This window comes from Crotalus tigris, unplaced genomic scaffold (genome assembly GCF_016545835.1).
Source record: "Crotalus tigris isolate CLP2741 ecotype Arizona unplaced genomic scaffold, ASM1654583v1 scf7180000018691.1937549, whole genome shotgun sequence".
Lineage (NCBI taxonomy): Eukaryota > Metazoa > Chordata > Lepidosauria > Squamata > Viperidae > Crotalus > Crotalus tigris.
The window spans coordinates 553460-625548 of record NW_024097150.1 but is presented as its reverse complement, the minus strand read 5'-3'; the positions used below and the strand labels follow the sequence as shown (position 1 = coordinate 625548).

Genomic DNA, 72089 nt, shown 5'->3' with positions numbered 1-72089 from the left:
GTCACTATTCAAAATACATAGTTATAGCTTATATAGTTAGAGCTAGGTAAATCAACATAAATATCAATAATTGTTGACTGCAGCAAGATTTTAGTACAATTTGTCACTAAGAATCAAATTACAACAGGGAGCTTATAAAAATATTACTATGCTAATTACTCTCATTGCCTGCATAAATTGGAAACTGGAACATCTCCTTTACATCTTAGAACACCCAGGAAAATAAATTAATTGCAGAGGGAGGGGAAATCACTTGGTAAACTACCATTTGCATCTGTCTTTAAATGACTATTCAATTCTTTTCATTAAAAGTAGACAGAAGAACAGATGCTGAAAAATCACAAGTGATGATCAGTTTCAGTTCAGTTTTATCTGACTGAATCAGCAGTAGTTCTATGTACACTTCTATTTCTGAGCTCCCCAGAGGTATTTGGTGGGAAATAGTGAGACAGACCAGCCTCTTCTGACAGCATTACCAATATTTTGATACAGTCAGTGGCAAAAAAGAAAGAAAGGGGGGAGGGTTTTCCTCCAGATAGTCCTTGACTTAAAACCACAACTGAGCCCAAAATTTCTGTTGCTAATCAAGACAGTTGTTAAGTGAGTTTTGCCCCATTTTAGGACCTTTCTCGCCATAGTAATTAAATGAATCACTGCAGCTGTTAATAACATAGCTGTTAATAACATTGTATATTTACATTAAGTAAATCTGGCTTCCCCATTGACTTCCTTTGTTGGAAGGTTACAAAAGATGATCACATGATCCCAGGACACTGAAATATGATAATCATCACATAAAATATGAGTCAGTTGCCAAGCATCCGAATTTTGATCATGTAACCATGGAGATGCTGCAACGCTTGTAAATATGAAAAATGGTCACTTTTTTCAGTGATGTTGTAACTCCAAATGGCCATTAAACGAATGGTTGTAAGTTGAGGACTACCTGTACTGATGAAAGCAGTGTTGTAGCATTGCAAATCAGACCTACCTTTTTTCAACATGAGTTGTGATTCCATATGCATTCTCCAAAGGGGTAGCACTGATGCCACAACATTGTTTTCATTATTCTGATGAATGCATCAGATCCTGCATATGCGGCTCTTTGTATCTCAACACATCTGGAAAACACCTAGTTTCTGAAATCTGTTTTAGCTAGAATTTGGTCTGATCATTCAGCGGGCTAGCATTTGAACTCATTATTTCCAATTGAAGTGTAACACAACTAAAATGTACAGGAAAAGAAATCCAGTAAGGTAGATCAAGCCATACCTGCCACTGAACACTAGCACTTTGGAAATAAATTTTCCTGTAAAATATTACATAGTCATATACATCTTTGTAAAACAGCTTTGCATAAATTATTAAAAGTTTCATTGATAGATGTTTTGATTAATGTGGATTGAGGAACATTGTAACATTCAATTAAACATGCAGCATTACAAGGATAACATAATATTTCTATATTGAGGTTCTCTAAAATTCTTGGCTGCAATTGTCATCTATTTGAATATTTGTAATATCAATTAAGCATAACGAAGGAATAATACAATGAGTGGAGTGCATGGGGTAGGGAAAAGCTATTATAAGAGAACTGGTCACTTTATGCAGTAAAACTGGATAAGTCATCCTCAATTAGAACTTTCTTCCAACAAATAAACAATAGGATCATAAAAACTCCCAACCCTCTCCTCTTTTGCTGCAGCACTATGACCTGCCCAAAATTTAACTGCAACCACGAAACAACCATGGTTCAACTTGGTTGTTTCATGGTTGCAGTTAAATTTTGGGCAGGTCATAGTGCTGCAGCAAAAGAGGAGAGGGTTGGGAGTTTTTATCATCCTATTGTTTATTTGTTGGAAGAAAGTTCTAATTGAGGATGACTCAATTTTCTCAATTTGCACATTTTCTACAGGAAGTAAAATTAAAAGGGCGTATTAATTCTGCAATAGGTTTAACTCATCCATAAAACATAACCTTTGAAAAATCACCAAAGGGAAACAGATTTTTTTTAAAAAAAAAAAAAAATCCTGCTCTTACCCCTGCCTCTTCAGTCACATCATAACGTTACCTTCCTGCAACTCTTGGAGGGCAAAGTAATTGTTTTAAAAATTGCAATTTTAGTCTACAAACTTTTATCCATCCCAATTACAGAGGCAGCACATTTCTTCTTATTCATTCATTTAATTAAAACATATTTCTAGAGATGTCTCCTTTAGAAATATAAACTTTGGTTTCTTTGTTGCAATGGTTTTAATAAAAGGTAAAAGTGGAAGTCAATAGTCCTGGTGGGAAAAAATAATGCATAGTTTTCCCTAAAGCAATGACAGCTTATCCTTTTAACTGAGGGGAACATCACTTTAGTCTACTAATCTTTGTTTAGCTGGTGTCACGTTGGAAAATCATTGCTTGGATCAGATTTTGTATTTTGGGAGCTCTCTGTCTTCATGGCGTATAAACAAAGACCACAACTTACTTGCACAGCACAATGTTAGCTGCCAGGAAATGTTTTTGCCTGACCCTTTTCCTTGAACATTCAACCATAGTTTTGGTATTGCAGAACAATTAACAAAGAGAAGACAAAGCAGATTCATAAAACAATGTAATATTTTCTACAACATAGACAACGTAGCTGTGCTTAGGATTTTGCATTTCATAACTGCTATTAAAAAATACAGAATTTCAAAATTTCAAGAGTTGATGCTATCAGGTTATGCAATTATTATTCAAGTACACTTAGATTTCTAATACATTTGTATCTATCGTTTTTTAACCTACAATCTTTTGTGTAAATTAGTCCCATATTTCATTGTATTTGTTCTAGTCTACATCTATATGCAATCTGCTCATAGATGGGAAATACAATCAGGTCCTCAATCCATTGAATAAATGGAGTCATACATTTATTTTTCCAATGCTGCAATATTAGTCTGTTGATTATAGTAAGGGCATGGAGAATCCATTTGTTCAGTTGTCAGATTCCAAGACTAAGTATTCCAAGACTAAGTATCTTCTGAAATTTTTAGCTTTGTCATACAATCACATTTACACTGTCCAGTACTTTCTCCCAAAACTTGTTAAATTTGTTTTTTTAGCTTCTAAGATACCTGAGATACTAGAGCAATTTGTTAAATCCTTTAAAACTAAAAAAAACCATATTAGTTTCTATAGATGTTTGTTATTAATAAATCAGTTTGATATGTAGATGCTAAAAAAAATGACTGGCAAAAAGAATTAGACGTTTTTAAATTGCCAAGACAATGGGAGAGTGTTTTAACTTCTGTATCAACAGCATAACGGATGGAACTATGATTCATGCAACAAAAGATATTTAGAATTTATTGGACTCCATTACATTCCTATAGAAAAGGATTGTCTAGGACAGCAGTTTGTTGGAGATGTAATAAGGATAATGCTTCTTTTAAATAATTAATTATATAAAAAATAAAATAAGCACTGGAAAGATCAAATCATTACAGAATTGAAATTAAAGAATTATGTATGGGTTCACATGCAGATTAAATACAGTTCAGGGTCAGGCAGGCTGCTGAAAATAAGGCAGATGTAAGGGGGGAAAAAAAGATACAAGGTGTTGTAACCAGGGTGGTCCTAGTGGCACAATTTCTCAGATCCCTTTCATTTGTTAGAGTTCCTGTCTATCACCAATTCTAAGTCTCTCTCTTTGTCTCTGCTCCACTTTACTATTTTCCAAAGAATCAAAAGTTGCTTGTTTTTCTTTATTAGATTAAGAAATAGATTGTATGTGGAAAATATAAGAATGTTATTGTTGAAATAATATATTTATTCTAGATATAATTATTATGTTAGGGAAAAGGGAAATGAGGGATACCCGAAGTGTTAATAATATGTTTATTCAAGGCTAATTGGAATATGGTAACTGTAAATTAGTAAAGCTTAAAAACAGGATTTCGATTTTTATAACTGAAATGTGATTGATGTCTGATTTGATTGATTGAACTCTATTTAGAAATGTATTAATATAAATATGTAATATTATATGAGGGAAATAGAGAGGGAACTCTTAATTAATTAACCTGAGTTATATATGTATAATTTTGCTTTTGGATGTTTGATGTCCCCATCTCCATGCTGTTTCCTAAGCACCTTGATGTAAAAACCAAAAAACCAATAAAATTTGTTTTAAAAAAAAGTTGCTTGTTTTTCTTAGAGGAACACCATTACCCTTCTTGCAGCTCTCTAAAGTTCCAGAGTCAGAGAATCATAAAAAGGAAGTCTTGAAAGGGACCCTGAAGAGATACCATTTTGTACGGATCCTAATTTGTCTTGAGGCATAGCACATTTGACCTGAACTATCCCAACCTCAAGTTCATATCTATAGTGTTTGCTCATTTTATTCCCCATGGTTTTTAGTCCACTGTAAACACATTTTATGATGATTATTAACACAATAAATCAATACAATGGAAAGGACTGGTTTATAGTTCTGTACAAATGCTTAAAAGTGGTTTATACACATAGTCCTCGACATATGAGCACAACATTTCTGTTGCTAAGTGAAACATTTGTTCAGTGAATTTTGCCCCAGCCTTTCTTGCTACAGTTGTTAAGTGAATCACTGCAGTGGTTAAGTTAGTAACACGGTTGTTAAGTGAATCTGGCTTCCCCATTGACTTTGCTTGTCAGAAGGTCGCAAAAGGTGATCACATCACCCCAGCACACTGCAACCATCATAAATATGAGTCAGTTGCCAAGCATTGGAATCTTGATCATGTGAGCGTGGGGATGCTACAACAGTCGTAACTATGAAAAATGGTCATAAGTCACATTTTCAGTGCTGTTATAACTTCAAATGGTCACTAAATGAACTATTGTAAGACTACCTATATCTCATAAAGGGAAAAATGAACGTGTATCACAATCCCACTAAGGAACTTCGGCTTATCATATTAACTCTTAAGATAAGATAAGATAAGATAAGATAAGATAAGATAAGATAAGATAAGATAAGATAAGATAAGATAAGATAAGATAAGATAAGATAAGATAAGATAACCTTTATTGTCAATTTTATACTGTGGGCACAATGGCACACATCAAAAATGAAATTTAGTTGCCCGCTCTCAAAGTAAAACACATACATGACACACACCTAAACATACTATGAACAACATACCTATAGACCCATACCCCTACATATACGTAGCGAATAAATATTAAATACTGTCCATCTTGAATATATAACGGAAGGAGGAAGCTTGAGAGTTCACAAGGTTAATGCTCTATGGAATGAAACTCTGGCTGAATCTGGATGTTCTGCTACGGATACCACGAAGCCTCCTCCCAGAAGGTAACAAGGAAAACAGGTCATGAAGAGGATGTGTAGTGCCCCAGATAATCTTACGGACCCTGCTCAAGCAACGCTTCTGTGCTATGTCCTGGATGGGAGGGAGGGAACTGCCAATGATCTTTTCGGCCATTCTCACCACTCTCTGCACCGCCTTCCTGTCTGAAGCAGTAATGCCTCCAAACCAGACTGTGATGCTGTATGACATACTGTATGACATACTGTATGAATGATGGCCATTCCATTGCTCTGGGGTAGGAATGAGATGATCCTTGTGTTCTTCCTTATCTTTAGTATTTCTATGATAATAAAGGGGGGTGGAGAAATTGGGGATGGAGAGGGTAAACAATGTTTCTACAATTTGTATAGTGTGGTTGGATGGACAGAGATTTCTAAAATATCAGCAATGGAAGGAAAAAGGAGGCTCGTTATTCTACAGAAAGGCCCCTAATTCCATATCACCTCTTGCATTGTAGTTGTCAAATGTTTTATAGCATTTCAGGAAATGCTCAAAATCCGTTCAAGGAAAGAAATAATATTGACTGTGTGGTCAAGGCAGCAATATCGTTATACTCTATCAGCTTCGGTTCTCTTAAAAATGATCAGTCTGTAATTCAAAGGTTATATGCAAATTACCCATGTGGGGAAGGCATCTTCTGCAAAGGTCCATAGCCTTGCTGAATGACCTAGTGCTTTATTTTTAAAAGTCCCACTGATGTCAATACTTTCTGTCCTGTGACCATGTTACCCACCATTATTCCAGGGTGAGGTCAGTCTTTTTCTTTGCTCAGGCTGTCTGCCAGTTTCTTAACACCTGCCTTGAAAGTGACAGCTCTATGGGTGTCCTCATAAATTACAAATCATGTGCCCCTGTACTGATGCCTTGGGACAGGCACAAAGTTAGAAACTGTCCTGTAACTTTAGAACTGTGGCTTCTGGATGGGACAGCTGAGAAGAAAACAGAGAGACAAATCAGCAGGGGGCCAACTAAGTATCCCCCACACAGCCAGCTTGGGATGAGCGGACAGTTGGTAACACAAATTGGAGACTAAGTGTGCGATGTATGTATATATAGACATTTATAATGTTGTAAAATACGGCCTTCTTCTCCGTAATTCACCCTGGAACTATAAGAAAGCATCCTCAAGATAGCAAGAGTGGAATAATATAAAGAATTAAGTCTTAGGGGGAGAAATCCTTTTTTATATATATAAAGGTAGTCCTCAACTTACAACAGTTTGTTTAGTGACCATTCAAAGTTACAACGGCACTGAAAAAAGTGACTGAGGAACGTTTTTCACAGTTACGACCTTTACAGCATCCCCATGGTCACATGATCAAAATTCAGATGGTTGGCAGCTGATTCAGAGTTATGACCATTGCTGTGTCTCCCAAGGTCATGTAATTCCCTTTTGCAACCTTCTCACAAGCAAAGTTAATGGGGAAGCCAGAATCACTTAACAACTGGGTTACTAATTTATCAATGGCAGTGGCTCATTTAACAACTGTGGCGAAAAAGGTTGTAAAATGGAGCAAAACTCACTTAACAAAAGTTTTACTTAACAACAGAAATTTTGGCTCAATTGTGGCTATAAGCCAAGGATTACCGTAATAGTATTGTTGATGATCCTTGGAGTCCAGGAATACAATATCAATCAGAATCAGTCAGAATAGAGCTGGAAGGCACCTTGGAGGTAGAATAGAATAGAATAGAATAGAATAGAATAGAATAGAATAGAATAGAATAGAATAGAAGTAGGAGTAGGAGTAGGAGTAGGAATAGGAACCTTGGAGGTCTTCTAGTCCAGCCCCCTACTTGAGCAGGAGACCCTATACCATCTCAGACATGTGATTATCCAGTTTCTTCTTAAAAACCTCCAGTGATGGAGCACCCACAATTTCTGAAGGCAAGGTGTTCCATTTGGTTCATAAGAGACAAGAAGCTAGACCAACTGTCTCTATCCTTGTGCCTTCCAGATCTAAACTTGAACTCCCATATTTCGCAGGCAGAATGACCAAAGGCTATGCAGAAGCATTAGGGACTTCCTGCTAGGCAATTAAAGGGATGTCAGATACAATAGCCTTTTTAGACTATTAGCCCTGCATTCTGTTCAAGGGCCAGACACAGATCATTAAGCAGAATGTTTGTAACCCATTGGATAGGCATGCTACAATTAACCAAAGGCAGCATGTCTCAATTGTGAACAAATTGTGCCAGATTAATCTCATGTCCTTCTCTGATAGAGTTACTAGTTTAGCAGATTGGGGAAGTCATAGATGTCGTGTATCTGGACTTCAGCCAAGTCTTCAGTAGAATGTTCCCTGATATCCTTCTTCACAAAATGGAACAGTATGGGTTAGATGACACCACTCTTAGCTAGACTCACAATTGGCTATATAACTGCACCCAAAGACTTCTAATTAGTGACTCCAGTGTAAAAAAAAAAAAAGGTGCCAGAACTCACACACGTCATACAACCAGCCTTGCCTACCCTACAAGGTTCCATCCAAAAAAGGTGCCAGAACTCCATTCTGGGCATTCTATGACAAAAAAAAGCCCTGAGTGACTCTATAGTATTTCATCTTAGTGGGAAGTATCAAACAAAAATGCCACACTTGCTGTCCTGGGCCCTTTGCTGCTCAACATTTTTATCAATGATTTGGAAGAAGGAGTTGAGGGGATACTTATGAAGCCTGCAAATGACACAAAATGGCTAAGAATGCTTAATACTTTAGATGAAAGAGAGAAAATTTATGAAGATCTCAACAGGTCAAGCACCAGTCCGAAATAAATAAGATGAATGTCATGGTTCCAATCAATGAGACCAAATAAATCAAAACTTCGAGGCAAGAAAATTCCTCAAAGAACATGTTTATTGGATACGTATTATCGGCATGGTCAAAAGTGAAACCAGATCTAAACTTTTTCCCCAAGAAACAAAGTAATACAATGTAACAATTCCCACCCCTCTATTCATGCTATCCAATAAACAACTTGGCGGGCTTTGTGGCTAAACGATCCTCCTTCTCCCCTTCCACATGAGAATGACCTTGGTTCCCATGTTTAGACTACCAGAAATACCTCTTCCCCCAGTCCCTTTCTTGTGGCAACCTAGAATGACCGAAATGGCTGCAGCCAGGTTCAGTGTAGAGTTGACATTGGAATTTAGCAGAAGAAAGTGTAAAGTGTGTGTATAACATTGAGAAAATTTGGCTTGATAATTGTGAATAAGATTTGGGTATCCAGTAATTGATACAGGCACTAAAAAGATAGACAGACAGACAGACAGACAGACAGAGACAGACAGACAGAGAACCTTTATTGTCATTTTTTATTGTGGACACAATGGCACACATTAAAATGAAATTTAGTTGCTTGCTCTCAAAGTGTACACATACATAACACACATTTAAACACACTACATACAACCTATGTATAGATCTACACCTTACACATAAGTAACATATAAATATTAATCACTGTCCATCTTGAATACATAATGGAAGGAGGAAGCTTTTGAGTTCACAAGGTTGATACTGTATGGAACAAAACTGTGATTGAATCTGGATATTCTGCTTCGGATACTAGAAGCCTCCTCCCAGAAGGTAATAAAGAAAACAGGCCATGAAGAGGATGTGTAGTGTCCTAGACAATCTCGCAGACCCTGCTTAAGCAACGCTTATACTATGTCCTGGATGGAAGGGAGGAAACTGCCAATAATCTTTTCAATCATCCTGAAAAGGCAAATTGTATCATGTGGCACATTTAGAAAAACACAGGATCCAGAATATAGTAATTATTCTACTCTACTCTGCCCTGGTCGTGTCCCATTTGGAGTATTGTGTCCAATCTGAGGTACTACTTTTTAAATAGGATAATGAAAAAATTGTGGCATGTTTGGAGGGGGATTTCCAAGATGTTGAAGAGTCTGAAAACCAACCCTATGAGAAATAATTAAAAAAATCTACACATGTTTAGCCAACAGTAAGTAGAACTAAAGGGACATGTGACAGTAGTCTTGAAATATGTGAAGAATTGTCATGCAGAAAAGAAAGTGCTCTTACTCTCTATTTCCCATAAAGCAGGATCAAAATTAATGGGTTTAAACTGCAGCGAAGCAGATTCAGGGACACCAGACTTCAGAAATGTTTAACAGAGGCTGGATGGTCATCTTTCAGATATTTTAATGGATCTTTATGCTGGGAGATTGGACCACATGACCTCTATAGTCCCAACTCTGTGATTCTACAATTCCATGAATATGCTATGGGCACTTTCCCTCTGTCTTCAGAGGTCAAAAATAACTGTCAGCCCCACAAAACCAAAAATCAACTCCACAGGAAGACTAAGATTACTTTTATTGAATGTGGCTATAATAACAGAATCTTGCGAGTCCAATTGTGCTATGCCTCCTGTCCTTTTTATACCCATGTAAATTAGTAAGGTGTCTGTCTGAGCCACTTATTCATACTTCCTGTTTGTTTCGGACTTAAGCCATGTTTTTCTCCACTTCACTTTCATAATGGATCTGGGCTTTTTCTGTCAAGGTCATCTTCCTCACTCTCTACAATAATGCAGAAAAGTTTGCCCCAAATTGACAAAGGCTGCCCATCACTGGATTAGCATTTTGTGTGGATCAGAACATTGCACCCTATTAAAAAAAATAATCATAATTAAATAACCTGTGGGTTAGGAGTGAATCACCACTTCATAATCAGTATAAATGTTCTCGATGGGCAACTGAGAAAGGGTATTTCTAATTATACTTTAAAAATACATATAAGATCACAAACCAAGATCCCAGTGCTAGGCTTTTCTTGGCCTAGTCAGAAACTTACTTCTAAGTTAATTAGCTTACCATAAGCCCCTAAAACTATAACAATTGTGTATTTCACCATATTTTTAGGTTGCTATTTTCATACAGATGGTCATAACAAACACTCTTTTCCAACAACCCAAGAGACGGCTCTACACATGGACATCACCAGACGGTCAACATAGAAATCAGATTGACTATAATGCTCTGCAGCCAAAGATGGAGAAGCTCTATACAGTCAGTAAAAACAAGACCAGGAGCTGACTGTGGCTCAGATCATGAGCTTCTCGTTGCAAAATTTGGGCTTAAATTGAAAAAAGTAGGGAAAAGCACTAGGCCACTCAGGTATGAACTAAATCATATTCCTGATGAATATACAGTAGAGGTGACAAATAGATTTAAAGAATTAGATCAGATAGACAGAGTGCCTGAAGAACTATGGATGGAAGTTCGCAACATTGTACAAGAGGTAGCAACTAAAACCATCCCAAAGAAAAAGAAATGCAAGAAAGCAAAATGGCTGTCTGAGGAAGCTTTGCAAATAGCTGAGGAAAGAAGGGAAGCGAAAGGCAAAGGAGAAAGAGAAAGATACACCCAATGAATGCAGAATTCCAGAGAATAGCTAGAAGAGATAAGAATGCCTTCTTAAATGAACAGTGCAAAGAAATAGAAGAAAACAACAGAATAGGGAGGACCAGAGATCTCTTCAAGAAAATTGGAGATATGAAGGGAACGTTTCATGCAAAGATGGGCATGATAAAGGACCAAAATGGCAGAGACCTAACAGAGGCAGAAGAGATAAAGAAGAGATGGCAAAACTACACAGAAGAACTATACAAGAATGAGCTTAACATCCCAGATAACCACAATGAGATGGTCACTGACCTCGAACCAGACATCCTAGAATGTGAAATGAAATGGGCCTTAGAAAATCTGAGCAACAACAAAGCTAGTGGAGGTGACAGTATTCCAGCTGAGCTATTCAAAATCTTAAAAGAAGATGCAGTAAAAGTGCTACACTCAATTTGCCAGCAAATTTGGAAAACTCAACAGTGGCCACAGGATTGGAAAAGGTCAGTTTACATTCCAATTCCAAAGAAAGGCAATGCCAAAGAATGTTCAAACTATCGCACCATTGCACTCATTTCACATGCTAGTAAAGTTATGCTTAAAATCCTACAAGCTAGACTCCAGCAGTATGTGGATCGAGAACTACCAGAAGTACAGGCAGGATTTCGAAGAGGCAGAGGAACTAGAGATCAAATTGCCAACATACGCTGGATCATGGAGAAAGCTAGGAAGTTCCAGAAAAATATCTACTTCTGCTTCATTGACTATGCTAAAGCCTTTGATTGTGTGGATCACAACAAATTGTGGCAAGTTCTTAAAGAGATGGGAATACCAGACCATCTTATTTGTCTCTTGAGAAACCTATCTGCGGGTCAAGAAGCAACAGTGAGAACTGGACACAGAACCACTGATTGGTTCAAAATTGGAAAAGGCGTCTGGCAATGCTGTATACTGTCAGCCTGCCTATTTAACACATAGCACATCATGAGAAAGGCAGGGCTAGATGAAACAAAAGTTGGAATTAAGATTGCCAGGGAGAAATATCAACAACCTAAGATATGCAGATGATACCACTCTAATGGCAGAAAGTGAAGAGGAATTAAAGAGCCTCTTGATGCGGGTGAAGAAGGAGAGTGCAAAAGTTGGCTTGAAAACTCAACATTAAGAAAACCAAAATCATGGCATCCGGCCCTCTCAATTCCTGGCAAATAGATGGGGAAGAAATGGAGGTAGTGACAGATTTTATTTTCTGGGCTCCAAGATCACCTCAGATGGGGACTGCAGCCAAGAAATTAAAAGACGCTTGCTCCTGGGGAGGAAAGGTATGGCAAATCTAGACAGCATACTAAAAAGCAGAGACATCACCCTGCCAACAAAAGTGGGTATAGTCCAGGCCATGGTTTTTCCAGTTGCAATGTATGGCTGTGAAAGTTGGACCATAAGAAAGGCTGAGCGCCAAAGAATTGAGGCCTTTGAACTATGGTGCTGGAGAAGACTCCTGTGAGTTCCTTGGACTGCAAGGGGTTCAAACCGGTCAGTCCTAGAAGAGATCAACCCTGACTGCTCTTTAGAAGGCCAGATCCTGAAGTTGAAACTCAATGAGTATACTATATGAGCCGAGGTGGCGCAGCAGTTAGAGTGCAGTACTGCAGGCCACTTTAGCTGACTGTGTTCAGCAGGTCAGCAGTTCAAATCTCACCGGCTCAAGGTTGACTCAGCCTTCCATCCTTCCGAGGTAGGTAAAATGAGGACCTAGATTGTTGGGGGCAATATAAATATATATATACATTGCTTACTGGTGTACACCGCTTAGAGAGTGCTTGCACTTAAAGCGGTATATAAGTCTCATAAATAAATAAAATAAATAAATAAATACTTTGGCCACCTAATGAGAAGGAAGGACTCACTGGAGAAGGGCCTAATGCTGGGAAAGATTGAGGGCAATAGAAGAAGGGGACGACAGAGAATGAGATGGCTGGATGGAGTCACTGAAGCAGTAGATGTGAACTTAAATGGACTCCAGAAGATGGTAGAGGACAGGAAGACCTGGAGGAACGTTGTCCATGGGGTCGCGATGGGTCGGACACGACTTCGCAATTAACAACAACAAATTTTCATACATCTGGGTGGCCAAGAATATGATAAATTTGACCTTTGCAGAAGAGGCTTTAGAATCTTATTACTGGAAGTAAAATATGGAAACAAACTGAATAAATCCATATGGAATTTAATAAGACAGTAGTCTTCCTTAATCTCTGTTCCATAACATTTGTAGTTCTTACATTAATATATTACATTTCCCCATTTCAAAACATTCTTATTTCATTTCATATGAACAAAATGCATGAAAGATGAAACCATGGCCTACTTAGTAGGAAGAGGAAGGAAATTTAGGTCAAAGGAATATTAACATTAATATCGGTTGAATCTAATCTTGTTTTAATAGTGCCAAAATGACAGCATTTTATAATAGCTTAATACATTAAAAACTATGAAGAAACATAATTAGTTGCTTCTGTTCAAGAACTAAACTACTTCAGTAAGAATGTTACAAATGAGTTGGGCTCCTGTGAAAATGGGAGCTATAACTGGATTTGGAACAAAAAATCTACAATACTTAGTTGTTGTATCATATTATCTCAAGTGAGGCCCAGCATTCAAGCTCAGATTACTATAGTTTTAATAATTTAATGTGAGAGTTCATAATGTGTTTGTGTATGACTTTGTCATATTTATATTCATATCTTACAGAATATTAATATCTACTTTTATGACAAGGGGCCCATAATTCATCACTTCTATAAAGCATCAATTTAATATAAAACTTACATTCAAATATTCAAGTATATGCTATATTCAAACAGGTCAATAGCAAATCTGTGAAATGGGTTGGACTGAAAGACAGCAATTCACCTAAAATCACTCAGCAGGCTTCTATGGCTGACTACCATAAAACTTAGAGGTCACCCCAACTCTAACTAGGCATAGTATTTAATGTAACAGAAGGAAAAATGTTATTAAAAATAGCACTATGGAGTATTCATACTCACTATAAAAAGGGATAATATTGGCCATGAAAAACAACCCAAAATTTCTTGAATTAATACCTTTATTAAGCCAACTAAAAATATTATTATAAGAGAGTGCCTTGTTTCTGAATGAAAAAGGAAAACCTCATTTTTTTCATACACAATTTTTGGAAACTTTTTTTACTTTAAAAAAGTTCTAGGAAAAATATTCTATAATCAAAATTGATCTCTACATTTCAAAAATATGCCAAATAGTGCAATTTTATATATTAGACACTTTATTAGCAGAACATTTAAATTGTTACAGTAGGAACACTTGAATTAGGTTTTATGAAGAATCCATTTCCTCAAATGTTATTTTTTCTGTTCTAGTAGAAGTGTGTGTGTGTGTGTGTGTGTGTGTGTGTGTGTGTGTGTGTGTACACACATATATGTATATGTATAGGTATATATGGTTCCCTTACCTTACTATGGATGCACATGAAAGAATCCTAAATCAAAAAGAGGAATTATTACAAGGGGAGAAAAGACTGTATTATTATAGTTTTATATCTTCCAATTGACTTGCAGCTCCCACATTTTCTAGGAACTGCAAAATCTTCTTGGATTTGTATCTCCATCTAATGTGGAATACTATTCATTACTTTATGAAGAATTATTTCAGGTAGCTATAATATTCTAATTTGTACTGTAACAAGAAAATTATTGTATGTTTGGTAAGTTTTGTATTCTCCAGAACCTAGATAAAGATACAATGATAGAACATCAAAGCATTGAGTAACTAGTAACTAATATAGACTACATAAATTAATTCATGTAGGAGGATCTGTAGATAACTGTGGAACTTCATGACACTGGATCCTTTTATCCCAGTTTTCTAGATCTTTCTTCGAACACCAAGGGGGACAGGGAGGAGAGACGATATATTGTGTATTTAGTAAAGACATAGAATGGCATAAAAATAAGAGATCCACTATAATATTTTTATAGCTTATTTTTAGGAATTGTTCCCAGTCAATTTCTTTTAACAGAAAGGAATATGCAAAAATGCTCCCTCCAGTAGCTATATTAGTAGTAATCAGCCAGTATTGTTTTTAACTGGTTAGCATGGCCTTTTGAATTGTGATGCAGACATTTCACTGAACTGCATTTAAATCAGTTTAGTCACATTCATGTCAGTAGGTTAGAATGATGTGAATGACCATGTGGATGAAACTGTTCTTCTTTGCTTTGTTTTCCCTTCTTTTCCCTTTTAATTGAGATTTCTGGAAAGTAAAGCTTAAGAGGACCGAGTGGAACCAATACCTTCCCTTGGAGACCTTTTGGAGCTTATATTTCAGAACTTTGTCTGTCCCCATTAGTTCCACTTGCTGGAGTTTTTTGATGGATTGCCTGTTAAAATGTTACATGGATGTTCTTCAGTGTTGCTAGTGCACAAGCTCACCTCATATACATGAAAACTACTTTGAGCTTTTATCACAGAAACCAAGCCAAAATTGATCCATAAATACATAGATGCTGTTATAAAGAGGAAATTGTCAAAGTGTTAAATCTAAAAAGTTAATTAATCACTTGTTGATCTAGAAGAATAGTGTTCAGTTTTACATTATCTTTCATAATTTGCAGTTCATTTTCAGTTCTAATAGAGGTATTGATATTCACATGTAAAACTACTATGGCTTGGGACTACACTGTATCTGGAATGCCTTTTTCTGAATGGTATTAATTGTATCCTAAAATCATCCTTTCCGTGTTGAAACATGATTACCTGGGAGCCTTTCTTCTCCATGAAAGCCCCCAGAGGAAGGCCCTCTCTAATTAGGCACACCTGCTCTTTTTGACAGCAGGTAAGCACATTTTTATTCTCATGGACCATTTAATATATTAGTCTGTTTGTATTTTCAATACATGACAGTGTTGTACCACTGTCCAACCACCAGTATTTTTGTACCTGCACCAGAATCTCCTAAATGGGCAAAAGTTAGTATGAGAAGAACATTTCTACAACTCTTGGCTTCTGTTGGCACTTGGCTTTCGACTGCTCCATTTTGCTATGGACAATTTTATAGGCCTGGTGTGTTAAGCTGAACATTCCCAAGATTCCAGACAGCATAACAGCAATGCTTTAGAGAGTTTCTGCAGCTTGTTATGAGGGATGCCATGCATGATTTCTGCAGGGTATATTTTCATTTAACCCAGTGGCTTGGCACACTTGGTCAATAAACAGAAGCCTAGGTAAAAAAAAGAGAGAGGGAGGGATTTTTTTGCTCATGCTCCGAATGGTGAAAACAATCGATTAATTAATACCATGGAGACCTGCCATCTTGTTAAAAGATAAGACAACAAGAAGCAAGCCTCAATTTTGGCTCTCTCTTCTGCCATGACTAAGTGCTCAGGATTGCTTTATGTTGAAACACGTGGAATATGCAAAAGATGAAGACCTCCTTTTATGTTTACATTTGTGCATTTTCCCTCCCCCTCTGGCTGTTTCTAATGAGAGGCACATTAGTGAAGCTGTCTATAATCCAATCTCATTGACAGAAGTGCCCTTGGATCCCACTCAGGCCTGGTCCAAGGGTCCAATCAATGCAACAGACCCTGCCATATATGCCCAGATAATATTTTAAGTATGGTAAATATTGCCACTAAAAATAAGCATGAATGCACTTCAATCATCGTAACACTGATATCTGAACGAAATAGTTCGTTTATGACATGTGACATGTCCAATTAGTTATATGGATCCTTTCAGCAGCTTATTTAACTATTATAAATCACTGGAGATTCCATTACATAATTTTAAAGTACGTTTTGTAGAAGTGGGAGAGTGAAATTGTTTATTGTTTTGTTTTTCTGTGATTGGGGATAGGAGTGAGATTGCACTTGTGTCATGATGTTTTGTAAGCTAGAAGGAATGGATTTTTTAAAAAGAGTATGGGAGTTAAAAAAAATTATTTCCAATTTTTAATTGCAGAAATATCTGCTGCTTTGGTTTTCTTGTTAATGTCAAAAGCAGAACCTATTATCTACATTTTTATCCCTTGCTACTGATTTCAAGTGACACTACGCTGATCAAATTATAAAAGCCATGAAGAGGTTGTCCTTTTCCCTGTACTTTAAAAGAATTTCCCTTGTGAGTTTTCACACCCTTTCTGACCACTTTTTAAACCTACTTCATTTCTTAATTTTAGAAATCATTTCTTTGTTCAACCTATCCAATCTTTTGTTGTGATCTGCATCCAAACTTTGAATCATATGAGTACATTTTTGTTCCTCTGTGAAGTTTATGAGAATTTTCCAAACACAAGAACATGTCTTAAATTGTTTTAAGAAGATACTGTTAGTGTCTATGTTGTTTAAAGGTGGTTTTTTTCAGTGCTATGGAAGTTTAGGATTCCTGGCTGTTCTGAAGACTCAGTTATAGAAAGAAAAAGTTTCCCATCTGAATGTGGATGAGATGCTTTAGTTCTTCCGAAAGCTTCACAAGAATGTGTACAGCACTTACCAGAATAAAAAATAGGCCAATGTCAAGTTGTGCTACTCAGATTTAAATGTTTAATCCCATTAATAGGTATGAGACTACACTGGCTGAAATCCAAGTTCTTCTGCATAACTTTGGGCTATGAGTGCAGGAAATTCATACTCGTTCAGTGGTGACTACCTAGGCATTGAGTCATAGGAAAGGCATACTCATGTTTAGAAGTCCCCAGAGTTTTACAAAATATTTGGCACTTATCTGGTATTACTGGGGCCATGTCATAGAAAGCTTCTTCACTAATCATTTTTCATAGGAGAAATGGCTGGCAGGAAAAACAGAATAAAATAACATTACATAAAGGTGGGTAGAGCAAATGCAGAGCCATGAAACTATGACAATGTGTGGTTTAATGAAGAGAAACCATTAATACATTAAGTAGGTGGTCTAAATGTTTTGTTTTGTTTTGTTTTTTAAAAAATGAGCTTGTTATGGCTCTTTCATGTATACATAAAACCATGTATGAGGAGCACAAGATCAAACTATCCAGTTTTGATTACAATGCAAAAGGGATACCGAGGAACTGGAAAGATTGCAGAGAAGAGCATTAGAGATAGTGAGAGGTACTATAGTGAGGTATAGTTTGTAGAAAATGTACATATTTAGGCTAAAGAAAATAAAGTTTAGGAGAGTCATGATAGCAGTCTTCCAATGCTTGAAGAGCTATTTCAGGGAAGAGAATGTGGATTTATTCTCCATAGTGCCCAAGGTATGACAAGAACAGAAGAGTGAAAGCATTACTGAAAGATATACAATGTAAAACACATGAAAAGGAACATAATGAAATATCCAGATATCTAACTGCTTTATAGAAAAGGTCAATAATATCTATCAATAGATAAATTAGTAGTATACAGTATATATCCCACTGAAACTGAGCAATGTAGATTAGGTATACAATGGTCATAATAGTTTATGCATCAGATGGATTTAAATCATACGGTAACTAGGGGATAACTATTAGTCTTCTAGAGAGACATTTAACAAATATGAATGGAGTCTGGACTCTTGTTTTTAACAATAGCAAAGAGAAAACAAGGAAAATAGCAAGATTAGCCTCAACAGAAAAAAGTTAATCAAAAGATTTAAAAGCAACAGCGTGTGTCTTCTGGGAGACATCCTTAGTGATTTGATCTTCAATTCATTAAAATAACTCCACATCACACCAGAGTTGATATAAATCATTTTATTTATAGAAATAATCAAGAACTGTGATCTTTGATGTTTGGGCCTTAATTGAAAGATACTAGTAAGGATTCTATAGAACAGAACCTTTTGAGCACCAGGGACTGGTTCTGTAGAGAAAGATTTTTTGTGGACCGGAGGGTGCATGGTTTTGTGTGCTGCCTGCATCCCGTGGATGGGGCTTTGCTTGTTTGCACAGACTAGTTTCTGGCACGCCGCGGCCCGGTGCCGATCCACAGACCGGGGGTTGGGGACCCCTGCTATAGAAGTGCAACAAGCTACTCCTGCCAATTATTAAGCTATTTTTTTCTAAACAAGAACTTAACAATAGCAGTCACTTGATTTTTTACATATAAAGAAAAAGTACTAGATGGAAAATGTGTATTTAACTACTTGAGAACTTAAGAAGAGCCCATTTTAATCAAGACATAGTCTTTTCTGGTCTTGTATTCCAAAGTTACAATAACCAATCAAGCATCTTAGAAAACCTATAAGAAGACCCTGAGCACAATAACACCTCTTGTTCCTATTCTCCAGCAAGTTGTATTCAGAAACATACTGCAGTAGTACGTGGATAATACAAGAATCTTTCCTTCCTTCCTTCCTTCCTTCCTTCCTTCCTTCCTTCCTTCCTTCCTTCCTTCCTTCATTCCATTCCATTCCATTACAGAACGGCTTTGAATGCAGTCATTTCTTTTTCAGAGCAGATTTGATACAATTAAGCAGAAGGTCCATAATCATATAGTACATATACAATATGAAATAAAAATTCAAAAGGTCTGTCATGTTTGGGATTCAGTTTCTCAAACAGACAGCCAGATACCTCCAAAAGTGTAAAGTTATAATGACCACTGGCTATCTTCACTACCTACAACATCAAAAACAGTTGTCTTGTTTTTATTAGATATTCCTCTTCAAAGTAGATCTACCATCCCCCTCCTCCCTCCCTTCCTCCCTCCCTCTCCCTCCCTCCCTCTCCCTCCCTCCCTCCCTCCCTCCCTCCCTCCCTCTCTCTCTCTCTCTCTCTCTCTCTCTCTCTCTCTCTCTCTCTCTCTCTCTCAGAATGGAGTAGTTTTTAAAATATGATAGGTGACTTTGTGTGCATTTGCAAAGTATGAGTTTTTCTTCAAAACATAATTCTCTCTCCCTCCACTTTTTTTCATATATATATATCTGTAGCTGCTTCAAAAAATACTTGCCTTGGAGGACTTGCAAAAAGGACTTTAAGTTCATACTAAGATGCAACAGTATTTTACTGTTTGATTCCCTACTCAAAAAGAACCTGGAGTGACTAGGTCCCCTTTTGCCCATGACCTTATCTGATGCTCCTTTTACCTTCTCTCTCTCCCCTCCTTCATCTTAAAAAGAGTTCAAGCTTATGGTTTACTCTTATTTTCCTCCCTGATGTACACCTTGTTTCCAAGTTTGGTCACTATGAGAGAGCTGTCACTTGGAGACATCGTGGGAAATTGATGGCAGACAGGGAAGGGCAAAAAGACAGGACAGATGGCTCTGTCACCACCACTGACTGAATGATATGAAAGAAGTTCTGTCTTCGCAAATGCCACTCTTTTCCATAGACTCCCCCTCTCTAGTCTGATTGCCTCATCGACAGCTGTCTATTTTTAAAAGCACTTGTTTTATTTTGTTTATTTTAAGCCAAGTTAAAAAAAATATATCAGTTTTTAAGCTGGCCAGGGATCCCTTTACTAGACCCGTTCCTTATGTGTAGAGACTGAATAGAATTTAGGCTAAAAGGGCAAGTTCCAGGACACTAAATTTCTATTCTTAATCCTCTACATTTCAAACAAGTTTCTCTTTATTGTTTTTCTCTGTATGCCTTTCTTACAAGCGGAATGTGCCCAATTCCCATATGGAAAAAATATATTATTTTCACTAATATATCACAGATTTAAGCTCATCAGTTGAGTTTTCACCAGAAACAGCAAGAAGAATTAATGTTTATTTATGTTTAATAGTGAAAGTGCATGTCATAAATGTGTGTTTAATATTAAAACTGTTTGTACAATGAGGAAAGTTCCTATCTTAAATCACAGTAGGCATTTGCATACAATTCCATAACTGGTTCAGTACATGCTTGGATATAATCAGTAAAGAACAATGAAAATGAGCCTTCAATAAATCAAACAATATTTAACATATTTAACAATACTTAATGATATTTGTACAAGTACTTTTTGGGGGGAAGACATCTGCAACAAAAAATGTTTTCTTAAAAGAAGCATTCTACACTGTGTAAAATAATTAATGGGATGCCTTTCTAAGTTATTTCATGTTTTAGAGACATGGTTTTAATTAACAAATATTTTTAGACCCGGTTGATTATTTGTTAGTTCATGAAATAGCAGTGCAATCCTCTGTGTCTACGTTCAGAAGTACATAATATGTCAGCAAGGCTTCCTCCTAAGTACAATCCTTGACTTATGACCACCATTGTGCCCAAAATTTCTGATATTAAGTGAGACATTTGTTAAGTGAATTTTGCCCCATTTTACTTACAGTTGTAAGTGAATCACTGCTGTTGATAAGTTAGTATCATGGACGTTAAGTGAATCTGGCTTCCCCATTGACTTTGCTTGTCAAAAGGTTGCACTAGGGCAGTGGTTCTCAACCTTTTTAATGCCGCGACCCCCAACCGGTCGTAAGTCGAGGACTACTCAACTGGTGCAGCACCGTTTGCAAAATAGGACTTTTGGTGGGCTCAGCAGGGCAGAGACAGCCTGGACAATTCCTATTGGCTTTTGAAAGCCAATAGAGTTAGACTCTATTCAAGAGAGTCTATTCTATTGGCTTTCAAAAGCCAATAGAACAAAAGGGAGTAGCACAGTTAAGGAAAAGGGGAAAAAATGGTGGACTGCATTGTTTGGCGACCCCCGTGAAATGGTCATTCGACCCCAAATGGGGTCCCGACCCACAGGTTGAGAACCACTGCACTAGGAGGTGGTCACATGATCTTGGGCCACAGCAATTGGTCACAAGTATGAACTGGTTGCCAAGTATCTGAAGTTTAATCACATGATCATCAGGATGCTACAAAGGTCATAAGTGTGAAAAATGGCCATAAGTCACTTTTTCAGCACCATCGTAACATTGAACAGCTACTAAATAAATTGTTGTAAGTCAAGGACTGCCTATAAGTACCATATATGCCGGCGTATAAGGCGACTTCCACAAGCATTAAAATCGGCGCCAAAGACAGGGGTTGTCTTATACGCTGAGTCGTCTTATACGCTGGAAATACTGGTAGTTTCCGGCGTATAAGATGATGTTCTAGGAATGCGACTCGGCAACAAAGACGGGGGTCGTCTTATACGCCGGGTCGCCTTGTACGCCGGCATATACAGTACATACTATATAGAATTGCAGCCTAGAGCCCATAGTATCAATCCCTAAGATTTCTTTCAACATGGGACAGGCCTGTAAGAACTGGAGGCAAGTATTAGGCCCTTTGGAAGTCTCTCTCAATCATTTGTGGAGATTAATTAGATTCTGATTGCTATATATTTTGTCACTGCAGATAAATGGGGTTTAACAAGATCTGAGTAAAACTCCTTTGAGGGGGGGGAATTGTATTTTTAATAATTTTGAAGAAAATGTTGCCCAGTTCTGAGATTTTAGGGTGAGTCTGGCATTATTTGAATTCTTACTGATGCACCCTCATGTGGTCTTGTTCAGCTACTGTATAACCAGAGCAAGAGAAACCTACCGTAGTTGCAGAGAAAAAGATGCTTCTTAAAATTTGCCTTGATTCTCAGCAGCATTGTGAATCCTACTGGAGAAAATGGTGAGCCAAATTAAGACTCTTGGTTCTTGGATTAATTTCTGGTCATCCTCCAGACTCAAACAGCTGAACACTAAAGACAAGACAGTAGCAGCACTTCAGTAAAACAAATGGTGAAGAGTGACAGCATCTCTATTCTTTTAACAGGGGTACATCTGCTTTCTTTTTTGCAGCCAAAAGCCCGGTGCTAAGTGCCGGTTGTAAAGCAGAGGCAATGTAGCTTATTGCATGAACTAAGCTGTGTGAAATCACACATGTTCAGTTTATGTTCACAAAGCAGGTGGGAAGACATTAAAAGGGCAGTAGCGGGCTTGTGTTCTGCCACAGGGTAGAATCTAAAGAGGCCAACAAATCATGTGGAGGTATCTGATTATATAAAAGAATTAAAATGTTATTTGCATGGCTCCTGAAGCCCAAGGCAACTGCTGCTTCCTTTAGTTTATGGCTCTTGGATTAAACAATGCTGATAGCATACCTATCATCTGGAGCACTTGCTGTAAGCACAGAGGGTGATCCAAATGACTGCCCTGTTTGAACATTGGCATTCCCAGCTGATGTGTATATTTGAAACAAGCAGAAGAATAACTATACTAGCCCCTTGCCATTAAAGTGTCTTGTTGTACCTTGGAGAAATCACATTCATTGTTGCAACAGCTTTAATTGTTCAAAGTAAACTTCATTCTATGGAAACCTACTATGCCCTTATGCATTTTGTTGCATGCTGTAGTTACTACAGAGTACAGACCTCTTTGTTGCTCCTGGAAATCCAATTTTCCATACTGCCCCAGACCAAAGTATTCTTACAATGCCATGTTTCTGTGTCAAAATATTAAAGAATGCAAACACTAAACAATCCATCTATGTGCATATTTATTACTGTACTTATTTGGAATAATGTGCCATTTTTCCATCCCAAAGCGATATTCAAGATAGCTTTACAAAGTTGCAATGATAAGAATGGTCACTGCAACAGATAAAACTAGTATCAGTGTATTAAAAGACCAGCTAGAAACAAATTCTTAGGTGAGCTACAGTTATTGCTTAACTCTAGATTGGAAAAAGTGAAGGCTAATCTGGCTCCTGTTTGTTAATTTTTAGAGCTAATTAACGATGATGTTGACGATGACAATCATCATCATCATTGTCACCACCTCCACCACCATCCTGCATTTCTTCCTAGAGGGTACTCAAGACATTTCATAATTTAGAAAAGCTCCTTTGTGTCACTCATTAATTAAACTCAAGTGTTTTAATATTATTCATACTGTACTTCAATTTTCTGCTGTTTTTATGAAGTATATTTCTAAATCATTTTTCCGTTTTCTTACTATAGATTTTGGTGTCCGTATTTTGGATCGCCAATAAAAGAGCCGTGGTGGCAAAGTGGTTAGAATGAAGGATTAACCAGCTCAAAGTTGACTCAGCCCTCCATCCTTCTGGGTCTGGAAAAAATTAGGACCCAGGTTGTTGGGGGCAATAGGCTGACTTTGTAAACCACTTAGAGAGGGCTGCAAAGCACTGTGGAGTGGTATATAAGTCTAAGTGCTATTGCTAAGTGGAATTCGCATCAGCAGTTTTGATATTAAATGACACCATGCGACACACTATTGTATTTTCTCCGTGTATCAAATGCAGTTTATTATGGAAGGACTTAAACATAAAACCACTCAATTGTATCTCCCACAGGCAGAAAACACAGTATCTCTCCACCAACTTTCCAAACTTCTCTTGGTCGTAAATGAGAGTAAGTTTTGTTTTATAAGTAGCACCTGGATATTAAAACAGCTTTGTTGTATAATTATATATTGAAGAGTTTCACAAAAGTATACTTTTGGAGGAAAAAATAATAGTTTTAAAAACATATTTTTATCAAATAGAAAATGCAAAGAAAAAGAGAAACCAGATTTCTTATAAATTTTAAACATCAGCGAGAAAAATGGAAAGAGAACCCAAAGTCATTGTAAAAAAATTATTTTGATCATATGAATTTCTAGGAAGAAGCTATGTGATATTTGATAAACAATAAATAGGCAGATATTGGCCATTTGAAGTTACAACCTATCTGAAAAAGGAGTTTTATGATCCAGATCTAAAATTCTGATAGTCATGCTCTCTCCCCCATCTCTACAGTCAATGACTGCACTTCGGTGCTTGGCAACTGGGCCTTATTTACAGCCATTTGCAGTGTTGGGACATGACCACAGTTTATGAGGGTTTTGCTGAAAAATAGTACGTTCAGGAAACTAATATGTTCGGTTAATGCCCGATAATGATATATATATATATTGTATATATATATATATATATATATATTGGTTTTCTGAGGTTTTCGCGGGTATTTGTATGTAGGTCTTTGGTTGTTCGGGTTTTCTCCCACGTAAAATTGGAAGTGTCTTGGCGACGTTTCGACGAAGTCCCATTCGTCATCTTCAGGCTGGTGCTTTCAGCTTCGTGCCTCAAGCTGCTGCTCGAGGCACGAAGCTGAAAGCACAAGCCTGAAGATGACGAATGGGACTTCGTCGAAACGTCGCCAAGACACTTCCAATTTTACGTGGGAGAAAACCCGAACAACCAAAGACCTACATATATATATATTGTATACATATATATATTGTATACATATATATATTGTAAAATAGGATTGGTCACATGACTGACTCATTTTACTACAATTGCAACTTACTATCATAATGGGCAAACTCCATTAAGACCATGACTTGAGAGCTACCTCTAACATTTGGATTGCTGTTATGTGTTGTAGAAGACTGTCTAGAAACTGCAGTAAATGTGGGGCTGTGAGATTTAAAAGCAGCTAAAGGTGATGGTATAGCACAGTTTGTTAAATCACTGTACTGACTTCCTATGAGCTACTAGGACAGTCTTATACAAGATATTAGGGTTGAGATCCATAAAGATCTAAAAGGCTCAGGGTTGCAATATTGGAAAGATCATCTCCCCCCAAATCAACTAAATAATAATTATTGTCTAAAAATGAGAAAACCCTGTTGTATGGTATGGGAACAAATCACCCTGGAAAAATAAGGATGGTTCCTATGCTATCTACTGCTAGTGGGTGGTTTAAAAGACATCGGTTCACAAGGCATTTACAGGATAAATGTGGCTCCAGATCACAATATTGGTAAATAAGTGTGTTATTTATGCACATTTGTTTGTAGGATTTCTATGCTGTTTCTCCTCTAAAATAAAAGCTGTTTAATGTTACCTATCAAATGATTAAGAACATTAAAATGATAAAACTCCAGAACCAACATTTAGTTAACTAATTAACCATTGTTTTATTACTTTTATATTTTACCATTAAATTACTAAGCAGGAAAACTGAAAAATAAGAAATGATGTAGAGGAATTAGTTTTGGGGGGAAAAATCCTTGGCAATAAAATCCTATGGAAATTCCATTAAAGGATAGTTGTATACAGTGAGCATTAGTACTGAAAACTCACATCATCACACCATACCCAATTAGATCTCACCAGTATAAAGTATGTTCATCAGAATATCCTCATATACATTCAGACATACACAAGCATACATCTTAATAAAATTGTATAAGTTTTAAATATTGTACAAAGAATTATATAGAGTATGCTTATTGAATATTGCTAATAATACACATTAATTTAAAGATTTACAGTATAGATAATATTTATTTTATTTTACATAATTATATTTATTATAAACAATTACTTTATTACTGCTTAGAAGGAAGGGCAATATATAAATAAAATTAATAACAATATGGTCATTTGGGTCAATTATACTTCTAAAATCTCTATGTAGATCATAGAGTCCCACATCACCCAAAATATAAGATTGTCTGATAGACTTGTTGTTCTCACCACGTTTGTATTTCAACATTGGCTACATGCCTGCTTTCTGTTACTACTACTGAGACACGTGAATTTATTGCTAGCTGCCCTTTTCCCTCTTTGAATCAGCAGAACTTCTGTATTGCCTTCACCTGCTGTTCATGAGCAATGGAAAGACGTTGGAAGAGATATGTCCCTTTGATATTATAGCAGAGGTTCTACAGCTGCCTTGCTCTAAAGCTAATGCTTGGCTGTGATCTCTGCTACTTGCTTTCAAAGCTGTGGCAATCGCATTAGCCAACACCCAGGACCAGTAATAAGAAACATTAATAATGCCAGCCAAAAAAGATACATGAGTAGCTGCCATATATAGATGACATTTGTCTCTAACATCCAGTCAAAGATGCATAGCCATGTCAAGCTAGATGAGGTCATTGGTTTCCCACAAGGACTTCGATATAGGGGAAGGAGACCAGGACAATGGAGATGTCTGCCTGTGTTAATTTTAAATAAGAAGCTTAAGAAGAAGAACTTAACATGGCAAATAAGTCAAAGTTGTAAAAACACGAGTATTGACACAGATGATGGGGAAATGGCTGCTTCATTTATCTTAATTTAAGGAAGAACAAATTATCAAATAACTCTGAGACATGTTACAATTCAGAACTGATAGAGCATTCCCGATCAATAACTTGGGTTTCTTATAGATCAGTGAACTTCTGTTGTAAAGTACAATATAGCTCCAAACTTGAAGGTCATATATTATTCCCTAATTTTACAGGCACTACTCACTACCAATTGTGCTGTATACATTGTCGGAATGGCTTCTTCGACTTCTGCAAATACACCAGTATCAAGAATTGAGCTTCTGATATTTACTTATTAAAATGCTAAGGCACTTTCAAAACATTTTTAAAAGTTACCTAAGCAAAAGTTCTATTTCACTTTTTTCCTAATAAAAACAATCCACAAAGTTATTTGAATATTGGACAATATGCTAACCGTAGAGTAACTGTACCACAAAAGCCTGTTTTCAACATTTCTTTACATTCCTGTGACTTTCTGTCACAAGAGACAGAATGGAGGACAAGACTATGTAGCAAACGCTTGGGAAACTTCATCAAGTGTTTGCTCCCAACAAAATTACCTTCTCGTTCCTTGTCCAGGAATGAGCACTATCAAGTGTTTTGACCTGATAGCTTGCTTTGCTTGCTTGTGCTTGCTTGCTTGCTTGGGGGAATGTCCAGAAAGCAATACAGTATGTTAATTAAATGCATCTATTTTAATCCAATTTTTTAAAAAAAAAGAAAAAGAAAGAAAAGTAAGGAAGACTTTGGAAATTTGCTATTTTGCTACTGAGTTTGGAAGTCTCAGAAATAGAGCTGGGTGTTTTATGTGAATGCAGATTATCAAACCCAGATTTACAGAGTCTATAGAAATTCACAGAATTTCTTTCCAGGAATACTAAGATATGATTTCTTTATTAATTCCATTTTAATCTCCTAAAGTTATGATAAACTGATTATAATCAGTTTTCTTCAGTATGAAAAGTAGATGCCTACTTTTCTATAGTACTTAGACTTATATACCACTCCATAGTGCTTTACAGCCCTCTCTAAACAGTTTACAGAGTCAGCATATTGCCCCCAACAATCTGGATCCTCATTTTATTGACCTCAGAAGTATGAAAGACTAAGTCAATCTCAAGCCCCATCAGAAGTGAACTCCAAGCTATCAGCAGAGTTAACCTGCAACACTGCATTCTAACCACTGTGCCACCAACACCATTATTTAGTTATTTAGTTACTTAGTTACTTATTTATTTTCTATTTCTTCTAGAAGCTCAAGAAGAAGTTAATCTATATTTGTAGCAAAGATGCAGTGATATCTGGGGGATCTCATTACTTTCATCAAAATTATGGAAACAGTATCATAGTACAAGCTCGACTCTTTTGGATGTTTATGTGATATTGTGTACACATAGAAAAAGAGTTGGGTTATGTTGTAATGTAGTGACACTGCTTTCATCAGTCTGGCTTTGCTTTCTCTGTCCACCCTACCGCATATGCCATATGACATTCCTGGGAGTCATGATTGGTCCTTCATCCATAATGCTATCTAAGAGCTTTAATTTTGAGTTCTTTAATATATTTCTAAAGAGAAGAGAAATAATAAGGAGGTGACAGAAATGTTAATTACCATCTTGTCTTCTGTATAAAGCAATCACAGGATAGATGATCACTGCATCCTATAGATCTCAATTGCACAATGGTTTGAGTTATGAAGCACCTCATAGCTCAGGAAAAAAAAGCATTGCACAGAAAATAGACTCATTTTCAAGCTCTGCATAACTTTATGCTGAGAATTAAATATGGTTCCAAGGTCACGGCTTTCCCCTGTCTGTGCTGAAAACTAAAGGAACCAGTAGCCTGATTTGGCATACCTGTGTCCCCAGTTCTGACTATCTGGTCACCAGAATAGTAAAACAGAAGGATGACCAGATAGATCTCTATTATACTACATTCGAGTAAATACAGAACCCATATCTAGTGTTTAAGACATTTGGTCTTAAAATCCTTAATCTTTTTTTGTTTTGTTTTGTCTTGTCTTTCTTGATCTTCCTTTTGCTGGAGATGGGTCTCTGATATCACAGCTTCAGCTGCCTAATTTTAACCTCTTAACATGGTTTGCTAAACTATCAAGATCTAGATCCAAGCCAGAAATAGGAGGCAATGGGAGGATCATGTGCTTGACAAGGAGCCAGGCTGCCTGCCAAAACACATTGGAGAGGGATGGAATTTCTTGCCCCTGTGAAAATGCAGTGCTAAATCTTCCTCTGTCTCTTCTCCTCTTTATACACAAGTGGATCTCTCTAGTGCCCTGAACTGTCATCTGAAACTAACAAGAGGGATATTTCCATAGGAAGATGAGCTTCAGAACTTACTCAGCCCTGTGAAAACGTGTAACACAATTTCTGCAATGGTTAACAAAAATATTTCAGTGCAATTTACCATGCTATGCCATTTCACAAATAACTTCAAAAAATGCAAGGAATGAATCCTAAACAGTCCTTGGCATCCTCAAGTGTCTGAAGAAGGTATGTGTTCATACCATTAGTGATCTTTTGGGTCCCTAGCTTCATGGGTGTGATTTATTTTATGTCTCTATTTACACCAGTGCTCAACCCTGCTTGATCATTCTAGACCTTTATATGAATAAGCTGTTTCAAGATCTAAATGTTACATGTTTCTTTTCACCTGGAAGCTGCTATTAATCCATCAACTTAACCTTTCACCTTTCAGAGTTGAATCCCGAATCTGTATCAAATTCCTGCTACAGCTACAGAGCCAATGGACATCTGTACTTCCTTCAGTAAAAGAAGCTAGTCTGCACCCATAAACTTTGACAGGTAGGGAACTTCACATAAATTAGCCATTAAATCAGCTGTTGATTTATCATGGTCATCATCACTGCCATTGCTTTGTCAAATCATAACAATTTAGCAGCCCCTGATTACAATTAGCTGCTACTATTGTGCTCACTGAACTCTATCATCATGGAACTCTTGTCAGTTCATTCTGGGTTCTAATATTGTGCATTTAGATGTCTCCATTCATAAAACACGGTAGTTCATTATCAGCTGCATTTGAGCTGAAACAATGTATTTAGTATGTTTCTCTCTACAAGGCTTGACAGCTATGTATTATCATTTTCAGATCTATCAAACAAATCCACCCACAGGACTGGCTTATAATCTCTCAACTCAAGCGTCCAGGGAAACAAGTTTTAATGCCTTACCTACCCAAGGCCAGAAGACTTGAAGCTATTCAGATCTCTAGGGGAAGTGCTGTTCTACCAAAGGGTCTGTAGTTTCAGGAAGAAAACATAGTACCTCTTGAATTTATACTACATGAGGTGCAAGAAAGACTGCATGTCTCTATTCCTATGAAGGCTGCTGGACAGAAAAGAATATGCATCGAAGTTCCAATGAGGAAAGATAAGACCCTTTCCGTATCAATTGGGACTGCACATGGGGCTACAAGATACCACTCTTCATCCCACCCCCCCCCTGGCATGAAAGGGACAAACAAAAAGAAGCAAATATGAGTTTCAGCAATGACTTCAGCTTTGCTTCCTGTGACAGTAATCTATGCTTCTTGCTGAAAGAAATGTGAAAGCTTGCTACTGCACTGCAGGAATGTGTGGACTGTGTAGCGTTTTATGGAACTGGAAGGTGAGAAACTGAAGTATGGCTTGGCAAGAGCATGCTGGAAAAGCTGGAGGACTGAAAGACATGCATGTGTCTTTACGCACTCAGGGGTCAGAGATTAACAAAGATCAGGAAGACGAGGAAGATTTACCCACCACCATGACCACGACCAAAGGTCCTTAAACACCGGATGTTTTATCCTTCTAAAGCAGAACTGTATGACTTTGGATTCAACAGTGCCCTCACCGTAATCATCAATCAGTTCTAATTTGGTCGCCAGAGCAAATTATAAAAAGCTATAAAACATAGTGAAAATATTCAAATAATCAAGAACAGTGTCTAAAATATCAGAGGCATGAAGGTTTAAACACAATGCGATTAAAAATTTATAAACGTGTTTTAAATTGTCCTACAGTTTTTAAGTGTTTTAACTAATGTGTATCCGGATAATTTTAGTTATTAGCATGATAATAATTATTCCATCCATCCAATAATTGGATTGAATCATCATCATTTTATCCAGCTCCTTCTAGACTATCTTCAAGCAAGAGACACTAATTTTGTTTTTACAACTAAGTCCAAAGCAAGTTAAGAGCTTTGCAAGACCAATAAGCTCAAATGAGCATTTATACTAGCATAACATTCTTCACCTAACTGATCCAAAAATCTTGCGATAACAAGAAAAAAATTACAGGCTCCAAATGAAAATTTGAAAGTTAGGAGAATAATTTTTTGCAGTGTTAATATAACAAATCAGAAATGCAAGGTGTGCCGGGAACTATGTCAGCTCATTACAAGATAAAGTATATGATTGAAGGCTGACTTCCAGTAGTTCATCAGCCTCCACATCTATCCTTCATATGATCTTATTTTTGGGTGCTCTCTATAATTTTTCCAGCAGAGAAACGTTTCAGTAATTAAAGAAAAAAATTAAATACTATTGAGTTAGATAGGTAGTAATAGACCTATTCAGAGTTTCAGTATTTTGACCCACACATTCAGGTAAAAATGTTTGAGCCTGCCTACAAACTTGCTCTTCTCTCCCCCCTGCCCTCCCCCCCTCCATTATGAAGAATGATATAGAAGAGCACTGATTACTGCTGATATGGTTTCCTGCTGTCTAGCATCTTGAAACCCAAAGGAATTGGAAGCTTTAAAGCAAATACGGGCAAGTACAACACAAGTTGCAGAGATTCTTAAGTGAATAATAGATACAGTACTACAGAACTATTTGGTGGGGAAGGAACTATAATGGGTCACCACTATATCCATGTGCTGCCATCTGGTGGTGTTTTTCCAAGTGCCTTTAGAGACCCTAGTTGGCTTGACCCACAAAGTAAACTGAAGGACTCTTCAAATGAGCAAGGATTTCAAGAACAGAATTATCTTACATCTGCTTAGCTTTGGATGCCATCACTTCTGCAATTTTATATATGGATGTGTTCAGGATATGTGCAGAATATTATATAGACCCTTTTATTTTTTTTGCCAGATGAATTTATCTTGTGGTGACCTGAGTATACAAGAAATGCTCTTAATAACAGATAAACAACCTCAAGGAATCTGGCTTATTTGGGGTCTGCTGAATTCTTGTTGTATTCGCTCTTATCCTTTAACAAGAAGGTTGATTGGCTGGATCTAGGAGGTAATAAATGTCTCTTTAGAAAGGGAACAATTGAAGTAAAATTGAAAGAATCAGGATGTAATCCTTTCTGAATAAACTTCAGAAGTTATTGATGACATGATTTGGATGGGATTGCCACACCTTAGATGCTGAGTTGAAAGATATCAGATGCAAAAGGAAGTAATGTCTGCTTTTGAGCCACAGATTCCTAATCTCAGAGATAGCTAATGCATTTAATGTCCTGCCCGTGGGATGCACAAGATATGATGCTTTCCTTCATTATGTCAATGGAAAACCAACAGTAGATGTGCTATGTGTTTGCTCCATCACCTGCAACCTTTCTTCTTTAAAAAGGCATTATGATGTATAGCCAAACAGAAGAAGGACCAAAAGATCCAGTTGGAATATTTGCACTGTGCTACCATAAAAAAGTTCAGCTTATACAAAGACAATAAGAATCTCATTTAAGGGCGCTTCATTTGGTGTCTCTGCTTCATCTACCCCATGCCTTTCCCTAATGAAAAATGGCTTCCATCTCTACATAAGGCAGATTAAGACATATCCCTAAGAACGTACATGCAAAGGCACTATCAGTTGGAAGCATCTTCCTCCAAAGAAAACTGCTGGAAGAAAGTTTTTTTTCTTGAGGCTGATCCAAGTCTCAATCCCTAGGTTAGGAATCACTGGGCAGCAGAATAAGAACAGGAGATGCATTCAGTGAAGAATAAGAAGTAAACTTGAACATGTATTCTCTCCCACTGGAAATAAGGAACGAGATCAGAATAGTTTGCAAAGCGTACACTAACTGAGTGTACAGCTCAGCAAAAACATAAAAAAAATGCATTGTCAGCATTCAAGTACGTATTGACAGCGATTAAACAAAACTCCAGATATAGAGAGAACTGAAAGGACAAAGTGACTGACATAAAGCAGATGCCATATTTCTATTGCTCAGCCTAAAGTCACCCATAAATAAGCCACCATACATTTTCAGGCACATTAATATTGGTGTAGTGTCAGATCTGCATGTCAATAAATATTATTCTGTATGTAATGAATGAAACTCAGTACTGTTCTCTAAATTATCCCACTTGTTATTTCTATTGCAAGAATATTACAAATGTTACCTAATTCTGACAGAGCTTTCTTTCTTGAAAAGTAGTGCCTCCCTGTCCATGCTAATGTTTTTTCATAGCCTCCAAAGAAGTATCCTGTTGCCATCCCACATAATGGTCTCGGTTCATAATCAAGAAAAATCATTAGCCTAATTTTTTTAAAAAAATGGAAATAAAAACTGCTGGTTGCTAAAGAACAGTGGGCAACTCACAAGCCCATGTCTGCTTACAACCCTCCTTACTGCCTGTTTAAATACCAATTGCAAAATAATGCTAGGCATCCTAGTCATTGCCATCACTTTCACAATGGTCCATAAGTTGTTATTCGTCCATCGATTTTGATGAAGACCTTTACATCTTGTGGGTTATGGGCCATCAACGATGTGTCCATAGCTGGCTAATAAGACCGATGTTAGCACGGAATGTTCTGCCACATACTGAACAAAGAAATGTAGACACTGTTACTTCAGCATTTACAGCTCTGGCTTTGCAGAGTGCTCGCTTCTCTTGTGCCAAGATTGTCCTTCTGTGTTCATATGTCTGGCAACCCTGGTACACCAAAGTGCGCCATGACAGTCGATCATGCGCCAGAAGTTCCCAAGAGATGGTGTTAATATCCAGGGACTTGAGAGAGGCTTTCAATGTGTCTTTGTATCGCTTCTTTTGTCCCCTGTGCAATCGTTTTCCTTGAGACAGCTCACCATAGAAGAGCTGTTTAGGGATGCGATGATCTGGCATCCTTACAACATGGACTGCCCAGCGCATCTGGGTTTTCATCAACAGAGTGTAAACTGATGATAGGCCTGCTCTGGAGAGGACATCTGTGTCGGGTATCTTATCCTGCTACCGGATTCTCAGAATTCTACTAAGGCAAGTCATGTGGAAGTAGTTCAGTTGCCTAACATGCCTCCTGTACACTGTCCAGGTCTCACTAGCATACATCAGGGTAGTTAGCACTGCTGCCTGGTAAACTTTAAGCTTGGTAGCAAGACTTATTCCACAGCAGTCCCACACGTTAGTCTGCAATCTGCCAAATGCAGAAGTTGCCTTGGCAATTCTACATTTTCTGTGAGCTGACCTTCATTGGCTAGATGAATTTCACACAGGGCCACAATGTCAATGTTAAATCTTGCAAGCTCTCTGGTTACCAGAGCTGTTCTTCTTTCTGGGCAATCTGCTAATGGATTGTCTTGAAGCGTACGTACGTTCCATGTACCAATAATAAGTGGTAACACCTTGTGTTTCATCTTAAATTTTGTATTTCGACCGCATGAGATGGGATCCCCTCCAACCGCGGTAGGCTGGACAGGGTTTGAAAGAAGCAACAATGTTTAGGGCACATTTTCTAGCCCCTTCCTCATACTACGGAGGTTAGCAGTGTGATTCTAAAGAGGGCTGCTCAGTCACTCAGATAGACGCCGAATTCAACTGTTGCTTCATCAGCAAGAAGCGACCATTAGACCTGAGCCGCCTGTGTGCAGGTCCACATCCACAGCTCCCAGTGATTCCACACCTGCTGCTTCTTCGGTCGCCTATTGCCACAGGACTTTAAGATTTATCGGAGTTAGGGAAAGTCAAGATGTCAAGATTTGCGCATGGATTGGATTTAAGTGAGGGAGAGGTGCTCATAGTCAGCCTCACTCTCACTTCCCAGATTCCATCTTATTCCAATGGCAGGACAACGGTCAAGACAGTTGGAGATGAGCTGGGCGCAGTGGTTGACCAGGGCATCTTTCGTGTCTTGCCGTGCTCTCAGCGTACCACGTCACTTGCAGAAACTGCCTTCATGACCGTTGGTTCTATTTTAATAGGTCTCATCCACTCAATCCGCCAGAGTCTGTCTTCACATGCTCGGAATAGACAAATCCCTTGCTCACCAAGTGTTGAAGACACAACGGCTACTCTCAACCTGGTTTGGCCAGCCTGTGGAAGCTGTTGCCCAGGGTGTGGCCACTGTGCATGTTACAGCTACTAGGAGCCACAGGTGAGAGCTGAGTGTCAGGTGGGGACCAAAGGTGTACGAGCTGCCCTAAAAAAGGCACGACATGCCCTACACCAGAGGTACTACCCCTCCCTGAACACCCCATACACCCTGGTCCATAAGTACACAGCGATGGTGGGACATGCTTTGCTTAACACAATTTATTGCTCTGGATGCTTCATTTATAATATCTAATGCTTCTCTTCTTTCCTGACTCTCTCTAGTCAAGCTCAACTTCTGATGATTGGACACTCCCATGCAGTTTCCATGGCAACAATATTGAAGTAATTTATTAGAGCATTTTTCTAAATTCCTCATCCAGCTACAGTCCAGGGATTTTCTGGTGGTCTACAAACCAAGAACTAACTAAAAAGTCTGTCCCTATGTAGCTAGTTGAAATAAGCTAAATTGTAATAGCAAGTTATTCCAGCTTCTTCCCTACTTCCTTCTCTGAGGCAAAAATGGTGATGACACTAATTACAGTGCTCAGGAACAGAAGTGAATAGGTTGGAGGCTTTCATGGATAGATGGATGGATGGTCGGTCTCTTTCTCCTCCTGCTCTGAATTTGCTGCTCTACTGTTGTTGTTTTTAAAATTACACTACAGTAGTACTCTTTAATATATTTGTTTAAAAATAATCCTATAAACTCAATAGAAATTACAGCCCTATAAACGTGCACAAAGTGGCTGTGAAAACTAATTGACTGCACACTTGTTTCCAGTGCAGATGTTTGAGGGCAAATATGTTAATGCTTGTTGGTATCTTAATCCTTAAAATTCCCTAGCAGAAGTTAAATATCTACCCCTTCTAAGGCTGTTTTGTGTCTGTATCATCAGCAACTAACAGGATTCCCTTAGTATAGGAGGAAATCCTGGATGTTTTAGAAATGACATACTTGGTTTACATTGCATTCTGTCAACACGGTTAATGCGGCTACAGGCAGAAGAACATGGACAGGATAATATTGCATTCTGGCAATCTGTGTCTATGAGGAATGCAATCTCTGTGTCATCTGGTAAGGCTTCTCTGTTTTGTGCAAAGTTCCAAATGGCACCTCTTTATTTATTTAAGGACTTTAGGTCAAAACCAACACCGTAATTGTGCCAAGAAAGGACTTGGAAGCCAGTGCAGATATTGGTAACATGCTCTTGGAAATTCAACCAAGAGGCAAATTACCAGCTTGTGCACTTAGCAAGCAGCCAAGCAGTCAACAAGAATATCTCCACCCAGAGCATATTACAGTAATGTAACTTGAATCTGATCCACCAAATCAAACTTTTAGAAAGGGACACAAAAGTTTGTGAAACAGAGAAGCATGTGTGTTGTTAAAAGGGTATTTACATTTTTAAAAGAACAGCATATCCAATAAAAATGTTACAGTTTGAATGAAGAAACCTACAAACTGATTTCATATGCTGATGTGTGGTTCATTAAAACTATACAGTTAATAAGAGGTATCTTTATGCCGTGGATTTGGAGTAAACTATGTGAACTGATTTCAGTTTAAAATGTGTCATATTACAATGTAAAACAAGTAGACTATGATCAAACTGAAACAATTGGACATTTGTTTAACACCACCACACTGTATAATTTGATGAAATGTAAATAGGTTTTCCTGGATTCTGAACTTCACAGGCATCTGAAACATTTTAATGACAATTAGGAATGTTTCCTGCTTCAGCTTGTGTACCTTGCTGTTGTTTGCAAGTCACGCTAGCACTATTTCAAATGTCATCATGCTGCCTTCCAGCTCATTTGGGAGAAGTGACTCTACAAGGCCAGCTGCCAGGAAATCTTTGGCCAAATACATAGGTGAACATATTCTTCTTTCCAATTCCTAACTAGAAAACAACCAGTGGCAACTCCTACTTCCTGATGTCAGCAATCATACATATTCAAGCAAGGAGGACTGCCAGCTGAGCTGATCATAAGGAAAACACAATTAATGATGATAGTTACTTGCCAGAAATAGCAACCATATCAAGGTACCTCCATAACAGATATTAAGCTATTGCATTGGTTACCATCTCTTCTTGTGAAAGGGTCTCTGCAATAGGTGAGGTGTGATGCTCATGGGGACAGGAGAGGGAAATCTTTCACCAGCAACCAAATTCTAGTCCTGAATGGAAAACATAGCTAGGGTGAGTTGAGGATCAGAAGTGCACTTCTTGTCAATTTCTGGATTTTGGCAGTTGCTCCCTGACTTTATTCCAGAGTGCTTGTTTTGCATTCTTCTAGATTGATTCTTAATGCTGAATTTCCATATCTGGAAACTAGATACGGATGCAAAGTTCTTCACTGGATTACCTAATGTTAGCAAATGATGTGCCCATCACTACATCTTTGTATGGCCATCTTTATAATGAGTCAAAATGTGGTCACCACTTCTAGTTGCTCATGATCTGAATGGCACAACAGTTTCATAGTAGATGTCAATATTGATTCTTTCATTTTAAGGGAAACATTTGCTTGGATTATTAATAGAAAGCATGAGCATTTGTCTGAGACGGCGGTCGTTCCTTTCTCCCATCCTATTGCCTGTCATAATCTACCCCTCACGGTAAAGGTGAAGACATCCTCAAGTTAATCCAAAGGTGCTTTTCTCAGGAGGCAACTGGACCTCCACCTTTGGGACAACCATAGCTGGATGACTGAGAACCTCTATAGACATTCTCAAATTAAGCTGAACTTCTAGCATTACATTAGTAAAACTCAGCCCACGCCCATGTCCTTTCCTTGACAACATTATGGAAGCGGTTTGCTATTTCTTTCTTCCAAGATGTTTACTCAACTTTCCAGCCTAGTTTACAGTCCTGAAATTCTCAAGGGATCTCACATCCAAGGTCATTTCACCACCAAAGACTTATAATATCTTCATTCCATCACTCAGTTATTGCTGTATTGAAGCAATGGAATGTCTGTCCTTGCTACTCTTATTCTGGCATAATAATGATTGGATGATGCTAGAACACTCCAGGGTGCTAGTGGGGAAAGAAGTCAGCTTAGCATTCAAACTGAGACAAGATTGACCAGGTGCTGCCACATACTTAGATGCCTCTCTGAATACAGTAAGGATATGCTAATTCTGTATACACAGGAGAGAGGGGGGGAGGGGGGAGGGAGGGAGGGAGGGAGGGGGGGAGGGAGGCATGACTGATTACAAATTGATTTTATTTTATACATTGGCTCTGGGTGTGAGATTAATTTTATCAGTTCTGTCTGGTTTCTTTACAATTGGTGTGAGGTAGATATCTATGTCCTGGCCCAGCCTCCCCTCTCTGCCCCAAGTTGGCAAAATGAACATGTTCTATACATAATTGTATGTGTTCTTGTTAATTTCATTTCTACAAGACTGGTTTTTTTTTTGTTCTTAATTAGTATTGCTGCTGTTAACTCATTGGCTTTAAAATGCCAAGGAACTGAGAACATGGAAAGTCATACAAATCAGTAATACTCTAGGTCACAGGTCGGCAACCTGCGGCTCTGGACCACATGCGGCTCTTTGAGCCTTCCCCTGTGGCTCCCAGCCTCCTCTGCCTTTGCAGAGAGAGACAGAGACAGAGAGAGGCAATTGCACTTCCCTGCTTTTCTCTCTCTCTCTCTCTCTCTCTCTCTCTGTCTCTCTCTGTGTCTGGGTGTGTGTGTATGTGTTTGTGTGTGTGTGTTGTGTGTGTGTTTTGTGTGTGTGTGTGTATATGTGTAAAAGAGAGTGCACTCACAGTGTTCTCCGAGGAGCTGGGCGGAGCTCCTCCCTTTACTGCGTCTCTGAAGGAAGCAGGAAGCAGGAGAGAGCTAGCTAGCCCAGCTAGGCTGACTCAGGAATTCTGGGAGTTGAAGTCCATGAGTCATAAAAGAGACGAGGTTGCCTACCCCTGAGCTTGTTGGACAACAGCTTGAAGCTTGCCAGGTGAGCAGCAGATAGGAGGGGGGGGAGAAAGAGAGAGAGAGAGAGAGAGAGAGAGAGTAGGGCAAGAGGAGTGGCAGACCAAAGGCAGATAGAGAGGGAGGGAGGGAGAGAGAGAGAGAGAGAGAGAGAGAGAGAGAGAGAGAGAGAGAGAGAGACCCTTTTGACATCTAAAATGAAGATAACACTGCATATATCCTTTTTTTACCTTTGTGTGTATGTAATTTTATTCTCTTAAAGCATTCTCTTGGTGATCATTGTTTTAATAGTATGGATATTCCCAAGAGTCATATTTTTACTTTTATTTTTAATGTGTATATATACATATACATATATACATATATACAGCACGAAGCCGAAAGCACCAGCCTGAAGATGACGAATGAGACTTCGTCGAAACGTCGCCAAGACACTTCCAATTTTATGTGGGAGAAAACCCGAATAACCAAGGACCTACATACATATATACATATATACATATACATATACACACACATACACACACACACATACACACACAAACACACACACACACCTATAATAAAGGTAAAAAAGGATATATGCAGTGTTATCTTCATTTTAGATATCAAAAGGGTTTTGCGGCTCCCGGTGTTTTGTTTTTGGTGGGAAACCGGTCCAAGTGGCTCTTTGAGTGTTTTGGGTTGCCTACCCCTGCTCTAGGTAGATGAATATAGAAATGAAAGAAAGTATTCAGAGTTGGGTTTGTTGTGCATATATCATCTACACATCACACATATTCATTTTTAAATCAGAATAGATTTTGAAATAGATAAACTAACGTTAGCATATCCAGTTTATCAGGATTAGTACGTTACAACGATGTTAGTTCATGATTTCATAATTTGCTATGATTTTGGTGGAACAAAGAGAATCACATTAGTTTATTAGAAAAGGGGAATAACTTAAACGTCATAAAAGATGTGTAACTTTCAGATTCTCCAGAATATTTCAACAGGAGAGGAAGTAAAGTATAAGAAGCAGAGGATGAGAGCAAAAAATAGTAGAAACTTCCAAACCTAAGTCCCTTTTTGGTTCCCTTTACTAAATTAGCATCTTAAATTTAATTCTTCTGCCAGCCAAAAACTACAGTTAATGACCAATTCTGTTTGTACTATGCACAGATCCACAAAGTAAGCTTCACATTACACAAATCATGCTTATGTGGTTATCTTATGGTACAGAGTGTACGAAGCCCCAGCACTCCAGTTAGGGGAACAAAACCAATGTATTGGCTAACCATTATTAGGAAATGATCCAAGCCATACAATTGGGGGCGGGATTGGGGGGTTTCCACCGTCCTCAATCCCTTTCCAACGTCCATATATTTTCAATCGTATGCAAGGCATCCAGAAACATTTTGCTCCTGGTATGGAACGAAGAAGAGGACCGGTCGACCCTCAGTGTTCAGGCTGTATCTGCTCATTCATCCCAGTTCTCTCACTGCATTTCCAGATTTCGGACCTTTCTCAGGTATTCCTGAGTGGGAGGACCAGGGATGCAACCAACCCATCCTCGACGAGGCCTCCAGGAGACGATGCCGCTGCTGCTCTTCTACTACAGGGAAGGACAGAGACGTCCAGCACCACCGAGCCAGTCCCCACGCGCAGCAGCACAAAGCAGCGCGGCACGAGTGGCCGCGGCGCACTAGGGCGTCAGGGGCGCGCGCGCACGCGGTTTCCCCATTGGTCCCGAGGGCTGGCCAGTCCCCGCCTCCGCTTGACGCCGGCCCTGCCGTTTAAATGCCTCCCGACGGACGCCCGCCGCGCCTTTGGGTCCGGAGTTGTTGGGCTGTTGCGGGCGCGTTGGAGGAGGGAGGGCAGAGCACGCGTCTTCCCCAGGGCGGCTTCCCCACCTCTTCTTCGCGGCTAAGGGGGCTCGGCGATTTCCCGGGCAGCCCCATGAAGAAGCCGCCCCTTGGCTTGGCCTCGTAGCCCGCTTTGCGGCGCCAGCCCCGGCCGCCTTTCGCCATGAGCTGTCTGGATGTTATGTACCAAGTCTACGGTCCTCCTCAGCCTTACTTCGCAGCAGCCTACAGTCCTTACCACCAGGTAGGTCGCTGGACGGGCGCTTCCCTCCAAAGGGAGCGAGGTTGCGTGGCGGAGATTGGCCTGGCACTGGTCCTGTTCGCCTCGGGGTTTATTTCGCGCTGTCAGCGAATGGTTTCCTCTTTCCCGGAATGGATGGTGCCGGGGTGGGGGGGGGGGTAGGAGGGTACAGTAGGGTGACTACTTGTCACCCCTTTTGAAATGCTTGGACTGCAAGGGGGCTTGGCAGAGGATTTCGTTTCTCCCTCTTCTTTGTGGATTCGGCCCAGTTCCCTTGCGTACGATCGAATCCGGGCGGGCGGGCGATTTCTTCCTGCGGAAAACTCCGAGAGCAAACCCTAAACGGACTATTGGAAACACAGTCCCTACCAAATCGCTAATGTAAACCTTTTCGACGCCCGCGGGATCCAAGCAGATTCGCCGCCCTGGCCGCCACGGTTGGCAGCGGCGGAATTAAAAGATTCTTACCTGCAACGGTCGTTTAGCTTTCAACTTGGAAACATGTACAGTATTCAGAGCGCAGGCTCGGCTAGCGAAAGCAGCTGAGCAAATCGGAAATTCATCTACGTTAATTTTGATTGAAGCAATTGTGGAATTGGTGCGCCAAACTTCTGTCACAATAAATATTTACGGCTCCCTCATTATTTTAAGGTAGCTCCGTGAAGACCTCCAGCCACATGCATAGAAGAAGGCAGTGGTATTGTATCGGGCCTTGTACCGGGATCTCACCTGCCAGCCAATCTCTCTGAATTCGAGATACTCTGCGTACATGTTAGGCATTTTTCATGGGTTTCTAAAACCCAGCTCACCTGCTTTGCAGACTTTTGATACAACGGCCAACTACCGGTAGGGAATTTCTTCCTCATACAGCGTATCCCGTTGTGAGAAAGTGTCGATACGAAATGGAACTGGTTGTTGCGTCTTCATTTAGGTTTGTGGTTATGCGGACATCCCTGTACTGTCTGCGTTCGTGATAGGACGTGACTGAATGACTATAAATCGCTAGCTGGATACCTTTTAGGATTTTTTGTTAAAAATTAAGGAAACTCCTTTTTTTAATCATTTGAACAAACTTCTAATCAATGTGATTAGAACTAGATTGTGCAGCTAATATACCCCTTTAGACAGGATATGTTTTGTAGTTTAGAATAAATTCGTCCTGAGCAGGCCTAATATTGTTTATGTTGTTGTTTACTGTGACAGAAAAATACTGTGTTTAATTGTAAACCTGTTAGGATAAAATGGGATTTAAAAGAAAATTGCAGCTGTTTTGCTTCCCCTCCTCTCCTTTTGTTCCGAAATGAAGTGCCGTTCGGGCTGCCTTCTAAAGCTGTCTGAAGTCGCAAACATCAAGGAAAAGGCGCTCTGCCCATGCCACTGAAGTGCCTAACTTCTGCTTCCCAAGAAATCGTTTAAAATAAATTTGGCTTAAATCTTCAGCAAACTGAAATCCGTTTTCTCCACAAAATGAAAAAAATGTCAAGGCAGCGTGTTCATTTGCTTGTTCCCCACCCTCCACAATAATCGTAAATTTATCTCCGCTGTCTTACTTTATATAAATAGCAACAAAATTAGCCGTTGCCATTATTCTATTTGAAGAACACTTACTAGTAAACTCAGAACGAAGGGTCTTCACCAAGAGGATGCTCCATTTTCATTACCTGCTACCTTGTGGAATGCCAGAGGATTTTCCATTGGAATATTGTCAGTGGTTGCTTTGAAATCCAGGTGTTTTAGAATTCTGGGGCCCACACATGATGACATTAAGGGCTGTAACCTGCAGTGCACTTTCCGAATAAAAGTAGTAGACATGTGCCTGAAATAACCTGAACATCAGAATGGAAGGATTCTGGAAAGGAAAGGTCTTAAGACTGAACAATTTATCGGCTGGTAATGGTGTGCTTTCCCCCTTTCTGGGCAGCAATGGATCAACTGACCTTCCCAAATTTTTCTTATCAGAACCCCCGGATCAGGCCAGTGTCCCGACAAGTTTCAGTTCCCAAAGGAAGACCGCCTGCAACATGTTAGGATAGGGAGGGCATCAGAATGTACTGGCCATCACAGTTAGTAGCCATTGGTAATCGCTTCATCTGTAACTGGGAATGCTTCCAGTTGCCCTCCCACTTGACTTTCGAGAGGAAAAACATTGTTGGTGTAGAGATTGGTCGAGCCTTGTTTGTTCGCTGACAAAGTCCCATTTGAAAGCGTTTCTCCGATTTAGTTTTCCAGGCACTTAACACTGCATCCGAATCCAAATTATTTGTTTCGGCCCTTTCCAAAAGCAGCAGCTGCAAGCAGCTTAACCGCGGGAAAGCCAGCGCGGAAAGGGTTTAGCCGACTTTCGAAAGAGCGATCTTTCTTCTTCAGAACCTCGTAAACATAATTTCTTCCTTTCCAAAATGCCTTTCTCCCTGTATTCGCCACAGAAATGCGTTTCCCCTTTTCCCCCCAAAATCTATTTCGAAATGGTAAGTCACTTTTCTATTTCATTTCAAACCCCACCTCACTGTATCTTCTTGTTACCAACAAGGATTTTTCTGCTTGGGCTAAATATGGGAAGAGTCCCGTGACTTTAGGACGTCCACCTCGTGAAACGCCCCTTCAAAATGCTCGTGATTCCTAATGTCTAATTTTTCCCAAGAAAAGAAATTAAACTAGGACCCCTGCAGGCATTTGTTCTGAAATGGGCAGCCTTCCGCCCAAGAGACAGCAGTCAACCGGAACTCTGCTCCGTGGTCCTTGAGAATCTGTACATTTGGGACAGAAGTCAAGTCTTCAAGATCTATTCTTGGTCGCTCGTTACGGTAATATTGGATCTAATGAATCCTGTAAAAGTCGACAATCACGGTCTTCCCTGGAGGTTCTGGGTCCCCTAGTTTCCAGAAGGTGAAACTGGTTAGATCCTAGCCTTGTGGCACCCGGAAGCCGAAGGCTCAAAGTATAGCTTAAATCGCAATCAGGTTCAACGATCTGTTTAGAGTAGTTTCCCCGTGCTTATAGTATTTAATGTGCTATTTCTTGGGACGTCGCTATGCTTTTCGTGTATTCTGGACGTTTAATCTGCTAACTCTGTCAAAGAGAAAATAATAATTTAGAGTAGGAAATTCTTCGCTGCCTTTGGTCGTTTTTAGAATTGTTGGGCGGTGATATATAGTCGCCTTCTCCAGATGCGCAAGTGGTTTCGAGCTATTCCTGGCCCAGTTCTTGTCCGTGCAGGTCCTCGTAGCCTTCTGGGGTTCTCCCAGCTCCAGCAAACAGCCCTTCGGCCCGTCCGAGGCCGCGGCGTTTTTAAAGGTTCCGCTGACGCCTGCTTGCCTGCCCGAGAAAGGAGCGCAGGCCGCGCGCTGACCGAAGATCCGGGACCACATCGGGTTTTCTCCTCTCCGGGACTTCCACAGCGAAGGCCGGCAGAGGAACGCTCCCTGGGAAAGTGAACAGGACGGCAGAAGCTCCCCCGGCGCCAATGAATCTGCGGGGCCCTTCCACCTGGCCTTCGGAAAGGCGGCGGGCGCGGCCTGGCCAGCTTTGCCCTTGGGTCGAGTTGTTCCCTCTTCCGCTACATCCGTCCAAAATGCCTCCGTCGAAGGAGACTTCCCAGGCAAAGACGTGACCAACGGGTTGTTGCGACCTTTCTGAGTCTAGCCCTTTGCTTGCTAGACGGGCTAGACTACCACTCCCATAAGCCACCTTCCCCGCGGGAGGAGTAATTGGAATTGTAATGACAGGAGCCTGATCTCTTGGGAGTCGAGCTCTGCTTCGCACCTCACGGGGAATCCGCGCTCTGCGTTGCTCTGAAAGGAGTGACTTGCGCCCCTTGCGTGGGGGCGGGAAGCCCTGCGCTCCTTTCTGACAACTCTTTTCCTCGAAGGCGGCTGAGGGGAGCCTCTCAGTCCGCCGGCTGACAGCCGCGGCAGAGCGGAACCCTTCCTCGCTGATTTTCCCGCGCTTTCACGGCTATGCGGCAGAGGTGTACTAATTAAACGGGTTCGAGACTCGCGTCCAAGTCCCCAGTCGACCACCGAGCTCGCGGGCTGGTGACTAAATGCCAGTTGCCAACTGTTTCTTCTCTAAGGCTTTTTTCGCGTAGCTTTACCCAGCCTGGTGACGGCGATAAATTGTGCTCTATCGGCTAGCAGGAATTAGATGAGCCACAGCATGCAAGAAAAGGGCTAGCTCGGAAAAAGCCGCGGTCTCTCCGCCGTCCTCCCCCCGCCCCGCCCGCAATTGTGGGATTGAAAATGGGAGCAGAGCGCCTTATAAACCGCCTCGGGCTCCCAGAGAAACGAGATAGGAGGGAAGGGCGAGGAAGTGCTCCGTCGCTCTGAGGACCCCGTGCAGGAAATGCTTTTGAGGCGGGAGGATGCAGGGCAGCGGGGATCACTTGGCCCTGACTGTTTGGGATCTCCTTCACAGAAATTAGCCTTTTACTCGAAGATGCAGGAAGCCGCCGAGAGCGCCAGCACCAGCGGCAGCAGCAGCAGCAGCTCCTCCTTCTCCAACCACGCCGCCCCGGCCAGCATCAAGGAGGAGGAGTGCAGCCCGGAGAAAGAGCGCCCCCCCGAGGCCGAGTACATCAACGCCAGGTGTGTCTTGTTCACCTACTTCCAAGGGGACATCAGCGCCGTGGTGGACGAGCACTTCAGCCGAGCCCTCAGCCAGCCCAGCAGCTACTCGCCCAGTAGCGCGGGCCTCAAGGCCGTTGCAAGGAGCTCCGCAGCTTGGAGAGGTGAGCTGGGCAGTTTCTTCATCTCCAGCCTCCTTCAGGCTAGCTTTGCCCCCAGGGGATTCTCTTGTCACTGGAGGCTCTAGAAGATGCAACTCCTCAGAGCTTGGGTCAAGTGGTAGTCAACCTGTGGCCTTCTGGTGACTTGGGTTATAACTCCCAGAATCCTCTGACGAGTTATAATCCAAGGCATCTGGAAACTGTTGCCTGCCTATGTAGATGTAGATGGTTCCTTTTGGTATTGGGAAAGCCACAGGATTCAGAGAGATTGCAGTTTTGTGGAGATTTTAAGAGACCTAACTAAGAAGCCAAGTGCTGTTGTTGTTCAAGGATGGGTAGTAATTGTAGAATGCAAGTTTGGATGCATTTTTTCATAGAATTCTGATCAGGACTGGCCCTAATGTTAGCCAGAGTGAGAAAATCCTCTCCAAAAAAATCTATCTTGCCCTTAGATGTAGCCGATATTGTCCCATCATTAGCGTTGAAGAAATATTTTTATATTCTTTGTAGACAAAAAGACAGGAGAGACCTTGCAGCAAAATGTCTTGGGCCATCTGATAGCAGCTGTTGAAGAAATGAGGGCTAGCAGGGTAGAATTTATATCTTGGGGATAAGTCTCTGCAATTCCCTTCCCTCAGCAGGTAAACCAATGTCATTGCAATCATGTTTAGAAACTTCCATGCTCACACTACCAAGCTAAGGTGGGGAACTATGATCATTAAGATCATTTTTAAATATAGATTGCTTTTAAAGTACAGTATGTAAAAGAGAGCAGAACTGATAGCTGGTTGCTATAACATACTTTAGTTACTATCAAAATGACTAAAGGCAACCAAGTTTGTGAGGCTTATTTCATTTTAACAGAACTACCAGTCATACTCTGATCCAAGATGATAAAAGAATAAAATAATTTGAGCCCAGGAATATGTTTTGAAAGAAACATATAAGTAAAAGGTTCTCTCTAGTATATTTCATTCCCCAAGTAATTTCTATAGAGGGAAAGAGGGAAATAAATCTCCAGTCTGTGTGCAGAACTGGTAAAGAGGAAGAAAATTTTCTTTTCTCGAGTTTACCTAATGACTGTTTCTGTTCATGTTCAGGGTGGATGATTGGAGGGCAGACCAGTGATATTTCTGGATAAAGGTTTATGATTTGATCTGTCCAGCAGCCTCATCCATGTAAAAACTTGTATTAGAAAAAGGGAACAGATAGCAACCTGTGTTCACTTTGCCAGAGATGGGAAAAGCTCCTGTGACTTTGCTCAACCTCCCCAGCCCTTCCCCCCCCCCAAACTATAAGGACTGGTTCTGTTCATTAATTAAAACAGCATAATCTTGCCAGATTACTTTCTCCTAAAACTGATCTCAGGCACGTTTAGAGGCAGGAAAACTTTTTTGTCTTCTTATGTTGATTTCTGCTTTCCTGCTGGCCATAATGAAGAAACTTATTATTGTGCCAGATGGTGCTCTGCTTTGGTCAAATAGAATTCTCTGGAATCTTTTTCAATTGGGTTCCGGGAATAGTTAATATTAGCTGAATAGGTGCCTGGTTCATGGATTACATTAAGCTATGGCTTAATTTTAGCTTGGTGTCAGTGTGAACCCAGAAGCTGTGGTGGGAAATCATAGTTTATACTTTAGTTTAGGGTGTCACTCAGCAGTTCTGAGTTGTTAAAGAAATCATGGTCTGACACATATGAATATGTGTTTATTGTTTTAATAAAGCTATGAGGTTACATATATTTATATAGAAGATTTGTTAAGTAGATAATTGGATTTTTTCCCCAAAAAAGTGAGCTAAGTATATTCATTTATGAACTCAATTTATTTGAGTGCCCATCTTGCAAATGCAATTCTGAGTGGCTAAAAACATATTAAAACAATAAAAAACCTATATTTGGAAGTGTAAAAAGTAGACTTTGGTCACTGAGGATGAATCCAATAAAAGAATAAACAGATATTTTTTCATGTGCCAAGAATACATGCTATTCTTATAAATCAAGTTGTATGTATAAGTACAGACCAGCTTTTTACTTATATACTATAGATGGAAAACAAACAGTATTAAACATAATGTTCATGTGTTCACCATTGAAAAATGTTTATAAAATTATCATGATTAACCAAGATTTGTTGAATAAGCCACAACCATTCAGTATTGAAAGATAACAGACATTATTATCTTTACAAAAAAAAATGGTTACACCAGTCTTATATCCTGAGATAAATGGGAAAAAAGAACTAACAGGTCATTAGGATGAATAGGTGTATGAAGATGAGAATTTTTCCTATTAATTGCCAAAATCTTCCTAGAGGAAGGTTCAGGGGCTAGCCCAGTGCTGGGAGAACAAGCTAGATTATTTTTAGTGGAGCAACCAGTAGACGTGGAGGGAGGGGGCACTTGGAGAAGACAGGAGAAGACAGCACTTGGAAAGGGGGTCTCCTAGTAAATGTCTATGCCATTGAGAGTTTCTGAAGGCAAGCAGATAGAGGAGGGCACTGGCATTGTTTTGTGACAAAACCCAACAGGCTTTATTTAAGTCTAAACTGACCCTTATTTGTTGGATGGAAGCTTAAAGGAATGGGGCTCTGCAGCCCAGCCCTCTTTCACTTTTCTTTTGAATGAAATGGAGTATCTGAGTGCTGTGGAGAATCCCTCAACATAGACCCAACACCACCTCAATATCTATGGCTATACCACAATAGTAGTCTTATCAGTCAAAGTAAAGTCAGTATAAGTTCAAAAGGAACGCTTCTGCAGTCACTGCCTTGATTTCTTTTGTGGGAACCAAACTTCCTGACTGGAAAAGTTTGTCATGGTCAGACAGTGCTATTTCAGAAGCACTGGAGTTTCAAATTTCAGCCAGAGCCATAAAGAGTTGCGGCACCTGAAAGATGAACAAATTTTATCATCACATAAACTTTGGTTAATAAACAGTTCATCTTTAGATGTCAAAACAACTTCTTTGTTTTTATGCCTGAAATTTGTGCTGCTACAGGTGCCCAGTTCCTAAACAAATCTAAGGAGAAGATGCACTTGAATACTGTATGCTTCCTACTGGATATCACTGTGTCATTTTTTTAGCAGCAGTACCAACATGCTTTTATACTGTCTTTTTTCTGAATTTTTTTTTAAATTCCAGCCTTTGTATTCTCATACAATCTTCCATCCAAGCACTAATCAAGGCAGCACCACTTAGCTATCAAGTCCTGACAAAGTTGGTGGGATGCTCATAGAGAAAATTTAAATCATCTTCTGAGAGCCAAACTGATTTTAAAACACATAATCATTCCAGATATCTTATCCTTCTTCCAGACTTGGATTTTTATGGAAGGACAGAATTAATAGTCACTATTATTGCTCCTCCTTCTAAAGAAATAAAAACAGTATTCAAAATTAGCATGCAGTTTTTCTCTCTATAACATAACAACATACACAACAATGTGTGACTTTTATGTCGGGTGAAAATATTATGGGCCTTAAATATTTCTTATTTAAAGCTTTAAAATTCAGAAAAGTGACCAATTTGAAAGGGGAGTTTTAGACTCTTATGTCATCTTCCCTGGAAGTAAACCCTGCTGAAATCAGAAATACTTATTTTTGGCCAAGTATGTATAGATTTATATTTTTACAAAGCAGTTCTCTCTAGTAAGACAACACACTATTCTACTGAGTGTCCAACTGGTTAAGGTGGACTGCTTTATACAACTTTTTCTATTGAGAAATTCAGGTCATTTAATAACTGCTCCCATCAGAAACCATCAAGATACCTTGGTCTATCATCCCAGCCAGTCAGCTAGCCAGCCAAGCCTTGTCTTGGGGCACGGTCTGTCTGAAATGCAAATTATTGGACACATCTCTGCACCTTGAAGCATTTGAGAGGGTGACAGATTCTCACTGAACCACCATAACTGCCATCACATAAACCTTGGTGTGACTCATTAAATATGGCTTGTTTATGAGCAGACCAAATTTTAACTATATGGTACCAATTTGCTTTAGTCCATACATTATGCTAAACCAAAACAAACAAGTCATATTGAGGTAAACTGTTATGGTATGGGGCTATTATTATTGTGCCATAAACAGCACATTATGGTTTATGAACTGTGGTGTGTATGTTAATATGAGGTTTGAATCCAGTCAATTGGGATGGATAAAAAATATATTGGCAATGTCCTTTGCTTCCTTGTTGCTTAACCAGTGATTCCCAGCTCTTGCAGTGCAGTTTGATGGGTGAATTCATCTCTAAAATTTCCATAATTTCATCCTAAAATGCCTCAGAAAATTCTTCCTCACTTCTCTTAAACAATGAATTGTCCTCAAGTAAAAACTTTCAGTTTCAAAGTGATGTATGTCCTGCTGTACAAGACATATTTGGAAAAATTTACCTCAACTTCAAGTAACCTCTTCCAAATCCATGCCCTCCCATCTAGGAGTCTTGCATTACAGCTCCCGTAAACCCCCAGTCAGCTCAGCTTTTACTGCTCACACTGCCTGGAATTATTAGAATTGTGGTCCATTACTATTTATGTGTCACGCCACTCCCAGCAACTCTGATTACAGATAAAACCATTAAAAAAACTAAGAACACCTCCCCCCAGCAATATAGTTGGAGGATGCCACTGAAGGCTATTGTAATGATACTCCTCAAGACTGAAGTTGGGCTATTCCTCTTCATGACCATTTGGTCTCTTCTACCCTTCCACTAGAGCCTAGTGGCCATTTAGTGTCAGATGCAGGACTGTAGTTGAATTCTGATGGCATCAGGTCAGCTACAGAAACAAATCTACATGCCTCATTGCAGCTGATCCATTATTGTAATACCCACTTCTGCTCCTGTGGTTTTATGATTGTGAGGAGGGCCTCAAAAACATAATTTGCTAAATAGAATAGAATAACAGAGTTGGAAGGGACCTTGGAGGTCATCTATTCCAACTCCCTGCTCAGGCAGGAAACCCTATAGTGCGTCAGACAAATGGCTGTCCAGTCTCTTCTTAAAAACTTCCAGTGTTGGAGCATTCACAACTTATGGAGGCAGGTTGTTCCACTGATTAATTGTTCTAACTGTCAGGAAATTTCTTCTTAGGTTGTTTCTCTCCTTGATTAGTGTCCACCCATTGCTTCTTGTCCTGCCTTCAGATACTTTGGAGAATAGCTTGATTCCCTCTTCTTTGTGGCAACCCCTGAGATATTGGAACACTGCTATCATGTCACCCTTCTTTTAATTAAATTAGACATGCCCAATTCCAGCAATTGTTGTTTATATGTTTTAACCTTCAATCCCCTGATTATTTTTATTGCTATTCTATGTACTCTTTCTAGAATCTCAACATCTTTTTTACATCGTGGTGATGAAAACTGGATGCAATATTCCAAGTGTGGCCTTACCAAGGCATTGTAAAGTGGTTTTAAAACTTCACATGATCTTGATTCTATCCCTCTTTTGATGCAGCCTAGAACTGTGTTGGCCTTTTTGACAGCTGCAGCATTCTGCTGGCTCATATTTAAGTGATTGTCCACTAGGACTCCAAGATCTCTCTCACAGTTGCTACTACTGAGCAAGGTACCACCCATACTGTCCCTGTGCATTTGGTTTTTCTTGCCTAAATGTAGAACCTTCCTTTTTTCACCATTGAATTTCATTTTGTTAGATAGCGCCCAGAGTTCAAGTCTGTCCAGATCCTCCTGTATCCTAAGCCTGTCTTCTGGAGTGTTGGCTATTCCTGCCAGCTTGGTTTCATCTGCAAATCATTGATGATGATGTTGAAGAGTTCTGGGCCTAAAACAGAGCCTTGGGGTACCCCACTGCATACTTCCCTCCATGTACCATAGATGCAGTTCCATTGAGGACTACAAAGACCATCAGATACAGTACAGTCTTCCAGTGTGCACTAGGAACCTAAAGCAACCAAACAACACAAAGGATGGTGAAATACCTAGCCAAGGGGAGTCTTGTGCTGCTTAGAAGGTGATTGTGTCAGCTAATTCTGTCACTATTGGATACATTACAAGTTGGCACTGTTCTTGTTTTATCATCCCCACATTATGGGAAGTGAGAGGATTACTTTTTCACCTATAAGCAGTGATGCTTGCTGGGAAGCCAGAGATTTCTACCAATCATTTTCCTGAATTTGTCAGATTAAGGCATTGTTCATTGTCTTTATTATTGTGACTAAAGAAAAAAGAATGAAAGTTTGACAATCAAGGCAGAAAATTTTGTGCTGAAATACTTTTCTGCCAGCTCAGGAATTGGTGGATGTGCAATGCTTTAATGTTTTCAATCTAACAGTTCCCTGAGAGAAGAAATACAATGATTTTGCATCTTTAGAAAAAATGAAATGCATAGTGTCTTTGTGTCTTTCCTTTATACTTGTGAGATGAATCATAGATAAGTGCCCAAAAATAGAACAGTTTCTTTCCTCCTTATTCCTCTATCTTTTAAAATTAATTGTTAGGTTTTAGCAAACATTATCTAACACTCCTTTTTCTAAGTTTTTAAAGTAGAGGTCGGGAAAGTGTTGTAGTTTATAGATTGCCTCTTCTCCAGAGACCAAGGAACTGGGATTTCCAGGACATTTTGTCACTTGAAAAACATCCTGGCAATTCGAACATTCTTCTGTGATCATAGGGCTGACCTTAGATTGTTCCCAGCCCATAATCTAAATACCACATACTGTATGTTTGTCCTTCCTGTTTAACTGATCACAGCCAAAGTGTGCAAATTTTATCCTACCGTACTTTCCTACACTACTTTTGGAATATTGATATAACCCAACCTTCAACATTCCTTGCTAAATTTCCAAATGAGAGGTGTTTATATTTTAATGAAGGGTACAAATATGTCATTGGGTATTTCATAATTAATCAGTCTTAAAAATAGTTTTAATTAGTCTTAAAAATAACCACTCCTCCTTTTTAAGCGAAAAGGGCAGTTCATTTAGTAAGGCAGTCAGGATAGTTAATCCCTATCCTACTGAAGTGTTATATTGGTACACAATGAAATTATTTACGCCAAAAATCCTTAATGAATTATGAAAAACAGAGAGCATGATGAGGTAGAGAGCTAAGCAGTTGGCCATGCTGATTAGGACTGCTGGGAGTTAAAAGTTGGAATGGGACAACTTGCTGCAGCCAACTCATCATGGCCAACTTGCCATGGCCAATTTGCCACAGGACAACTCACTGTGGGACAATTCAACAATTCAGTTTAATTATTTAAAATAATTTAAAAAAATATTTTAATTTTTATCATTCACGTTTCATTTTGTCCCTCCTTTGGCATCCTTTCTTTAATGATTGTATTCCACTATTTCTTCAATATTAGTGTACCGTAACTCTTGTCCCATGACAAGTTGGTCACAGCAAGTTGGCTGTTCGTAAGTTGGCCATGGAAAGTTGTCATAGACACACATTCAATATTCTTGATTTTTAAAAGGTATTCTTTTTAATAAGCTTCTCTAACAGATGAGAGCATATGGTTGACCTTGTCTGGGCTCAGAAACTAAAAATGTGTGGATCTGGTTACTAAATGGATATGAATTAATACCAGGGCTATAGGTTAAACTATGAAGTTTTTTTTAAAGGGTGGGGGGAATCCAGAAAAAGAAAATAGCAATCAACTCTATTGCTAAAACTAGCAATCTAGTTTTACCAAAAAAACTAGATGGATATACATCTGCAGTTGAACTCAGCTTGAAAGAAACATTACTTTCAATGTACTATGTTTTAAAAAAGATTTCACAAGCATTATACTGGGTTTGTTGATAACTAGAGGCATTTATAAGCCAGTTTGGTAGTGGTTAAAGTCACTGGATTGGAAGCCAAAAGACATTAAGCTCTAATCCTGCCTTAGTTATGGAACCTAGCTGGTTGATCTTGGAAAGTTATTCTATCTCATTATAGGAAGAAGACAATGGCAAAGTATTTTTGAAAATATTGCCAAGAAAACTGTAGGGACTGGTCAATCAAGTTGCCAGGAATCAGACTCAGTGGTGGGCCCTCTAGACACAGAAATAAAAAGAGAGTGGTGCTAAGAATGATTTTTAATTGATAAGTGACAGAACAATTTCATGCACAATACCAAACATTCATCTGAACCCAGTTCATGTGCTATTTTTAAATATAAGCAGAATTTTTTTTAAATTGTGTAGAATTTTATATTTTGATTTGATGCTAATGTGAAAAAATGAAAAGGTACATTAGCTTTATTCTTTGCATCTAATTACTTTTTAAATAAGTCAGAATGAGCAGATTTGTACTAAACTATGTTTTATATTAAAGGTGTACATAAACCATGATTGGGTTAACACTAAGCCAAAATAAAACACACATTAGAGTTTCACATACAGTAGTGTATGAAATCAACTGTTGTTTTAAAAGCATCAAAGTCTTGAAAGTTCTTTTTTGGTACTAAACCTTTTTCATATAAGTTCAAAAATAGTATCCTACAAATTTTCAGTATCATTCAGTTTGAGAGGAGAAAATTCACCTTCAAGATGCCTGTAAATACTCTCAATTTTGAACACCTGGGTTTTAAATTTATAAACAATTATAACTATTTCAGAATGGAAAACACAACTTTGAGCCTCTAATTCACAATTTTGTATTGTTCATTTCTGAAGAATATTTATTATAAAGTCTTGTATGGCATAGGGCCTGAGTATCTGAGAGACTAGTTGTCTCCAAAAAATTTTTGTCTAGCCAGAATATTTCTATAGAATGGGTGCACTCCAATCCCCCTTTTTCAGAAGCATGCCTTTTCTGTTGCAGCCTCCACCCTCTGGAACAGCATCCCACAGAGATAAAAGATAGCATCCTCTTTCCTGTGATTCCAGAAAGCTTTGAAACTTTGGTTTTGAACCCAGGCCTGGGATTAAGTTTTATGATTTGTTCAATGGCCTCTATTTTGTTATTTTCTTATTTCATCCTGGCCTGTCTTTTTTTATGTTTTCTTTAGTTTTGTACATCACCCAGAGTCAGTGTGAAATGCAGCACAGAAACAAGTTATTTAGGTTTTATACCTGAGTGATACAAACAGTTTTTATCATATTTGTGAGAGCAAATGCTCAAAATGTTTTATTTGGTTTATAAATATTAATAACAAAATACAAAAGAAAGCATTTCAGTGTCATCTGTAAAAGAAAACAAGCCTGGATAATCTAGTGGGTCATTTTAGGGGAATTGCTTTTGTTTTAAATGCATGTCGTGTTAGAATGCAAAAGGCAGGCTATATCAGTCTGCTTGAGAACTCTTAAAAGAATAAATCTATTGGTCCTAGAACAGTGATGGTGAACCTTTTAGAGACCAAGTGCCCAAACTGCAACCCAAAACCCACTTATTTATCGCCGGGTGCCAGGTGGGCGTGGCCCACTGGGTGGGTGTGGCTGGGGTGCTCATGGCAGACTGTGTGGGTGTGGCCAAGATGGGCGTGATCGCCTCGATGTTGCTTGTGGGGAGGGACACCTGTGGGGGCCGGGCAGGGTTGGGGGAAATCCAGGGGGTCTCTGGCAGGTGGGGCAGGGGGCAGAAGGCTCGTCCTGTGGGGTGAGGCAACGCAAGGCGAGGCAGGGCAGGGGAGGGAGCCATTGTCACAGGGCAAGGCAAGACGGCCTGGGACAGCTGCTGCCTGACACCATCGGCCCCTGCACACAGAGGCCAGCGAGCGCATGGGTACTGGGATGCATCCAGCCACATGGACCTCGGCGAGTTAGCGGGCGGCTGGTTGAAGAGGGACAGTTGCCATCTCTGAGGCATGGCGCGCGTGCCCACAGAGATGGCTCTGAGTGCTGGCTCTGGCACGCATGCCATAGGTTTGCCACCATTGGCCTAGAATATACGTTGTTGGAGCTATGCAAAAGACAAAGAATAGAAATGAGTTAGTTGTCCTCCTATCCTTCTAATGCTGTCTGTTTTGTGCTTATCTTTCTTTGTACAGAGGGATCTTTTCCTATGAACCAACGTAGTTTCCCACCCTCTTTCTGGAACAGCACTTACCAACCTTCTTCTGTGCCTGCCTCTTTGGGCAGCTCACTGGCAGCTGCTGCCCACAGTGAACTGCCCTTTGCTACAGCGGACCCTTATTCTCCGGGCTCACTGCACAGCCACCTTCATCAGGGGCCTCCAGAGCCTTGGCACCCAGCTCACCATCATCACCACCATCATCACCACCCGTACATTGGCACACAGAGTTCTGCTTACCCTCGGCCCGCCACAGTGCATGAGGTCTACAGCCCACATTTTGACCCTCGCTATGGTTCGCTGCTGGTGCCTGCTGCTTCTGTGCGTCCCCACCGCCTCACTCCTGCCTCAGTGCCCACTCCAGTCAGCCCTCAGTGTGAGCTAGGCAAGAATGAGCCTGCCACATCATCATGGACAACGCCAGCTCCTTTTGCTGGTCCTGCAGGAGAGATGGCGCAGAGCTTAGGGCTGAATGTAGAGACAGGTAAGACCTGGCAGGCCCACTTTTCTTTCTTTTCTTTACTGCTGAAAATCCTCTATAGTGTAATTGTTTATTCCAATGGATGAGCAAGTAATTAGGTAAACAACTGCCTATGCATTTTCCTGCATGACCCCAGACAAAACTCTGACTTATCACAGAAGCAACTGGCCCTCCACATTTCTCTCTCTCTCTTTTCTTCTCAATGACATATGATGCCCCATTTTGAATTATACAAAAGTGTCTAACAGGATCTAATGTTTTTGTCAAACTGATGACACAAGCAACATCACACCATTGCAAAAGTTCTGCTCCTTTTCTACATGCATACAATGCTGTGATGTGTGTACAAAATAGACAGAACTTGTATTATAACAGCATATTAATTTTGTCATTTGCCACCCTTGCCCATCTCTGCAGATACCTCTGATGTTATACCATTGCAGAAAGATGACTGGATTCATACCTTTTGCTAAAGCAAAGGCCATCACAAAAGCTGGTCGGAGCAAAATAATTTATTGTGATCAGATTTTGGGGGGGGGGTTGTATCCTGGAGACTTCAAGTGCAAATTTCAGAGGTTTAAAGCACCATTTCAGCTCTTAAAAATCCTGATGAAAGCTCAAAATTGGAATTTTGTTTTCTGTCACATTTAGAATTGTAACTTTTGGTCCTAAGTTGACAAAGATTCTGTTATCCCATCATTAAGCTATCATGTAGTTTATTTGGCTGTGATTCTGACAACACACCAAGAATGTGACCTGTTTTGTTACTCCAGCCACTGTAACTTGCTAACCATGCTTGGTGGTTTAGCATAATGTAGGAACCCAGGCACTGCAATTTTTTTCAATAATCCTTGATTAGACAAACCACAGCTTGCCTAACACAAGGTATGAACAAAGCTGTTGTGTTTCCTCAGACCTCTCTATATCATTGGTTCTCCATGGGGGGGGGGGCAAGGAAACACTCAGCGTGATATCACAATTCATATTGCATCATGTTATCAGGAGGACAGGAGAAAGACACAGAACACCAACAGTATGAGGTCTTTTTTTGTTTGTTTGTTTGTTTGTTTGTTTCAGTAAGTGTCCTGAAACTCTACTGCAATGTTTCTCAACCTTGGCAGCTTTAAGATGCATGAACTTTAACTCCTAGAATCTGGGAGTTGAAGTCCACACATCTTAAAGTTGTCAAGGTTGAGAAACACTGCTCTACTGAATGATATTGCCCATTACTGTCAACTTCATAATAGCCCTATAAGTTAATTTGATTTTTTCCACATTTACTCTGGTGAAGAATCATTCATGGCAACTATTTTTGATGCCAGAAATTATGTAAAAAGTCTGAAACTTGGCACTTTTCTATTTTTTATAAATAAAGAGGTGTTTGAATACAGCATATGAGGCTGTAATGTTTAGGTGGTAGTAACTTGCCCAGTGGTTGTGCCATCAAGCATCTTAGATTTTGTAAGTTCTCACATGAAATTAATCCATACGCCTTTATTCTTCATTTCACACTTCTTCTGGACATCAATTCTTGTGCTTTAAGTAACTTATCTATTTTTGCAAGCATACCGTATGAGGGCATTTGGCTCTTTCTGTCTTTATTTCATTTCTTTTATCTTCCCTTTTTTAATTTCCAACTTTTCTCTTTCTTTTTCTTTCTTTTTCTCTCTGTTCTCAGGTTTGCAGCCTCAGGATAAAAGCAAAGATCTCTACTGGTTTTAGATCTGCCTTCCCATCGTGACTTCTCCTCTAGTCAAACTTTTGTCTATGTAAGAGTGGGTATACAGAGCCAAAATCAAGTCAATTTGTAACAGCTTCTGATCTTGGTTTTCAGCTCACCATTATTCCTACTGTGCTGGATCACTCCTGAGCTGAGCTGCTGATTATAACCCTCCCTTCCTACACACAAATTCTTGCCTCACTCTTTTGATATCAGCATCTCACATCGAGACAAGAAAAGGGAAAAGGCTAAAAGCTTCTTCAGTTTGACATTTCTTCTCCTAAAATGGCAAAATTGACAGCTTCACTTTCAGAAGAACTGAGTAAAATGAATGTGGATGTGAAAAACACTGACTTTAGGATACTGAAGGGTTTGTTAATATTAGTGAGGACATAAATCATACTTATCATTTGCCATTTAAAAAAAGCTGTTTGGAAGCAGCATGGAAGATATTCAAGTATTGTGAATGAAGCAAAGTAATTCTAAACTCTTAAACACATTTGGGACATTTTTTTAAAAAAAAAAGGTTGGATTTTTCTGACTTCAGCGTGGTGATGAGTGGCAAGTGACTAGTGGGGCCACCTGCCCCTAGGCTTACACGAATGCAGCTGTTCAAGAGACAACTGTTCCAACTCTAAGAACTTGACAATCAAGGTGGCCCTTCTCTGAGTTTGGCACAAAAATTGCGTAGGATAATACTTATATACATAGTTGTATATATAAGTTTTTTATACAAAAACATTTATGATGATAGAAAATATCCTTTAAAAAACTCTTCCAGCTTTTAGGAGAAACAACTGGAGTGAGTGGGAGGGGAGGACTAATGGGGTGGACAATAGGCTTCATTTCATTGAATGTTCCCTTATGACTTTTTTTAGTAACCAGGAGATGGTCTCTCCTCTCTCTCTCGTTTTGAAAAGGATATACAGTGTAAGATGTGTTTATTTGTAGGGAAGATGATTAAAAATGTCTCCTTTAACTTTTGATTGCATTTATTTTATGAAGTAGAGGGTGCAGATTTCAGATGTCCATTGGGAATCCCTATTGTCCCTACATGTTAATTTAAAAATTCCATTTACTTGCTTAACATTGATTTAGAAACCATCTGGATCAAATCAAATAGCAAATTAGTTCACTATCTTGTTTCCCTTCATGACAAAACCTACAGATGAACAGATAACAAGCCATAAATAGAATATAGAGATGCAATAACCTCTCCTCTTATCTTTAAGCAACTGCTCCTCCAAGATATGATGCTTCTGATTCTGTTGGTGACATATAAGCATCCTGTTTAGTAGCAACTGACTGTCTTGTCATTTCATTTCATTTATTCAATTTAGGCACTACCTGACTCCAAAATAATTCTAGATATACAATAAAACCAAACAAAATAGGAATATACATTATATTAAAATTATAAAGTACAAAGGAATAAGAAGGGGAATTTAAAAAACAACAACCCAAGAACAGATGGTGTTTTTACCTTAAAACGTATCCAATAAGGGACATCAATAACCATACCCCAAGGCCTGGGAGAACATTCAAGTGTTCAAGGCTTTTTGGTAAGCTATCAGAATGGGGTCACCTGGGCAACACAGGAGATATAATCATATAATTATATCTTATAATCATATAAGATATAATCATATAATCTGGCTTTTTATGCCATGTAGGACTTTATAGGTCGCAAGCAGCATCTTGAATGACAGTTGGAACTAAACTGGCAATCAGTGCAACTCAGGAATCAGCGGTGCCACGTGGACATACCTAGTCATGTGCATTATTGTCCATGCCACTGCATTCTGTTGACGCTTCCAAATGGTTTTCAAAGGGAGATCTATGTGCAAGACATGAATGACTTCTCTTCCTGATCCAGGAAAAGATGCAGCTGGTGCACCAGATGAATAAAATTCATTTTTTTACATTGCCTAAGATTATACTTCCATATCATAGTGGTATCAATAATAACCGTTTTTCTTACTTTGCATCTCCCACTGTGACTGTCATGAGGAAAAATGTCCACTTTTTCCATATTCTGCATTATTTTGAATCAAGCATTATCATATCCCTTTCTAAACCTAGTAGACTTTTCTCAAAGGTGAGATCATTTTATCATTTGATTGTTCTTCATGTTCCTTTCCTGCAATGCAGACAGAAAAGGAAGTGCTCCAAGTATTATTCTGTACAAAGTCATTATGCCGTTGACAGCATTGTACTTTTTATTCTTAGCATGGAATTTACTATCCTTCCCCTCTCCACATATATTAATACATGGGTGTCAAACTCGCAACGTCACATGACGTTGCCAGCAATGGGGTGGGCACAGTTTTGCTATGATGCATCCAGCCGGCAGTTTGACATTCCTGCTCTAATACAACTGCTATATTCTAAGTATTTCCTAAGACCTTACCTAGTGATTCTTATGAGGCTATGTTCTTAAGATAATATACAGTATGTGACATTTAAACATTATTTTATCTTTTTCCACTTGCTTCATTTAAGTTGCATTGTTGAATGCAGATGAGAATAAGCTCATGTACAGCATTTTTCCCAGAATGGCTTTAAATACTCCATTCCAAATGAAGATGGCTTTCACCTGAAATTTTAGGGCTGCTGAACTTGAAATGTGCTAGGCCCATTTCCTATTTGTGATAGGTGACACTGACCACAGGTGATTTATTGTCCTATGCCTGCCTTGCAGTTTGTTAGTTGTATTTTCTTTTTTCAATAAGCTTGCTGGGATTACTCAGGCTGCATAGAAAGTAACTCTAACATAACTAGTGGTTTGAACTTTATTTAAGCATATATTGATCTGTACTATTGGTGTACAACTTTATTATCTTACTGTATTGAAATTCAATTTTCAGCAAGCCAGATAGCAAGAAAGATTCAAAATTGCAGATCAGGAAAAATTAAGGTCATAGGTTGCCTATCCTTGGTGTAAAAGATACTCTTGTGACTTTTCCACTAATCCTTTTTCCTCTATCCACCCTTCGGCTATTTCCTACTTGTTTTCTTCTTCTCCCCTTCAAATCTAGAGTAACAGAAGCAATTAAAGATAAACCCCAGCAGGTTATCATTTCCTATTTTATAGTAAGCTTGGCAAAATGAGGTTTCTTCTATTTGCAACCTTTGTAATCTTTCCCATTTTCATCCAGTTTCATCTCCTGTCCTTGCTGGAAACTAGGGATAGCTGAAGGAAATTCTATACTTCTTTGTATTTCAGATGTTTTTTCATCTAGTTATAAACTCTGTACAACTGCTCTAAGCTCTATATTTACAGAAGCCAAACATTGCTGTCTATTACTACATAATGCCTCATTCGAAGAAGGGCACTACAAGCAAAACAAGCCTTATTGCAAAAGAGTCAAAGTTTTCCCCCAGGTGACAAAACTCTGGATCTTATCTGAATGTTCCCACTGGCTATAATTCAGCTCCAATTTATGAGATATGAAATACAGCCAAACAGCGAGTCTTGCCAGAGATTCAGCTTAAGAATGGGTATCTGGAGCTTTGCAAGCATAGGAGGTGATAGGTACATGGCATAATTAATTTAACTAGATAAGTGTTTGCTGAATCTCTTTCTAAGCTAAGTGTTAATTATGAATTCCTTCCAGTGTTATAAAAGCTCAAGAGAGCAACCTCAGTAGAGAGAAATGTGTGCTGATTGAGTATAGATCACCAACTGTATGTTCAGCTTCTATTGTACCGATGACAAAGGCAGGAGGGAACTGAGGCCAATTACACAGATCATTCTACATAGCCTGAATACTTTTTTCTATCTCATATAAGAATTGGGCATAATATTTGAAAACATGCCTAGTTCAGCACAAATTGAAGACAGCAATGGAACAGAGTAATGGATTTCTTATTTTACTCTTTAAAAACCAAACAAATGCAGTCATGGAGCTGAAAAAGAGCACTGAAGTTCTTGCTAAGGTAATTTTTAAAATATCAAAACGTATTTTGAATGTACTGCTAAAATATGTACAGACAGGTATCTTCAGGGGAAAATACTTTAAATATTGCATTCAAAACAAAAAACTGTAGTAATATACGCATCCTGCATTTCAAATGTTCAAAATACTCCATATTTACAAATGGGGGGGAGGCCATTATTATCTTCATACTGTAGAAGGGAGGAAAAAGACTGCACAGCAATTTCATATGTTGAAAGTAGTATTTGGAGCAATTCAAGATCAATGTACACACTAGCACAAGTTCTACAGCAGAGAGAAAATGAGACAGCAAATTTCAAGCTCATCATAACATCAACTTTAAAAATACACTGGCAGAAATGTTAACAAAAAAAAAAAAGCAGAGAAATAGAGAAACAACCTTTGGGGAAATAAATTGCAATAAGATTGTTCTCAAGAAGCTTCTTTAGCACAGACTAGGAAAAGAATACACTGATGACAGTTTAAGGATACAGAGAAATCCTACTACAGTATAAACTCTTTAAGCACTTACATAGATACACAGATTTTCAGCTGCTTTCTCTATGTAACTCTTTGCATGGACATTTGGCCAAGCTGGTTCCTAGAAATCCCAGGAATAGCTTACGTTGGCTTCAAAAATCCAGATGGCCAGCAAAAGGCAGCAAAGAAACATAGGAAACCTCAACTCTTTGCTGATATTTAGTGAATCACTAAAATAAATACAACCAGCTAGAAAATGTCTACCCTTAACAAGCTTAGCCTCCTATTAGATGAAAGCATAACATCATCATGATGATTGATAATATGCCACTTATTCAGAGCTTTCAAATGTCCCAAACCATTTGTAATCATATAATTCTTTTAACATCCTTGACCCATCAGATCAGTAGGGTCTATACAAAACAGACTGCTTCACGATTTGCAGGAGCCAGATTCAGCAGAATAGTGAAATGACTTACGTGCCTCTTCATTGGACATTACAACTAGAAGGTATGACTTTGTAGCTCATCAGCCAATGACTGAAATAAGATATCACCAGTGAAACTTTTCACTTCATACATGCTAACTCACAGGAAGGCAGACTGCACTTTCAGCTGCAGCCTGCTGAGAAGCACAGTACAAATTGACAGATACGTGGGTGTAGGTAATTCAGAAATTCATCACTGAGTCTGCAGTTTCTCTCCAGGGTTTTTGAGTAAAAAATTTCAGCTGTATCTGGAGATTGGTCTCAGCACATTCTATGAGCAAAGCAGGTACTTTGTGACTAAGCCCTGACCTAAAGCTGTTGTTCTATAATCATTTCTTTAGGAGAAAACCCCACTAAATTCCAGGCAAGTAACTTCTAAGTTGTTATGCCTGGGGCCTGCATTTTAAGTTCCAAATTTTTTTTAATCCACACTTGTTTCTTCTGTCTTTCATGTATATGTTTGTCTTTCCTCTCCATTTCATCAATAAGAGGGCAATGGAATTATTACACTGATGGTAGGGGTTGTTTTTCTGTTGCTGGTTCAGTGTAACTGAAATGTGGATATATAAGTACATAGCAGGAGATAGATCAACAGAAATCTCGTCTAGTCAGGTTCAACCTCTTCCATGCATTGCAGCCCCCAAATCCAATTGTAACCTTAATTTGGTATCTGTCTTTCTACCCTCTTCCCCAGCTTCTTTACAACTGAAGAGCTGTAATGCTACTTATTGCACAGTAAGATGAAAATGATTATTCTCTCTTGACAGACCTGCACAGCTCTCTCTGCATTTAACCAGGGCCCTTACAACTGGGATCAGGGAAGAGACACTTGATAGCGGAGGCTTCCATGGTTGAAATATTTGTGAAGTTAACGCATAATCTGAAAGCAGAAGCTAATAAATTATAAGGTGCTAATTGGGGCCCGAGTGGAGCTGTCAATCACATTTCCCTAAACACACAGAGACCCTCCTAACCTAAAAAGGCAAGAGAGTCTCCAAGAACAGCTCCCAGTTGTCACCAGCCATGACATCCTGATCCGTCTCAACAAGGGCATACATAAGCTGTCAAAGCAGACCGTGTTCAAAGACATTAGGTTGCAATCCTATGTGTGCTTTCTTGGCAGTTCCATTCTGCACAGTACGGGAGAGCTTTTTCAGAAAATGTATATCCCAAGGCTGTTCTTTCATGAAGCTCTTGTAAAGGTCAAACTGGGAAGACACTCCAAATCTAACTGCAGTAAGCAATCAACTACCAAACATTTAGCAGTCCTCCACCTACCCTACCCACCACCACTACCACCACCACCACCACCACCACGAGAAAATGAATTTCAAGGACAGAAACTTCAGTCTCACAACAAACAAGATTTGGTTTTATTTCCTCATAGAATTCTACAGTTGTACCACAAAGTTTTTTTTTTTTCTTCACGCAGGCAGCTGTTAATAGCAAAACAAATTGGTGTTCATATGCTGTCCCAGTTAATAAAGGTTCTCCTTGCAGCCATGTTACACAAAATGACATCTCTGTACTGAAATCTTCAGTAACAACTTATCACCTGCTTCAGTCATGAAATACTTTCCTACCACTAAGTATTTTCAGTTTCAAATGTATAACATTAAACCTACCATAACACAGTGGGAACAGCACAAGCTGTGAGGTGGAAGATCGCAGGCTGAATATGAACTTGGACTTGAAATTCTAGATGGCCTATAATGTAAACACTTGCCTCCCTGATTAGGGCAAATGCCCAACATAGTTTTGAGCAAACCTCTTGTATCTTGTGAATTCCAGACACATTCCTCATTTACAAACACCATGAGTGCCCCAATAGCGATTCTAGTGTGAGAGGCCCCCAAGCTGACCTCCCTATCCCAAAATTTAGCAGACTCAGAATTTGTTTGTGTTTTGCTATACATTCAATAAAGGAAGAATTAAAACCATCAGTGTTATTTTATTTACTGTGTTCATGAACTTCCCAAAAAGAAATCTGTGTGCAGCTTTTTTTCCCCCCGGTGGACATTGTCATTGCAATGCAGTGAAGCATGGTGCTTTTTCCTGTGGAGAATGAATCATGTGGAATACTAGAATGTCCATTTTTATTTGAAGTATCTTCAGCTCTTCAATGTTCAATTGATAAAATCTGCTTTTTATCACAACTGAGTGTTTGTTTGACTTTTCCTCTGAGATACCTTGATTAGTTATGTCTTCCAGTGTCCTTTCCTTTTTTTTTTTTTTTTTTTTTTGCTTTCCCTTCATGATCATCCAATTGGAAAGCAGAGGTGGGGGGGAAACCCTAATACCAGGCTAACTAAAATTTCTAAGACAGATGATCTTGTACCATTCCTTTGTCCCAAGAGTTCATTAAGTTCACTTCCTGTTCAAGAAAGCAGCAACGAGGGTTGTCCTGGTTTCTGGAAAGTTAGAAAAATGGCCTTATCTGTCTGGTTTACTGCATTGTTAGGACTGAGGAATAAACTAATGAAGCTTCTTTGAAACAGGAGCCTTTTAAAATAGCCACATCATTGCTTCCAAGTATACAGTGACATAACAACAACTAGAAGACCTCCAAGGTGCCTTCTATTCTATTCTATTCTATTCTATTCTATTCAAGAAAATTTACATTTTAAAGTGCTACAAAATAAAAGCTGGAAATGCGTAAGTATATCAGGATAATTCACCCCATCTTCATTTTCTATCCACCTTGAGTTATTTACTCCTTAGCTTCCTGTATGTAAAGATTTGTGTCCGCAAAATAATTGCCATGCAATTCAATGCATCATTACAATATATGATGCAAGTATACCAGAGTACTTGAGATTACATATGACAGTTTTCACAAAATATAAAAGAAAAACATACACTGTCTGCTAACCACCTTATTATGTTGTTACGGAATAATACCCATAGTTTTGAACTTTAGGCCTGGGGAATTTTATCTGCAATTTCAGCCTGCTGAGTTCTTTGTGCCCAGGCCATGTCCTCACCAGTAATCTAGAGCAGGGGTCCCCAACCTATGGTCCATGGCCCGGGACCAGGCTGTGGGCTTTTGGTCAGCAGGCTGCAGAAACAGCTGGCTGATGCATGCAGGCGTGGATGGACATTTCTCCTCCATTCACGCTAGTGCCCACGGTCCTATTTGTGCATGCGCACGGGCACAAACGGGAATGCTAGTGTGGGGCGGGTGTCCACAGCCCATTTGTGCATGCGCCACTAGTCCAGGTGTTTTGCATGGCCCATTTGTGCATGTGTGAATGGGCTGCTAGCCGCCGTGCATGAATGAGGCTGATAGTGCTGCATCAGTGTGCGTGGCCCTGTGCACACGGACACCAATTTTGAAGCAGGTCTCTTTCCCTCCGGTCCACGAGCCTGGAAAGGTTGGAGACCTCTGATCTAGAGGCTCTTTTAGTTTCATCTAACCATTATTGCCCATATATAATGGTAATGACAGGCTTTAGCAATTGCTGGATAATAGCAAGAGCAAGAGTACTTAGATTTATATACCACCTCACAGTGTTTTACAGGGGCAGCCCCCAACCTTTTGGGCACCAGGGATTGGTTCCATGGAGGGGGGGTTCCATGGACCAGAGAGGGGTTGGTTTCACATGCTGTCTGCATCCTGCAGAAGGGGCTTCACTATTTGAGTGGTCCGGTTTCTGGCATGCCACAGACGGGTACCAGTCCCCAGATCGGAGGTTGGGGACCCCTGCTTTACAGCCCTCTCTAAGAGGTTTACAGACTCAGCATATTGCTTCCAACAATCTGTGTGCTCATTTTACTGACCTCTGAAGGATGGAAGGCTGAGTCAACCTTGAGCTGGTCAGGATCGAATTCAGAGTTAGCCTGCAATACTGCATTCTAACCCCTGCACCACCACAGGTCTTTTTGTTGGAAGATACTGTAAGTCAGTGGTTCTCAACCTTTTTAATGCCGCGACCCCCAAGAGGTCGTAAGTCGAGGACTACTCAACAGGTCGTAAGTCGAGGACTACTCAGCTGGTGCAGCACCGTTTGCAGAATGGGACTTTTGGCGGGCTCAGCAGGGCAGAGATGGCCTTTCAAAAGCCAATAGAATAAAAGGGAGTAGCACAGCTAAGGAAAAGGGGGGGGGGGGGGAAATGGCGGACTGCATTGTTTGGCGACCCCCGTGAAATGGTCGTTTGACCCCAAATGGGGTCCTGACCCACAGGTCGAGAACCACTGCTGTAGGTGACTAATAGTAAAACAGAAATGCTATGATGCAGTAGGGAGATTTCATTCCATTTTATCCCATAGACCCAGGCAGTGCAGATAATAATAAAATGTTTACGATAAAACTGTATTTGTTGTTCCTACCACATGTAGGAATATATCCTTTTTTTCTTCTTTTTTGAAAAAAGCAAGCTGAAGAAGGAAAAAGACTAACTACTTTGAAAAGTTTCTGTTCGAACATATCGATCATCTGGTGGAATGGGAAAAGTAATAATCTTTGTGAGTTCGTCCTTCTCCCTTGAACCTCTTGCGTTTCCTCCTCTTAAAACCTGCTCCAGGGGAACCAAAGAATCGACTCCTGCCCAACCCTCACCTGCATTAATATGTGCAGCTTTAGTCCTCGACTTACAACAGTTCATTTTGGTAACCATTCAAAGTTACAACAGCACTGAAAAAAAGTGACTTGTGGCCATTTTTCACACTTACGACCACTGCAGCATCCCTGTGGTCACGTGATCAAAATTCAGATGCTTGGCAATAGGTTCATATTTATGACGGCTGCAGTGTCCTGGAGTCATGTGATCAGCTTTTGCAACCTTCTGATGAACAAAGTCAATGGGGAAGCCAGATTCACTTAATAAATGTATTACTAACTTAACAATTGCAGTGATTCACTTAACAACTGTGGTAAGAAAGGTCATAAATGGGACAAAACTCACTTAACCAATGTCTCACTTAGTAACATAAATTTTGGGGCTCAATTGTTGTAAGTCGAGGGCTACCTAACCAGGATCACCAAGATAAATCTGTGGAAATGCTTGTTTATTATTATACCAACTATTCAGTAGGTAAATTCTTTTTAATTAATCTCAGTGCTATTGCAAAAGGCAATGTTTAGATTTGTGCTCATTTAGGAAGAAAAAGCAATATAGTTTCTTTTGCGGGGGGGTTTCAGTTTTTAAATTAATTTTACACAGTTGACAATGGACAGTACAGTATTACTAGCTAAAATTATAATTCAGAAAGATATATTTCTGACCCAGCTGAAAAGAAGGAAACAGGTTTTTAAACAAAATAAATTCCTCAGTCATGATAACAAATAGCTAAGAAAATATTTCATACTTGCGTTCCAGTTAGAATTAAAGTAATATTCATTCAAATCTTTCCCCAAATATGTTATTTTTAGTATTTAATTTTTTGATTAATATTGTCACAGGGACATAAAGGACAGACTATCATAAATAGACCCAACTAAGTATAGAACATTGGAGAAGCAGTCACATTTCTTCCTTACATAAATAACTAGAGATGATGAGGTGAGCTAAATACAAATATGTATGATGTCACTATGGTTCTACCAGATATAGTATAGATTGTTTATTTTATCAGTAGGACCACAAAATAAACAAAATACTGCTTATCAACCCTTAGTTTTTCCTCCAGGTTCACTTTTAAATAGGGCAAATTTCACTTTGATACACAAACAATTGTGATATTCACAATACAATACAATCATACATTCACAATCATTTATCAATCAGATGAAAAGTACTGTATACAGTTAAAATTATTTGCATACTACCTATGTAAGCAATATGACCTCTCTGTTCCTTTGGATTACACCATTCCTGATCAGGAAAACACACACGCACACACCCACTGTGTGTGTCTCAATAAAGACATCCACACTGAAATCATATATGCTTATATTACTAACATAGTGCTTTCCTTATTTATGTAATTTAAACTGTCTTCCTTCCCTGTATCATGGCTGTTGATATTTGGAGGCAAAGGCAAGGTCAGTAAGGGCTCAGTACAGCATCAGCACATAAAGAAGCATGAAGTGGGAGCAGCTAAGGAATAAGCAGCAAAACCCAATACTTCTCATTATTTTCAGAATTTTATTTGAGGGATTGCTGAATATACTTTGAGCCACTTTGGGGATGTACAAATTTGCTTCTTCTTCTTCTTCTTCCCAATATGCAATATTGTCCCGTGTCTTACAGAGCTCATTGTCCTCTCCTGTTCTTCACTAGTTTTGGAATGCCAAATGCTTGGAGAATTTGATTTTGAGAAAAAGGGAGGGCAGAAAACCTCACTCCAAATGAAAGGGTAAACCCAGGAAGGTAAATGTTAATAGCAGATGGTGGCCAGTGGCCAGGGAAAAGGGGGCAGCCCTGTACCTTTGGATATGCCAAATCAATGTTTTCAACCTTGACAGTTTTAAGATGTATGGACAAACTCCAAGACATATATGGGAAGGATTATAGATTTAATATTTCAAGGTATGGTAGAACAGGGTTGGATTAAGAGGTAAAAACTCCTTTTATCACAGTATACAAAGAGGCCATGTGAGATTAAATTTGGGCTGATGGTGAAATGAACTCAGGATTATGAGGCTGCCACAAAGAGGAGGGGGTCAATTTATTTTCCAAAGCACCAGAAGACAAGACAAGAAATAATGGATGGAAACTAATAAAGGAGAGAAGCAACTTGGAATTAAGGAGAAACTTCCTAACAGTGAGGACAATTAACCAGTGGAACAGCTTGCCTTCAGATATTGTTGTGCTTCATCACTGGAGGTTTTTAAGAAAAGACTGGACAATCACTTGTCTGAAGTGGTATAGGACCGTGGTGGTGAACCTATGGCACACGTGCCACAGGTAGCATGCCGTCACCCCAGTGGCACACTGTCGCCCCAGTGCTAGGCCTTCATCTGGGTTTTATAAAACCTTTTCGCTTTAGGCCTCCACTGCTGAGTGCAAAAAAAAAAAAAAAAGGTTCAATTAATCAATCAATTTCAACTTCTTGCCGGGAAAAAAAAGATCTCACAAAATTGGAATTGATTGATTGAACTTTTTAGTCCACCCAGTCTGACGTTACCACTGCAGCCACGTCCACAAAATTGGTCACACCCACACAATAGGCCACACCCATCCAATGGGCCACCCCCACCCGGCACCCAATGATACATAAGTGGGTTTTGTGTTGCAGTTTGGGCACTCGGTCTCCAAAAGGTTCGCAATCACTGGTATAGGATCTCCTGCTTAAGCAGGGGGCTGGAATAGAAGACCTCCAAGGTCCCTTCCAGCTTGATTCTGATTCTGAATTTGAAGAAATAATGAAATAAAACAATAAATAAAATATTAATGAAATAAAACAATAAGTAAAATATTAATGAAATAAAGAAATATATTATTAAACAGCATTCTGGAGATGATTTAAATTGCATGTAGAAAAGAGCCTAAGTGAGTATCTTTTCAAAATTCTGCTCAGTATCTGTGAAGCTCAGATCCAAGTCTTCTTTCAACTTGGCAGGCTCCAGATCTGTTGGGTCTATACCCTCAGAATAGCTTTAAAAAAGCTTTTCTTTGTCTTAGCAATATTTACCATATTAAAATTAAAATTGATGAATTTACTACGGCTACTGCTTCTCATGAATCTTCAATGTGATTTTAATATTGAGCTACTTTTCAACAAGTTGGCAGATAATTTTGTTTTCAGTTTCCTGAGAGATACACCCCACAGATCCTACAACCACACTTGGCCGCACTGTTTTACATCCAATCACCTATTGTTATGCTAGGAAATGATGCTCTTTGAGCAAATACTTCGCAGCAGAAACAGCCAAATTTATCTACCTATGTGTATCTCTATCCATATCCATATATACATACACACTTGAAGTAACATTTGTAGGAAAGAAATGGATAGCCATCTGGACTGCCAGTTAGGAACTCTATGTTTACAGAAGACAAATTTATATATTTATTGGGGAAGGCAAGACTAAAAGAGAGAAGGCATGATGCTTTCACTAGAAATATTCTGAGAACAAAGTATTGTATTGTTCTCAGGGATTGAGGACTATGTACAGAAATAGTAGGGGCCAAGAAGAAAGATCTACAATACGGACCTTGGTAGGAATTCAAGTATGTTAATTGTGGCACAGCAAAGCAAGGTGTCATTTAAGAATTCCAGCAGGCATCCAATGATCACTTATGAAATAAATAAATGAAGAAATGAAGAAAGAAAAATAAAGAAAGAGAAAGAAAGAAAGAAAGAAAGAAAGAAGAGAAGAGAAAGAGAGAGAGAGAAGAAGGCAAGAGAGAAAGGGAAGGAAGAAAGAAGGGAAGAGAGAGAGAGAGAGAGAGAGAGAGAGAGAGAGAGAGAGAGAGAGAGAGAGAGAGGGAATTTCAGTCTTCAACTATATTTTCTATGGCTTGGATTCACATCCAAGAATCCCATGGGCAAACATATTTGTGTGCTTTGGCTGATAGTTTCAATGTAATACACACTGAAAATAGAAAAGTATTTTATTTCATTTAAGTTTTATTTTAAGGATTAAAAAACAAGTTTATGATATGAGATGGACTTTGGACATTTTGCTCCAATCTCTGGCCTATACCCTTTTTCACAAATCAAATTATGTGAGGTGGCAAAAATGCTACAGTTTGAATGTTTCATTGCAGATCAGACCACACTCCAATCATGGCTTTGTATCAATCACAGGTTTAATAAAATAAATCTTTAACTTTGCCCTTGTTTATCTGCACAACAACTTTATAAGACATATTAGGTTCCCATGAGAACGCATCTAATTCCCATTTCACAGGCAGATTAATTCAGCACCATTTTGGAGTTTCTCTCAGTCTAAAGCAAGTGTATTGTTCCCTAGAAAGGACAAGGTGAAGAGGATTCAGTCACTGTTAAGTAGGAATGCAGATGAAAATCCTTTTAGCTCAAAACAGATGCTGATTGAAGAGGATGATGATGAATGATGAGAGTCAGTCAGAAATGGTAAGATAAAAATAATAGTCGTTTTCAGCTGCTCTCACAGACCATTGATGCATAGTGGTTACTTTTTCCAATGGAGAATTTCTGGGACAGCTGGTGCCTGTAGGGAACTCTGGGATCTTTTTGGATCAGGTTGCATCCAGATTTGGCTAAGCACCAGAGGATTTTAGGATTTAAGCAGCTGTAATGTGGATGGCTACAGCCATTAACATGAATTGGACACTCGATGTAAGCATGGAAGGGCAGAGTAAAATAACTAAAGGGACCCAAGAGTGGCGTAGACAGAAGATTCTATGAGACAATGAATTTATTTATTTTATTT

The 72089-nt window shown here is 39.3% G+C and overlaps 1 protein-coding gene across 1 annotated transcript; it reads left to right on the top strand.

Annotated features, from left to right (window-relative positions):
- Nucleotides 1-40692: 40692 nt before the first annotated feature.
- VGLL2 (vestigial like family member 2) lies at nt 40693-59756 on the top strand. The gene is made up of 4 exons (XM_039355556.1): nt 40693-41000; nt 45411-45723; nt 55658-56164; nt 57840-59756. The coding sequence occupies exons 1-4, from the start codon at nt 40920-40922 to the stop codon at nt 57881-57883; spliced, it is 945 nt and encodes a 314-aa protein (XP_039211490.1). The 5' UTR covers nt 40693-40919; the 3' UTR covers nt 57884-59756.
- Nucleotides 59757-72089: the final 12333 nt, after the last annotated feature.

What these genes read in the sequence shown, in the direction of transcription:
- VGLL2 (XM_039355556.1), top strand. Translation starts at nt 40,920, where the DNA reads ATGAGCTGTCTGGATGTTATGTACCAAGTCTACGGTCCTCCTCAGCCT. An exon ending in CCTACAGTCCTTACCACCAG is followed by an intron (nt 41,001 to 45,410) that starts GTAGGTCGCTGG and finishes TCTCCTTCACAG; the next exon opens with AAATTAGCCTTTTACTCGAA. An exon ending in AGGGCTGAATGTAGAGACAG is followed by an intron (nt 56,165 to 57,839) that starts GTAAGACCTGGC and finishes CTCTGTTCTCAG; the next exon opens with GTTTGCAGCCTCAGGATAAA.